General features: G+C 42.4%; 3 protein-coding genes across 8 annotated transcripts in view; 1 reads left to right on the top strand and 2 right to left on the bottom strand.

Annotated features, from left to right (window-relative positions):
• Window positions 1–551, bottom strand: part of P4HTM (prolyl 4-hydroxylase, transmembrane) — a 15,765-nt gene extending 15,214 nt beyond the window's left edge. Inside the window, exons 1-2 of the mRNA XM_004368724.3 lie at window positions 464–551; window positions 39–231 (exon numbers count right to left, since the gene is read on the bottom strand). Of these exons, the coding sequence (XP_004368781.1) occupies window positions 39–231; window positions 464–551 (281 nt within the window). The remainder of the gene's footprint in view (window positions 1–38; window positions 232–463) is intronic.
• A 4,723-nt stretch (window positions 552–5,274) lies between these two features.
• On the bottom strand, window positions 5,275–55,236 carry ARIH2 (ariadne RBR E3 ubiquitin protein ligase 2). 6 transcript variants are annotated; one of them, XM_023726726.1, is made up of 17 exons: window positions 54,983–55,236; window positions 51,685–51,745; window positions 49,928–50,285; window positions 35,572–35,617; window positions 22,689–22,756; window positions 19,835–19,898; window positions 18,331–18,481; window positions 17,445–17,566; window positions 16,971–17,080; window positions 14,010–14,127; window positions 11,160–11,210; window positions 11,046–11,067; window positions 8,790–8,941; window positions 7,781–7,924; window positions 7,097–7,165; window positions 5,913–5,996; window positions 5,275–5,691 (listed from the first exon to the last, which is right to left on the bottom strand). In XM_023726726.1, exons 4-17 carry the CDS (start codon window positions 35,608–35,610, stop codon window positions 5,620–5,622), a joined length of 1,266 nt encoding a protein of 421 aa, XP_023582494.1. In that variant the 5' UTR covers window positions 35,611–35,617; window positions 49,928–50,285; window positions 51,685–51,745; window positions 54,983–55,236; the 3' UTR covers window positions 5,275–5,619. The 6 variants fall into 6 exon arrangements, with proteins under 6 accessions (XP_023582494.1, XP_004368563.1, XP_004368564.1 ...); XM_004368506.2 differs by lacking the exon at window positions 35,572–35,617; XM_004368507.2 differs by lacking the exons at window positions 51,685–51,745; window positions 54,983–55,236 and having other exon boundaries at window positions 49,928–51,672.
• On the top strand, window positions 54,390–55,360 carry LOC105756195 (ARIH2 opposite strand lncRNA). Its single transcript, XM_023736613.1, is given in 5 exon segments — window positions 54,390–54,603; window positions 54,768–54,935; window positions 54,938–55,098; window positions 55,100–55,198; window positions 55,200–55,360. Coding segments are annotated over 5 exon segments (786 nt in total). The 3' UTR covers window positions 55,344–55,360.
• The last annotated feature ends 10,614 nt before the right edge of the window (window positions 55,361–65,974 follow it).

Raw genomic sequence — 65,974 nt, 5'->3', positions numbered from 1 at the left:
AGGGGAGGGGCCGCGGGGTGCCCGCGCTGCGCCGTCACCCGGACAACGGCCGCCGGGCCCGAGCGCCGCGATCACTAGGAGGCAGCGCCCGGGGATGCTGTGCCTGTGGGGCCGCCTTCGCAGCACTGCGGTCAGCCTCTGCGCAGCGGACCCCGGCCCGCACTGGACTTTCTTCCCGAGCAGCGATTCCGTCAGGCAGAGATGCACACGCCCCGGGGCAGAAGCCGACCCCTCAAATGTAGATACAGACAAGAATGGCACCTTTAAGGCAGACGCCATTGGTAGTTTCTCCGTTCCTGGGTTAAGATGTCTCCCAGAAAATTATGGTCTGCATTTTTTCGCTGCGGGAGTGGTGATGATGGGGTAGCAAGGAGGAGCTAGCGCCAAGTGATGACTCAGTACTGCGACAGTTTTGGGGCGCCGCGGAGGCCGATGACTACGCATGTGGTGATGTAGGACTCACGACACACGCGTGTGTAGGAGGCCAAGAACAGAGGTCCGCTTCGCAGCCAGGCCCTCAGCATGAAGCTGCCTGGTGTGCGGGGTCGCATAGGCGTTGGGACCTAGTCTGGGAAGGTCAGGGAGGGCTTCCTGAAGAGGTCTTGGCACCGCAAAGGTCAGTCCCCTAACAGTAACCCACAGAAATGCAGTACGTGCTGGGGTAGGGGGTGGGGGAAATATAGGAACACTGTCTTTGCCTTAAAGCTGGCACATGTGAAAAGGGTAAATAACCTCTTCCACAATTGAGACACCATCACCTCAGAGGAAAAAGAAACTCAGGCTATCATCAAGAATAGCAGGGGGAAGACTTAACAGCGGCCAAGTGCCAAGGCCTGGGCATTTTCATGCTCTCTGCTCTTCTACCGCTGGGTTATGGACAGGCAGATATGCACACGCCCAGAGCAGAAGCTAACCTCCAGGTGGACATGCAGAGAAGAGCAACACCATTAAGGCAGGCCCCACAGGTAGTTTCTGGTTACTCTGTGAAAATCCACCCTACCCCCTCCCAGAAAAGTATGGTCTGTATTTTCTGGTCTCATTCAGGGCAGGCCAGGCGATCCAAAGGACAGGTTCACCTCCCATTTTCCAAGATTCTACACATAATGCCAGCTTTCACCAGTGCTCCAAGCACATGGGTGCACTCCACTAATCCAATCACCCTCGGACCATCTTGTCAGTTTTCTTAGGATACTATAGAGAAACACCAACACACAGAATGTTCAGGACATTTGTAGGGGATGAAAGGGGAAGTGAGAGGTGGGCAGGTAGCAATGTGAGCTGTGTGGGATACTGACCAAACACTACCAGTGGTCCAGATGGAGTGGGAACCAACGGCTCTAGAAACAACCAGGCAGGCCTGGGCCCCCTTCACAGAGGCCGAGACAGCAGGAGTGGCAGCCACAATGGCCCCTTCCCACTAAAATGAATTCCAAAGGACATGTATCTGCTGTGAAAGAAATTTTTCTAATTTAAATAGATGAAAATTTTATTACCAATTAAGGACTTCAAATTTCCTGCAGTTTGTCTTCAATCCACCATAATTAGGTCAGAAGTCTCTCAATTTTCGAGTACAATAAATAGTACAACAGAAACAAGTCAGTTTTTCCAAAACCAGATGGCTCCCTTAAGTCCTCACATATGATAATTGACAAGCGAGTCACAATTTTACCAACATCTTATCCTTCTCTGGTACCCATGAATGAATGTTGAAACCATTTCCCTCTTAGACCTTTAAAACCTACAATTGTTATCACTATAAAATCTCCCTTCTCAACCTATTTTCCTGAACTCCACTCGCCTCATTTCTATTACCTATATCCAGTTGACAGATTCCTGCTGCTACTTACAGCACCTTCTCCGCCAGCACATCACCAGGCAACAGGTGAGCAGGCTTCTGTTGGGCCTGCCTCACCCGTTTCTGCTCCACCTGCTGTCGGCCGTGGCAATTACATTGTAAATAAAAATTTATTGGCCTTTTAAAACCTATGGCCCTTTATGTGCCAACCTCAGGCTGACTCACCTCATGGAGTCCCACCAGGTACCCACTGTCAAATCGGGGCTTGACTTGGGCTGTTTTCTAATGTATTATTACAAAAATTGGAATTTCTTTCCAGTTCTTAACAGTGAATGTGGTGTTTTGTTTTTTTTTGCAATTTACTCGAAGTGGTTACCTTGGGCAAAGTACATCATCTCATTTTGAACACCTATATAATGTGGACAAAGAAAGCACCCACCTCATAGGGCTGCTATGAGGACGCAGTGGGTGTGTGCTCAGTCACCATTAGTGTGATTGTCTCGTGGGGACAGGAACTGGGCTGGCTTGTCAACAGCTGTGTTCTCCATAAGCAGAATAGAGCCTGGCACATTGGTGGTGGTCAGATACTTGTTGCATGAACCCCTGGGAGCTATGTGGAAAATCCTTCTGTTTGCTAGAATGCGCTATCTCCTCCCGTTCCTTTTTAAGATCACCAAGGATATAGTGCCAAGACCATAGTTTTCTTCCCACTGATCTGCAGAAGTGCCCCGTGTACGGATGGGCCAGTTGAATGGCCCTATGGCCCCCGGCCTTGCTGCCCCAGTGAAAACCCTCTCACTAGTAACCAATCCCATCAGCAAGACTGGAGGCTCCTGGAGGGTGGGGCTCACGTATATTATGAACACCATTGTATGTCCAGGCACCAAGCACGGGGCCTGGCACACCCAGACCTAAAGAGGAACAGCCATGGAGTTTAGACTGGCAGTGTCTCAGGCCTCTTCTGGCTTCAACTGCCCCGTGCATGCTGCCCACAGCTCTGCAGCCTTCACCTCTGAGCTACCACTGAAGTTACTACCACTCCCAACACCTCAAACATGGAGCCCTTAATCAGCACCCAAACTCCAATTCCTGTCCTCAGCCCTTGGGGATTGGACTCCAAACACCTCCAGTTTCTACCCTGAGCTCTCTACATACCCCTCAGGGGTCCTGTAAAGCCATAACTCCCCATCATACTCCATGGCCCTAAGCACCCGTCTGGCTCTGGAGGAACCTGGGGTGTTCAGAATGAAGGGCTTGGGGTTTCAGCAAGGGATATGGGGCATCAGAATCAGTGCCCTACCACAATCCAGGGATCTTGTGGTGAGGAATGGTTTGGCTGCCACCAAGGGAGGGAGAGGACAGCTGACAATGCCAAGGATCTTCCACTTCTCTCCAAAGTGACCACTTACAGGGTCCTCTCCCCAGACAGCCACAAAGGGAAGAAAAGCAGGGCTCCTCCACAGCCCTCTGGAGGAGGGGATGACCAACACGAAGGCCCTTGCACGGCACTCATCGGCCAGACCCCACCTGAGGCACTTTTGAAGAAAGACTCTACAGACACATTCATAATCAGAAACTTAGTTTATTTTGAATAAACCACTCAACTTTGAACAGATGACATTGCCTCAATTAACTTTTTCTTTGAAGAAAAGCAAGGAGATATGGTAAATTCATGAAAACACTGTGCCTTCCTTTCTCTTCTATTCTGTAGAGGGCGGAAAAATTCTGCCCGACCGTTCCCCTCTTCCTGACATTAATAAAGGACAGCCACTGAAGGCACAACAGGAAGTTCTCCACAGGTCAAGGGCTGCAGGCTGTGGGCCTGGGCACAGAACCCCCTGCAGCTTCAGTGGTCAGGGCCACAGCTAGATGCAAGTGCAGAACGCGGCAGCCATGCAGTCCAGAAAATGCCCAGGGATGCCCAGGGCATGACTCGGGGGGCAGAGCTGCCGTTCAGGTCCATGGGCCATGGCGATGCCACAGAAAGGACGCCACAGAGAGGTAAAGGCTCCAGACACCTGGATCCTCCATGTGCGAACAAGCACTCACACCCTACCATATCTCCCACAGCAGGTGCTCGCCTTGTTCACAACAAGCTCTCCACTGACCTCCTCTGTGTTTGTGTGCCACACTCCTAACCTGTTCTCCCACCCCATAACACAGTCCCTCCTTGCTGGCTGAGAATGACAGGAAGATAAAACCTGAGATGGGAGAAAGGGACTCTGTAGCCAGCCATGTACCCCAGTACCCCAAGAGTCACAGCCGTCCTCTCTTCAAGCGTGATTCAGTTTCACAGCTTACATGATACCTGGGAAGTTGCTGACTGGAGGTGAAAATGTATGAATAACAAAGAACTTCCAACACAATATTCACAGATCATCTCCCTACCAGCTCTTCCACAAGGTCAAGGAGGCCCTGTTTTGAGCATAGGCATCTCTGCCAGTCTTGGAATGGAAGCACCACACAGAAACCACAGATCTAATTTGTCAAAGGCCCAGGGGTCCAGGTAGGATACCGAGTGAACCACCAGCTATTTCAGCTTGACTGTGTCCCCAAAGCTGGCCCTCTCCCGTCAGCCCCTCACAGTACAGGAGCTGAGACCACAAACCGAGAAGCCTCCTGGCCGCAGACTCCCAGGCTCTAGAGGTGGTATCCTTTGACAGGTGGAACCAGACGGAGCAGGCTCGGAGCAACCACCGGCTGTACTCCAAGTGACATGAAACCTGGCCCAAGCCCAGAAGGCCAGTGCCCTTGAGAGGACCACGCTAAACTCTGACCATGACGCTCACCAGAGGAGGGTGCAGCAGGACAGTACCAGGTGCATGACCTTGGTCAGAGTTATCACCACTGGAACACTGACATGAACGAAGGTACCAAGGTAAAACAAATGTACTTTGGGGGACAATTCCTTTCAAAATTGGATCAATCTCCACCTTTAAGAGACAAAAGGAAACATTGTGCTGAACCTGCATTCCCTAGGCTGGAGGGCCACAGGCACACCTATGTTCTGATGTGGGCTCTTACCTCAGTAGCCAGGCCTGGGTAAGCCTCACTTTCAAGAATAAAGACGAGCCCATAGACATGCAGCGTCACCAGAGCGGACACCCGTGGCAAGAAAACCCTGTCCTGTACCGTCTCCTCACTGCCAAGGTGAGGCAGGTGCACCTCATCACAGAAGGGTCTACAAGGACCAGGCAGAGGCATGAGGTGACTCCCTGCACTCCACACTCATTGCATAAGCCAACTCAACTCCCCACCATCCGTCACCCATGCTCCTTCAGCTGTGGGACTCCAGCTGTGGCCAAACACATGTGGGGAATCTGGAAAACAGAGGCCACCTGAGGCCCTCCTGCAGGGCAGACTTCTGAGGCAGGGTAGGTGGGCAGCATAGGTTATATCCTAAGTAAAATAGCTAGAGGGTAAAACACTCCAATGCCAATTTATTTTTAAAAAAGGTTCTTGTTATTCTACGGTTTGCCTTTTTTTTTTTTTTTTTTGTATAATTGTACAACCTTTGAAAATTACATAAGTTGTAATGATCTAATACTATTAATAGCCATTCAGAAAAAAAACTTCCCCTCCCTCCCAATCATCCAGGGGAAATTACAAGTTCTGAAAAGAAGCCAATTCAACATGGATTCTACCCTGGTAGAAACAAAAAGCGAAAAGATGAGAAGAAAACACAAATTGACTAAGAGGTGTGTTGCCAGTGTCTCTCAGGAGTGGGGCCCTGACTGTCGCCTGGGGTTGTGAAAGGCAGAGCCTGCAGCATGCAGTGTGGCAGCCGGGAGACCTCTCAGCAGCATCCCCGTCCGTGTCCTGACCTAGGTGTCATGGAAATCCTTCAGCAAGGTTCTCCTCCGCTGCTCCGCTATGTGCATCTGATTCTCCAAGTCCTGTACCAGGGAAGCAAGAGAGGTGTTTGCACGGCCCAGTCCGGGAGCAGGGAGCAGCCAAAGCCACGCCTGCCATGTCAGGGGCTCGGGAGGAGCCCAAAGCATTGCCCTCCCTCATTCTTAGCAGCAGCTTCTAGTCCACATGCCACAGCTGTCACCTGTTACCATGCCAGTCCTCCCTCGCCTGCAATCCAGGGTCCAAGAGAACAGCAGGCACTCACCCCTCTATCATAGCTGTCTGCACGCTCCACCTTCCATGACAGGTTTTCGATCTCAGCCTCCAGCTGAGCCTGCTGGTATTCAAACTGTATGGGCAGAGCAGGAGGGTCAAAAGGAGAAAGGGTTGTAGCCAGGGCAGGGCCTGCAGATGGAGGGGCAATGCAGGACATCAGGCTTGCATGAGTTACAGACAACGCTAATACTGTTCTCAGAAGCACGGGGCAGTGGTACTCCCTGTGCTCAGAGCCAGAATCCAGACCAAAGGCTACCTGAGGAATATGGCCAAAGGGGGAAGAATTAAGCCACTGAAGAGAATGGTCCCAACAGGGAAACAGATGCTGCAAAATCAAGTCAAAATAGACATCTGTAAACACTGTCTTCACTAAACATTTTTTCATGTGTTCAGCCCTTCTGCAAATCAAAAGCCTTAAAAATATTCAAACCATTTGACTTAGTAATTATACTTCTAGGACTCTCACCTAAGGAGATAAAGCTTTATTGTACAAAGATGTTGCTCAATATCTTATTTATAATCATGGAAAATAGAAAACAATAAATGTTCCAAATGATGATACAACCATATAATGTAACATTCACACAACCATTAAAAAATTATATTTACCAGTCTAGTAAATGATGACAGCTGTTTATAAAATGTTACATGTAACATAACCTTGATTATATAAATAGTATTAATTTTAAAAAGGCTGGAAAATGCTAAGAGTGGTCATTTCTGGTGGGATTATGGATGATGCAAATACTTTGTGTTTTCCAACATTTAAACAATAAATGTGATTTAATTTATCATCAGGGGAAACAGCCCATATATAAGATGCAGAATTAAAGATATAAACAGGTCAACTAAAATGTAGGGATATTCGTCCCCGAAGTCCTCCCAAAGCATGGGCACTTGACCTTCTCAGTCCACAGAGCTGACACCACCCTCAGCCAATCACTCTTTAAATACAGTCGTTCAGAGGCTGAGGTCCATCTGCCGTACTACGACACAAAATGCCAGCAGCACCTGAGATCTATTCTGGAGATGCCCAGAGTAGAAACGGACAGTTTTGTTTTGATTTTGCCCTCCCAATGACCAGGGTCTGGTCCCTGCTTTTCTGCAAAGCGCCAGTATAAAGGGCACCCATGGGAGCTAAGAAAGCAGAGTGGAGGGGTTGCTTCGCCTTACCAGTTTCTTCCTGGGTCCAGATTCCATGTAATACGCATACGGGTAGGTGTATTGCAAGGTGTATCGACACTGCCGTAGGACAGAAAAGAGGGAACTGTGTGATTCTAACCTACCCACATCTCAGGTGGTTTTTATAATTCTTACTCCACCATGCAAATTAGCTTAGCTCTACAGGTATGGGCCTGAACAAAATCACCAAGCCAGAGAGGATGAACTAGGGGAAGACACTGGGATAACTGAAAGAAAAATGGTCACAGAACACCCACGGTTCCTTTTTCAAGCTGTGATTTATTACCAGTAGCTGCCTCAATGGCTCTTCCCTCTCGAGTCGGACCCAGAGTCCACACATCTAGCTCAACACTTGTCCAAAGACAATCTCTTATTTTCCTTGAGTGATGCATGGATGGGGACAAAAGAAGAAGAAAAGGGCTCTAGTCTTCCCTGCAGCTCCTTCCCTGAAGGAAGAGGCAGTAGAGCACTCTTCTTGGAAATCCCCCAGACATCCAGCAGAGGGCTGGGTCCTCAGCAGCCCTGGCCAAGGTAAATGTGGACCCATAAGCAGGAGCATGCAGGGCTGCACGGCATGCTGAGCAACCACCGCACCAGGGGCCTCCCACCCTCAGAAGTCTTGGCACAACAGGACAAGGCACTCAGCGGAGGTCGGAAGAGTGCAGTGGTACATACTTTGGCCAAGAGCTTGGCAGCATTCTGTAGGTACTGCCAGTCAATCCACGTCCCCAGGTTGTTCATGACCCTCTCCTGAATCTTCTCATGAATTCGCTGGTATGTCTGTGCCTCCAGCTGCAAGCTTTTGTTGTGGTTTTCCCACTGTAGGGCAAAGGAGGAAGGAGAGAAAGCTGCAGAAGTCCTGGGAAGATGCGGAGGTCCTCACAGGAGATAAGCATAGACAGCTTGGCTGGCAAGGCACAGCCACAGACTCCTCTAAGTTATGGGGCTGGGTGTCCTTGAAAAAGGAGCCTTGGTGGCGCTGTCATTAAGGTGCTCAGCTGTTAACCGAAAGGTCAGCAGTCTGAACCTACCAGCTGCTCTGCGGGAGAAAGATGTGGCAGCCTGCTTCTGTAAAGATTTACAGTCTGCCTTAGAAACCCTACAGGGCGGTTCTACTCTGTCCTATAGGATTGCTATCAGTTGGAACTGACTCGATGGCAGTGGGTTTGGTTTGGTTTTTGGTGTCCTTGAGAGAGTAGGAGGGAGACTTCTTCAGCACACATTCTAACCCTATTCGAAGTAGCTGCCTGTGAGATCACTCTACCCCTCTAGGGCAACAGGTCTGGTCCTGAGGACTAAGCAAAGCTAGGCACCGACCATTTTACTGTGCTTAGAAACCAAATGTGCTATGCTCTGTGGGCTTCTGAAAGGTCTCCCTAGAAGGAACTGCCCTCTAAATCTATTATGATACTGGATGCAACAGACCATCTGGCAGCCCTTCACTGTCCTTGTCTCCATCTTCCAACCAAAGTCAGCACCACATCCTTTCCCACTGGCTATGGTTACCCTGTAGAGTCTGAAAGCCACATCTATGGAGGCAGCACCCAAGGCCACTGCATAAGCTCCACCCACTGACTTCTGTGCACATGGGTGTGCTCTGGCTACCAGCCACTGGGAATCCCACCCCAGCAGGCCAGCTGCAGTAGCCTACCCTTGAGGGGCAGGTGCAGGAGAAGACACCTACCCTCTCAAAGTAGAACAAGTACTTCTTGAGGGCCTCCCTGGCCTGGGCCTGCTGGCTCTGGTTGACAATGTCAGGATTCTCCTTGTACCGACTACACTCATAGTACTCACTGCCATGGGTCTTCCAATCTCCTAGACACATCCAGCAGAAGTCTGCACAGAACAGAGAAAGAGTCATTTACGCTCACAAGACAACCTCACATTCCTCTAGACGCATAGGCAAAGCTGTGGGACAGACAGTGGAGCAACCCAGAGCAGAGATCCTGCTCCAGGGGGGGTCACCTGACCAGAACTTCCCAATGATGCCTCTTTCCAGAGGGAACGTGCATCTCTCATCCCTGTCATGGACCACCATCCCTGTCTGTAGCCTCTCCTTGATGATATGAACAGCCTACAGATGTTCTTGATTCCAGGAGCATGTGCGCTTTTTGCCTTTTTAATTCGACAAAGGCAGATGCTGACTGTACAAAGACCACTACTGTGAGAAGCAGAAGTCTGTCCAACTGAGGCCCGCCTGGACGTCCAGAACCACATCATCTGTACAAACTATCCTCCTGACCACCTCTCACCCTCACAACACCGATCTAAGGAAAATGTTTTGTATATAAAGCTTGGAATAAAGGCTTTTTCCCCTTTTTCTTCTTTTTAAAGAGCACACTTCTATAAAATCTACAGCTACCCAAAAGGTCATACTCAGAATTATGATTATGCTTCCACACTGAGGAAGAAAAGGGGGAAAAATAAAGATTCCCTTTTGGATGCTATACATCCTAACAATAACTGCAATCTAATGGAGAGGGGCCAACCACAGTTCTGTTGGATGTCCAGTACCTGGTCTACATTCTGTCTCTACCAGAGACCCTGACTTTGGAAAGTACTGTTTCCTAGGATTCACTCGCATAACTTGGCTCACTGACTTCCCAAAAAGGGCTCTTGTAAAGTTTTAGGGAAGCTAAAGCCAGACCCAGAGACCCAGAGGCTGTTCAACTTGTCTTTTCCCGGGAGCCTTCATCTAACAGTGGCAATAAGCTAGGTGCTCTTTTAAAGGAACGTGCTGCTACTCTTTTAAAGAAATAATACATTGCTTAGGGTTGCCTGTATAGGTGGTATTAAGGACACAGCAAAGCTAGGGACAAGAGGACTATGACTGGGGAGTGGCACACAGGGGGATTCTTAAGTATGAGGAATGTGGTAGGTACAGGGGTGTTCACTTTGCCGTTCCTCTTTAAATTGTACGTGTCTTATTCACTGTTCTAAGTATATTTCCCTCCAAACACACGTACACACAGAGGGAGTGAGACCTCGTCAAGGAAATATGCCACTACCCTGGGCCTGTGGGCCTGTCTTCATTCTATCCTTCAGAGTCACTGCTCCTGTCTAAGACCTTGCCATGTCTACCCTGATTACAGGGCTTTTGGGAAAATGCAGGAATAACATTAGCATGGGCCCTTACAAGGAGAAATTCTCAAGGCCTCCTGGTCAGCAGCTAAGCAGTTGTGTAGGAGACCTATTAGGACTTTGGACACATTTTCTACTTGGAAGAATTTTGTTTCTTCACTTGGTCTGGCAAAACCAACAGGTTCTGTCTGTGTGATCTGTTCCTGACAGATGGATACCTGAAAGGACAAATCAAAACTCTTTCTGCAAACTTTACAAACCCTCCAAGGAAAACTACTATTTTACTACCTCTGGTAAAACCATGGAGGAGCTCTGGTGGAGCACTGGTTAAACACTCAGCTGCTCACCAAAAGGTTGGCAGTTTGAACCCACCAACCACTCCGCGGGAGAAAGATGTGGCAGTCTGCTTCCATAAAGATTTACAGCCCTGGAAACCCTATGGGGCAGTTCTACTCTGTCCTACAGGGTTGCTATGAGTTGGAACTGACTCGATGGCAATGGGTTGGATAAAACCATGTATAACCTGCTCTGAAAGTATCTGTAAGGTTGTAAGATAAGCCCATGCTACTTACCTGCCTTGGCAAAAAGAACACACTAAAATTGTAAGAGTCTAAAGTAATCTCAAACTTGACTTCTGACTATAGGTGTCAGCAAGATGGCAGTGGGATTGTAAGAATGCATAATCAATGAATAAAAAATAAGAGCTGCTTTATGACAGTTTTTATGACTATAAGTGACTGGGGCTCTCCTGTGTTTTGTTATTTCACTACAGAAGTACTCACTAAACAAGCAATGGAGACCCAAGCACAAGAAACACAGACCACGCCACTGGGCCTTGAGCGCCAAGCCTAGGACTCACCGTGTTTACACTTGGAGCATTGCTGTCAGAGGGAAACAGAAGAAAACACGTTAAGGGCATGCTGACCAAAGGCTCCATACCACATATGCAAAGTGTACACGTGTCTGTGCTCACCATGTGATTGCAGCCTCCATTCTTCTCAATGCAGATGTTGCACTTGGGACACTGAGGAGACAGAAGGGTGCCGTTAGGCTCACACACGATCAGGCTGGTTCTAAGACAAATTACACAAAGCTCCTGGCACCCGCGCCCAGTAGCTCATCGTGCGAGCACTTCTGGGGAGGAGCATCTCACTCAAATGTGGCAGGTCGCTGAGGCTGGAACAGCAATTCAAGGAAATGAGGTCAGCATGTTTGGCTTTGAAACACTCCAACCACCAGCTAAGCCCTGCTAAGTCTTCCACCATCTGCCCCTGCCCCGAAACTGCTCAGATTAAGCACAGGCTGAGTCAGCAAAAAGCCTGCCTCCTTGGGAAGACTGCCAAAGAAAGCATAAGAGCTGCCACACTAGACTCTCTTGGTCAGCTTGCCTGGACTTCTGCTTCCAGAAGAGGGCAAGGAAACAATCTCTAAAGCTCACTCTCTCTCATTTCAGAGATGCCAGCAATCTCATACAGTGATGCAGAGACCAGTCTGATGCTGGGCTCTCCCACTGCCATAACTATGTTTAATGACTATCTACCATCACAATACCCACACAACATCGCCTTGGATCAAGGAACTCACTTCACAGCAAATGAAGTGCAACCAATGGGCCCATGCTCACGGAATTCACTCATCTTAGCATGTTCCCCATCATCCCGAAGCAGCTGGCTTGACAGAACAATGGAATGGCCTTCTAAAGACACAATTATGGCACCAGATAGGTAGTAATACCTTGCAGGGTTGGGGCAATGTTCTCCAGGAGGCTGTATATGCTCTAAACCAGTGTCCAATATACGGTACTGTTTCTCTCATAGCCAGGATTCATGGCTCCAGGACTCAAGGGGTGGAAACAGGAGTGGCACCACTACTGCCCCTAGTGACCCACTCACAAACCTTTTGCTTCCTATCCCTGCGACCCTATACTCTGCAGGTCTAGAGATCTTAGTTCCAAAGGGAAGAATGTTCTCACCAGGAGACCCAACACTGATTCCACTGAACTGGAAGTTAAGAATGTTATCTGGCCACTTTGGGCTCTTCATGTCTCTGGGTCAACAGACAAAGAAGGGAGTTACCATATTGGCTGGTGTGATTGATTACCAAGGGGAAACTGGATTGATATTACATAATAGAGGTAAAGAAGATTATGCCTGGAATGCAGGAGATCCCTTAGGCCACCTCTTAGTACTACCAACCCGTGATTAAAGTCAATGGAAAACTATAGCAACCCAATTCCGACATGACTATTAATGGCCCAGACTCTTCAGGAACCAGGCAAAGAACCATGACCAGCTGAAGTGCTTACTGAGGGCAAAGGGAATATGAAATGGGTGGTGGAAGAAGGTAGTTCTAAATAGCAGCTATGACCACATGACCATTGCAGAAACGAGGACTATAATCGTTTTGAGTTATTTTTTCCTTGTTTTGTTATGTGTGTGTGTATATCAAATATCTTTGTTTTCTTCCCTCCCTTATTCCATTACTTATTATAAAATATAAGATTTAAACTGGACTAGTCCATTTTCAGTTGTATGCATGTTAGTATATCATGTTAGGTGCAAGTATGACTTTATAATTGTCTTTATTTAGAGATTATGATGGTTTAAGATGTGTACACGTGCCAAGCTGACAAGGGGTGGACTGTGATGGTTAAGGTTATGTGTCAACTTGGCTAAGCCACAATTCTCAGGTGAGCAGATATTATGTAATCATCCTCCATTTTGTGATCTGATGTGAGCAGCCAATCAGTTGAAAGGGGGAGTTTCCTTGGGGTGTGGCCTCCATTGAATATATATGGCAAAGTTCACCCTCTCTCAATCCTGCATCTGACTTGTCATCCTCTGACCTCAGGTTCTTAGGACGTAAGGCAGCAGTCTGCCATATGACCTGCAGACTTTGGGATTCACAAGCTCCCAAAACGCCAGGAGCCAGCAACCTTCTGCCTGACATGCTGATTTTGGGTGCGCGAGCCCTGCAACCACGAGTTAGGAGAAGCCTCCAGCCTGACATCCGACCCACGGATTTGGGACTTGCCAGCCTCCACAACTGTGTGAGCCATTTCCTTGAAATAAATCTCTCTCTATATATATTTCCATGTCACTGGTTTTTGCTCCTCTAGAGAACCCAGCCTAAGACAATGACATCACGGTCACAGCTGTGCTTGTGACTGCATCGACTCTGCCAAGTGACTGGCACAGTTTACAGCCTAGGGTGTCGGGTCACCCTGGGCTCAAGGGACCACAGGCCATGCTTCTCATGGGAAGCTTCAGAATGACAACTCGGTAGAGTGGGCTTACATTACAGCTTTGCTATTTACCAGCTGTGGCTATTAACCTCCTTCTTCCCAAAGTCTAGTTCAAACACCTGCTGAGAATTTTCATTTCCACTCCAGATATACTGAATTAGAATCTACATTTTAACAAGATCTCCAGGTCATTCTAATGTATAATAAAATTTGAGAACCACTGCTCTACTAAAATGGTTCTCAAACGGGTTTCTAACCAGCAACATTAGCATCACCTGGTAACTTGTTAGAAATGCAAATTTACAGTACGGGTTCAAACCGGAATGAACTGCTGGTAGGCATTCAATAAAGACTTGTTTTTCTTCTGATTAATTCTCCTTTGGGCCAAACTTTTCCAGGCATTTCAACATTTTATTAAAATACATGCACCCAAATCATCCTACAATAAACTGCTGCAAATTCTGCCAAGCGTGGGGGAGGGTCTGCAGCCTCTAGCAAGGGCGCTGGGTGTTCTGCTCTGCAAGGCCTTGGACAGCACTAATGAGGGCAGATCCATGACAGGTAAGATACGGTCCTTACGTCTTTAGTGTGAGCACTAATGTAGTTGGCCGTTTCAGAGTCGTCTGCACACTTCGTGAGCCATTTCCGGATTGTGGCGCAGTCTGTGGGAGCGTGATACATCTGACGACACTTGAAACTTAAAATCAGAAAAGAAAAACATTTAAAGACTGGTCAAGTCAGGGTCTCATGTTTTCAAATTTCCTTTTATCCAAGCCAGCTGATCCTGAACTAGAGCTTTTCAAGGAGGCAGAGCCACCTCTAAAGGTCTTTGGGGCTTTTACTTGCCTAGAATTATACTGAAATACTGTGTGAACTTCTCTTCAATCTGAGCCCTTTTAATACAAGCTTGCAATACTCTCAAATGGAATGTTCCTGTTTTAAATATCTTGTGTGGTGTCAGCCTTTCCTGAAAGGATGTCAAACACAGAGCTTAACCTCTCTAAGGGCATGGTGGGGTTCTCTGTGAAGGATGCCTCAGCTCAGACCCAAGCCAGGCCTGAGATTCACTTCTCACCTCCCAGCCACACGTGCACATGAAGACGCACAAACATCAGAACCTGTGCACTGTGGGGGACATGATACATCTGACGACACTTGAAACTTAAAATCAGAGCATCCAAATGCTCATTGGGTCAGTCTCTCATGTTTTCAAATTCCTTTTTGTCCAAGCCAACATATCTCTGTGGATATTAAGGGCCCTCAGACAAGACAGCCAAACACATGCCCCAGGGAGAAAAATCAGTAATGTGAGGCATGAAGGATGGAGAATTATATTAGTGGCAATTATATTAACCTTTGGTGGGCCACAGACTCCCTCAACATCTTGAAAGGCAGGTACATGTGCACACTCATTTTCCATGTAGTTTTCCTGAAGCCCCACTATGAATCCTCCAGGGAGGCGTGATTAAGGCAAAAGATCAGACCTATATTATGACTCCGCCATTTACTAGCTGGGTTACCTTGTGTCTTGATTTTCTCACCTATAAAATAAGGGTGACAACAGTTCAATCACACACAGTTTGATAATGCAGGTAAAGTGATCAGGATTGTGCCTGTCATCTGGTAAGCCGTCAGTAAACTTCAGCTATTCTCATCACACTTATTGAATGGACAAGTGAACCCCTAGTTAAATGAAACATTCAGCCTGTCCCTTCTGTAGAAAGAGTACCCCAACCCCTGAATACTGAAAACAGAAAGAACAAATTAAACCTGTCTAATTTCAGTCAACAAGCATTCACGCAGCTCCCAGCCTCTCCTCATATATCCCTATGGGTGACAACTCCAAGAAGCAAAGTATCATCTGCAGGTAACGTGCCACCACTTCCTAGTTATGCATTACACCTCAGTGATGTCAGAAAGCATTCACACTCCTGGTATGGAGTCATCCCTGCCACTCTCTCCACTCACAGCTCAGCAACTCCTCCTCCTACGTGAAAACTAGACCTGACCTCCTCTGGAAAGTCCTTGTTGACAACTCCGTCCACAACCCCTACACCAGGCAGGCACTCCTTCCTCTATTCTTCTTTATTCTGCATACAGCCCTTCCCACCTCACTCTGCATGGTGGTGAGTGATTCTCTGGTCTACACCAACCATTTCCCATCACCAAATCCGAGAGTGCAGCAACAATTTTTTTTCTGAGAGGACTAACTTATTGGTGAAAATGTCAAATACCTAATAATACTAAAATTCTGCAAGTGACACCATAATAGGCAAACCCAGTAATAGCAAACAGCTCTGCTTCTAAAATTTTCTACTCCAACTTGATCCAGAAAGAATTTACAGTAACCATGAAGCTCTAATCTGCTGTGACTGCCTGTTCAGGCTCAGGTCACCAGACAACAATCTGCCTCCCCACTTCATGCCCTACCACCGGGCGACATACAGAGCTTGATAGGAACATAGAAGCACAAAGAAAGAACTCAAGGCCTCATTAACACGGCATCATGCCTGCCTTTCAACACATTTTTATTTGGAAAAAAATGACTTCCCCATCCACTTAACAGTTTTTGCACAACAATCATAATGCACACAATTTTATACTCCTTATACCAAGAAAGGAGTCCACGGTGGCACAAATGGTTAAGTGCTCGACCACTAGCTGAGAGGTGGGCAGTTCAAACCCACCCAGAGGAACCTTGTAAGACAGGCCTGGTGATGTGCTTCTTAAAGTGCTACTCTGCATACATGGGGTTGCCATGAGTCAGAATCAACTCAATGGCAACTAACAACATACACAAGACAGCTTTTTTGTGTATTGCTATGTAGTTTTCCTTTTTTAAATTCTGATGGCTATAAGGTGTTTTAGGTAATTGATAAATTAACTTACTGACATGATTATGCGGTTTCTAATTTTCTGATATTGGAAAAAATGCTGAAATAGGAAACAAGTGCCTACAGATTTTGAATGCTGCTTTCTCAGCATGCAGTAAGTCTGCATCCCTTTATAAAGTATACTAATCAAGGAGCGTGGTGCTTGTGGGCCACTCTACTTTACCATTCTTCATTAATTTTTCAACTATGATGTACCTATCTTGGAAATCAGATTTAAACTTTGCACTATGTAAAATCCATTTCTGAATTACAGCTTTAAAAAATTTAGCCAACAAAGGCCAAGATAGGTAAAGATGAAAACTTTAAAGGCTGTATCTTTTCAAACAGTAATATGTGAATTATCTGTTCAGACAGATACATACGCACAGAGACCCACACAATTTCTAAGTCACGAGTCTTACTAGCATAAATCACAACCCATTCTCCAAGATCTGTGCCACTTCCTTGTCTCCAGACTGAGTATTCATCGAACACCTTGTGGAACATAAGATGTTACGCACAAACCTCCCTCTTGCAGCAGAGCTGCTCTTCTGGCTCAGAGACCCCACCTCTTGAAGATCTGCCCTCATACAGAGCAAAGCAGTGGAGCTGTGGAGGATGAGAGGGTATGAGCCCAGGGCCGCTCAGCACTCACACTCACTCTTACCAGAAGACCTCGTTGCATCGATTGCACTGCACACGGCGAGCTCTGGGCTCCTGTACCCGGATAACCATGGGGCAGTCTGCACCAGGGCAGAGCTGGAGCTGGTAATGACTCTGTGAACACACCAAGGGGAAACAATGAAGACATCCCCTGTTCACTGTCTCCAAATTAGACCCCGAGTGCTCAAAGACCTACTGTTCTTCCAGTTAATGACAGATGCCTGTCCAATCTACAGAAAAGGATCGGAGGTCACACAATGAAGCAGCAGCAGACCTGGATTCACACTTCCTGACCCTGGGGGCCTGTGCTTTTCACTACCACTCTAATGGTTTTCAAACTTTTTTAAAAGCCATGGAGCTCTTTCTTCAAATGACTGCACCTAATGGCAGCCCAACCTATAAAATAAGTTACTGTGGAAAGCCTCTGATAGAAGGTAGGCCCAGGAGGACAGAGGGCAGAACATGGGGCTGGTCATACCTCCACATAGTCCCTGAAGAGGTAGCGTCTGTATTTGTCTCTCAATTCTTCATTGGGCAGCAACGGAAACACAAAGTCCTCTGGTGTTCGGAGCAGGCAATCCTGAGCCATACAAGAGACCCCTATTGAACAAAGACAACTTGATGAACAAGCGTACTGCAGGAGATACAACACTACACTTAAAGAGTCAATTCTTAAGGACCAACCAACAAGTAAAATTCAGATTCCATACAAGAACCCTTTAAGCAATCGAATTTACTCAAAGAAGAAAGGAGGAAAATTAACATATTTGCAAAGTGATGCAACTAAAATATTATCTCAAATTACACATGTATCACCAATAGCACCACTAAAAAACAAAAATCATTAAAAAAATCCTATAGGGTTCTTGGCCAGCAACTGAGTTTTATGACGTTTAGTATTATGTGCAAAGTGATCATCACCAATACATGTAAGATTCTGCAGATACCAATTAATGTGATGCTCATTTGGTTTCAATGCCATCAAGTCATAGTATAATAAATGCTCCTGTAGCTATCATCAAATTTGATTTGTGCTGTTACCTAAATAGCAGCAAGCTCTGGGTGTTTCTGAGCCATGGCTGCCACTTGGAGCATCAACAAAGGGTAGATAGCTTAAAGGACAGTTTTCCCAAAAGTCAAGAGAACGTAGCCTTGCACTCACACCAATGTATGTGCCCAACAATATCCTTAACTTTCTCTTTTTGCTGAAGACTGGGGAAAACTGCCAATGTTCAAAACTGGTGTATGTGGGAACCATTACCAGAGTCAGAAGAAAACACGCAGTTTACCCGAGTACCTGAAAAGGCAGAGTCGAAGATAAAACACTTCAGCCCAGTCTTTTACAAAGTCTGTGGCAGACTCACCCACACCCACGCCGTCCTTGACAAGTACTGAGCAGTGCTGCTCCCAGCAGCTGCGGCAAAACTGGTGCTGACAAGCCAGAGAGAGCAGGTTTTCCTTCCGCACAAACTGCATACACACTGCGCAGTGGTGAGGGGGATGGGCTGCTGGGACCTGAGGAAAGGCATAGCCACATGAGCCAAAGAGGAGCCTCCAGGTCCCAGGAGGCCACAGAGGTGCCTCGTGCAGCTGGGTGCATGGGAGGCGATCCTGACCCTGCAACAAATGCCAGAGCTCAACTGTACTCTGCAAGTTCCCAGGATGCTGAGCAGAGAGCGTACACCAGGAAGGCTTCCTGACGGAGGCAACACCTGAGCCAAGCTTGCAGAATCACTAGGATTCAGAGAGGCAGAAAGAAGGCAGAAAAACTGAAATGAGCTTACAGTGGTTTTTAATGTCAGCCTGAAAAGCTCAGAATTTCAGAATTATCAGAGTCCTTAGAGGTCATTCAAGGAGCCCTGTTGGTGCAGTGGTTAAGACCTCGGCTACTAACTGAAAGGTTGGCAATTCGATCCCACCAGCGGCTGTGTGGGAGAAAGATGTGGCAGTCTGCTTCTGTGGAGATTTCAGTCTTGGAAACCCTGGAGCAGTTCTATTCTGTCCTATAGGGTCGTGATGAGTTGGAATCAACTTGATGACAATGGTTTTTTTTTTGTTTGTTTTTTTTTTTTTTAAAAAAAAGAGGTCATTCAGTTCAACTTCTTTTAGAGGCTATCTAGGCATCTTTTGTAAACTGTCCCGATTTGGCACAGCACAAAGTTGCACCTCAACAAGTACTACAAACCCAGTTCACAAAGGTTCTTAGAGACCACGTCTGTAAAGCTTCTAACAGCCCACATTGCAGTTTTACTTGTCAAGGACAGTGGTTCTGTATCAATATGCTCAAACCACAAAATAGCTTTAATCAAGTTACAACCTGACACAAGGAAGAGATGTCACAGATAATTCAGAGTTCCTAGATGGACAGGAAATTGCTAGCATTGTAAACACGGTTCCTAACCTTAAAGCATTTACAGTGTGATAGAGGAGCTAAAAAGATACGAGTGAATCACTATAACATACTTTTAAAGATTTAAAGACAAAACCAGAGGAGTCTGGAGGGGAGTGATCACAGGAGACAGGCTTTGTGAAGGAGGTGGCTTTGGATCTGAGTCTTTAAAGGTGAGTTCTATTCCCACAAGCAAAGATGGGAATAAGGTCTCGACATTCCAGGCTAGGTAAGGCACAAGCAGAGTAAAAAAGTGAGCCTGGGAACACCAAGGCTCCCAGCAGAAATGGAGTGTAGGCTATATGTAAGTGCAGAGGAAGGTCAGGATGGCAAGGGCCCGAGGACAGGTAATGGTGGACTCCCATATCTAAGGAAACTTTTCAAACTTGATCAGAAGTGTAAGATTTAGGCCTATATTAGGACAAACAGCAAGAGGCAGGTACAGCGGGAGAAGCCTCCCTCCAATAGGAGACACTCACATGTTTTGATGGATTGGGCTGAACTCGAGCCTCAACGAGCAGCTGAGCAGAATTGGACTTGTATCTAATAAAAAGCAGAGATAAAGGGAATCAGAAACTGAAGACAAAATTTTTACCTCTAAACAAAAACAGGATAGACCAACATGCGCTTCGGTCCCACTGAATGGTCTTTGTCTCCAATTATCCTTAAAATACCAAGTTGCCTTTTACCTGAGTATGAATATTTTTTTCTCTTTCAATTTTTTAACTCTTAATTGGTATGAGAATAACAAATAACCCTACTTCAAAGGGACGGAACTGTAAGATGATACTTATAAAGGACCAGATCTGCTTTAAATCCCTTTCTGAAAATATAGGTGAATATCTCTATGACTTCAGTTCAGTCAGAAGACACCATGAAGTGAAAGGCCAAGTCATAAACTAGAAGATAATCCAGTACATATATAACTGACAAAGGATTAGTATTCAGAATAAACAAGAACTTCTAAAAATCAATTTGAAAAGATAAAATAAGTCAATTGAAAATGGGCAAAACTGCTTAACTCGAAGAATGTAATCCATGTTACTGAATTGTACATGTAGAAATTATTGAACTGGTATATGTTCTTCTGTATATATTCTTGACAACACCAACAAAAATAAAATTATTAAAAAAACGGGCAAAAGACATAACAGGCATTGAAGGAAGCACAAATGGTTATTAAATATATGAAAAGATGCTCAACCTCCTTAATAATCAGGGACACTGAAATTAAAAACAATCAGATACCATTTTATACTTGTCAGCTTGCAAAATTTTAAATGTGACAATATTAGGAACATTCCTACACAACTGGTGGGAGTATAGAATGGTACAATCACTCTGAAAAACAATTTAGAATTATCTAATAAAGCGGAAGACGCACATAAACTATAGCCCAGCAATTTACTTTCTATACTCAACTCTGGAAAAATTATGTATGTGTACGCTAGGAGTCTCATACAAGAGACTTCAGAGCTGCATTATTTTAACAGCAAAAAACTAAAAATACCAGAGATGTCCTTTGACAGGAGGACGGCATAAAATGCAACCATATTAACTAAAAATGTTGAGAACACACAGCATGATTCCATGTTTGGGAAGTTCCAAAACAATGCAAAACTAAAAGATGTATCATTTAAGAATATATTAAAAAAAATTCAACACTGAGTTGATTAACAAGACACTTGTCGCCTGGGAGACAGAGGAAGCGGGTATGGTCAAGCAGGGGTTGCTACAAGGGCCTTCAAGTATAGGTCATAGCTTATTTGGGTGGAGACTAAAGTGTTTGCTTTATTATTCTTTAAACCATATACAAGTGCCACATATCTTTTTAAAATAAATGATCTATTTCACAATAAAAATTTAATTCCTTTCTAGAATGAGGTATGGTATAAATACATTTAAAAATAAAAACAGAATTATCACGTGGCAATGGAATTACCACATAAAATCCAGGTGAACACGTGACCAAGATATCAGGAGTCACAGTAGGAAAGAATTACGTCTCCTAATGTAATTTCCTTATTCCACCTCGTCGTAATACCTCCTTCAACTATGCTTCTTGAGGGACTCATTTTATTCCTAGTTCCTTCACTAATATTTCTAACATCCTTTGCCATCCAAATCTTCTCTGTTCTCGAAGCTAGCCAACTGAATAGTGAGAGATAGTCCATCACCAGAACCCATGCAGTTCCAGAGTTTTGAGTAGTAGTAACAATAGCGCAGACAGTGAAGGTTCACCGTAAAATCTATCTAAATGTATTCAGTTCTCAAGTACAGAGAGTGAGAGTGTAGTTTGTGAATCAGGAATTCATTTGCCCCTTCCTGGGTGTGCTGAGCTGCTCCAGCTGGTCTGGCTCTCTCAGCTATGGTTAGCCTAGAGAAGGAAAGGCATAACCTTCCTATACAGCTCAAGGAATCATGCCATATAGAGAAAGGAAGGCTCACTGCAGTATGAAAGGGCAAGAGTGGTGAGGCAAAACCAGTGGGTCTCACAGGAGTGATTCTGTTCCCAGGGGTCTTTTGACAATGTCTGGAAACATTTTTTATTGTCAATGACTAGCGGGTCCTACTGCTACTGACATCTAGCAGGGCAGAGGCCAGAGATGCTGCTAAACACCCTATAATGCACAGAACCGTCCCCACAACAAAGAATTATCCAGCCCAAAATGTCAACAGTGCTGAGGCTGAGAAACCCTGGGCGAGACAGAGGCACATGTCTCTGGGGGTCAGGGGCAGGGAATCTCCCAAGAGGCTGCAAGAGGAGGAAAAATCTCTCATCCTGACACTTCCAAGATATCTTGAGACTCTCAATTCTGTGCCCTAAGTGCTCTGTTTCTGGAGGAGGTAGGAGACACTCAAACATCCTGTTGGCAGGAGTGGTGGGTGGTAGGCTGGCCGACTGTTTTTGAGGGCAATATGCAATATGTTATGAGGCATTCCTCACTTGATGTATCCAAAAGAAACAACTGGAGATGCTGGCAAATGTTACCTAGAAGGGCAATGATTAAAATTAACAATGGCATAAAAACTTGGAACCAACTTCACTGTCCAACAATAGGGGTTTTGAAAAAGTATGGAACACCTATGTAATGAAAATACTGTGCCAGCATTAAAACTAGGGTAGAAGAATATACTAAAACCAGGGTAGAAGAATACGCTAAAGACACAATCACAATATTTTGAGAAAAAAAGGATGTACAATATGATCCGGTGTTTTTAAAATATGTACACTGTAAGGACATACTCCAAAATGTAAACAATAATCACCACCAGATGGGTGAGAAGAGGGAAGCCATGGACGATACTGTCTCCCCTCCCCAAACACCTTACCTGTCCAATATCTCTGAGACTTGCCAGTGGAAATTAACTAATATGAGTTTAGCAACTGAATGAGATACCTAGAAAAAAGAAAAAAAAATCACATTAAAACTACAGCTTCTTTCGGAGTGCTCCACATTTTGAAAAACGTATACATTCATGTCTATACCAGGCCCAGGCTTGATTTCCAAATTCTTCCTCATGGTTCTCTGCTTTGTCTTTTAAGTTCAGACTCTTACAAGCTTAGTGAATTCACCGATCTCTTGACTTTGTATGTCTGTTTTCACTAATGGTGCTCCCAAGAAAATTAGTTTTATTTGAAGCGTAAACAAAACTACCAATCTATAGTAGATAACAACCCAGCGTCCAGTTTAAACAATAAAGCTGTGGGTTCCCTGATGTGATAAATGTTCCCTCAGCTGCTGCAGGAAGCTGCATGTGGAGAGTGTACCTCTACTTAGGCCTATTACTTGCAGAAAGTCTCCAGGCTTGGACTTCTTATACAACCCCTGCAACAACAAAACAAAACTACCCTATTTAAAATCCCAAGTTCCCGGCAGCCAATGAGCCCTAATTGCAAAGAAGGTTTAAAAGTTTGTGGACAGCCTTTCTGGCTCCTAACTTCTGTTAGGGGACACTTAAAGCACATTGGTTATGGGTATCAAAAAGCCCCAAAAGGTGCTTTCAGCTAGCAATTCTATTTCTGTAAATTCTTCCTGAGGAAATGATAGAGGATATGTGCACCACAGTGTTACCTAAATTCCAATCAAAGGGAACCATAAAGTATGACAGATCCATACAATGGACTACTATGCAGTTATTGAAAAGAATGTTGAAGAAGTAAGCTTACTGACATAGAAAGATGTTCACACTTGAGTGCGTTAGGTTAAAAAGCAAGCTGTAAGATAGAATATGCATGTTATGGCCGAGATACTTTGTTAATAGTGGAAATAAAGCCAGTTACCAAACAAAATACCCTGGGTGACAAGACTGGGTAGAGCCACATAAGATTAAGATGTGTTTGGAGGCCTCGATCAGACTTCCTGGCGAGAACACTGTGCAGGATGAGGGTATTACTGAATCAAGGAGGGGCAAGAAGAGTGCTTCAGCTGGGGAGCTGAGGGAACAAACACACAGAACCTTGGTAATCTACTCACTGGATCTAGTCTTTAAACAGGAGCTACCAAAGACCTGTAGGGTAGTTGCAAGCCTGGTCGGCAGACAAGAACTACAGGGGGGGAGACACACAGGTACCAATATGATTCCCTCCTCCCCTCAGAGCTCATGTCATCCCTAAAAGGAGACGTGCACCTCTACTAAACAAGGGCATATCCTAGCACACAATCAAGTGTCAAAGACTGTGCAATCAGTGAGTGTCTCCCTGTTTCATAGCCCAGGTGCATCTGAAGAAAACCAAGGACTCGAAAGAGCTTATTTGACTTGGGAAGCAGGAGGTGCCTCCCACTTCCCTTCCATGCAAGGTAAGAGGGATTGGACCCACGCGCATTGCCACAGTATCTCCTAGTTGAGGCCCGTGGAGGCTGTAGGCCTAGGATCCCTAAGTGTAGCCAATACTTCTTCTAACTGTGGCCATAACAAAACTATTCATCTGTAACAGACTATTACTATACAATGAAAACAGACACGATATTTGATTTAAGCTTTAGCAACTGCCTGAATATAGCTTTTGGCTACAAATACATTTTTTTAAGCATGATAGCGATAACAGTTTTGGATGAGTCCGTCACTGGAATCTATGTCTCTCTTTCTTACTGAGTGTGGCCCAGTCAGCTTTGCATCCACTGCTTTCTATCCTGCTTCTAAATGTCTCATCATGCAGTGGCCACAAAACCCAAACCAAACCCACTGCCACTGAATGGATTCTGACTCATAGCGACCCTATGGGACAGAGCAGAATTGCCCCACAGGGTTCCAAGGCTGTAATCTTTACAGAAGCAGACTGCCACATCTCTCTTCCCACGGAGCAGCTGGTGGGTTCAAACCGCCAACCTTTTGGTTAGCAGCTGAGCGATTTAACCACTGCACCACCAGGGCTCCTTCAGTGGCTACCAGCTCCTCGCAAAGGCAGCAAGCCATCCAGGAAACCCAGGGGAGTCCTGGCCACGTTTCACAGCCACCTCCCCTTACCACCACAGATGGCTTAGGTAAGGAGCACTTTAAGGTAAGGACATAAGTCAGGCTGCCTCTCACAAATCGACAGTGCCCAGAACTGGACTGGACACAGGGTGACCACTCAATATACGCTGATCATTAAATGACATTATATCCCGAACTGTGGATTTTAGATACAGAAATTCTCGACCTTTCTGAAGAAGTAGCAGAATTTTAACACTGTACCTGGTCTGATCCCTTGTCTCCAACAGCACCAACAGCAGCAACAAAGCCTCAGGATTAGCACACCAGGTATAGCCCACCTATGGAAAACAACATGGCCCTCTGCAGAGACCAAAGATTTATCTGATGACTCCAAGTCCACTAATAGCCAACTCAGAATATGTTCTAGTGAGAACAGCTAATGTGATGAGAGAATGCATTTAGCACTTTATAAAACTGACAGCAGGGTGATCTGAATCTATTATTTTCATGCCAACAGCCAAGAATATATCAGTATATACAACACAGCAAGCACACGGGAGCCCTGGTGGCGCAGCAGTTAAGAGCTTGGCTGCTCATCAAAAGGTCTGCAGTTTGGCAGTTCAAATCCACTAGCCACTCCTTGGAAACCCTAAGGGGCAGTTCTACTCTGTCCTATAGGGTCGACAGAAGTTGTAATAGACTCGATGGCAATGACTTTGGGCACCTATTAACTGTATGTACTCCCACTAGCCCTCTCCAGGGTGGCGCTACTGTGATCCCCACATGAGGTGAGGGTATGATAATTGCCCGTATTATGTCCACAGTACACCATCAGAAGCTCTTTCCCTCAACAATCCATTATAAGCCTGATGGAATTCTGAGACCATTCATTTAAGCAAAATTACTACACCGTGCCCAGTAATGAATACCAGGGAAGACCTACAGGAGGACCCAGTTCCAGAAAGCCCTCTGAGCAAAGGCAGCACAGGGGTGAAGACTACCTAGAACTTATGCTAAAATCAGGGAAGTCACCTCCTCTCTAATTTGAATCACAAGAGAGGACTAACTGCATACCCCCCCACCCCCAGCAGTCTCCCAGAGGAAGCAACTTCAGGCTGATCTGCGAGTGGCAGGCCCAGTACTTAAGCTACCTTCAGCACCAGACCTGTGGATGACACAGGGAAACCTGTGAAGGCTGGAACGCCTGGGATTGCCTTGTTTCTTTCAGGTCTTGCAAGTTTTCCACTTTTGACAGGGTTGAGTGTTACCACTTTTCTACTGCTCGTTTTAGTGGAAAATATTTTGAGTTCTCCTTCTCTGACAGGTTTCTGCCTTATAAAGATTCCGGATTTCAGAGGTTTTACTTAATTATGAAAAGCCATGTTAAAGATAAAAATCTCTCTCAGAGTGCAGAGAGTTCTCCAAGCAAAGAACTACCTGAGTATTTGCACCAGTATTGTTTAACGCTCAAAGAGCTCAGCAATCCACTCTAAAGCTATTAGAATCAGTACTTCCCCACTTGGTGAGAGCCCTCCACCCTTTGCTATCCTGCATATGTTCAATGGTGGAGAGAAAACCTTTCAGCAGCATCAAGAGGAACTCCTGTCAGATTGTTCCGATCAAGGAACTAACAACCTACTGGTAGTCAGGGTTAAGTATTATCAAGAATGACATAAAGAAAAGGTCAAAGCAAGGAAAATGGGTTCAGGGTAGTAATCAACCACTGAATGCCAAAAAAAGATTAATGACTTGGGATAAACCTTGAATTCTATTAGAACGACATATAATATACAAACAAACAAACAAAAAACCCCAGCGCTGTCAAGTCAATTCCGACTCAGAGCGACCCTGTAAGGACAGAGTAGAAGTGCACCATAGGGTTTCCAAGGTTGTAAATCTTTAGAGAAGCAGGCTGCCACATTTTCTCCCGCGGAGCAGTGGTGGGTTCAAACAGTCTACCTTTTGGTTAGCAGCCAAGTGCTTAATCACTGTACCACCAGGCCTCCTCCAATGTGTAACAGGAGGGTTGAAAGTCATATTTATGAACTCTTTTTCTATTTCTAGAAATACTAATCGAAGAAAAGACTAAAAACCGGGAAATTTCTTGTTCAAGAACTAGGAGCCTCCAGGTAGTTTACTCACAGAAATAGAATCTGAGTCCACCATTCTCTTCATCTCAGGTACAAAGGGGCCTCTCTCAATAGGAATAGCTCACTATTTCCAGCATGCCTGGAAATATCATTCCTGTCTAAACAGCAAACTCTAAGCTGGAAGAATCTGACTGACAGCCACTTTAGACACTCATAAGATCATGAGTCAAGAACAGTCATAATGAATTTCAACAAAGACTCTCAATAGCAGATAATAAGTTTTCTTATAAAAAAACAAACATGTTAAACTCAATCTTAAAGCTATTCTCAAGAATCATGTTTAATAATTTACATATAAGACTTTAGAAAGCTTAGGGGGGGTCTAACTGCCAAAATCAGAAATAAAAAAATCCATGGAATATTTCTGACTTTAATTTAATTTGGTTCATGATTTGATAAGATGGTGCTTTCAACTGCTGAATTTCAGTTTATCCAGAACTGCTGGCAGTGGATATACTAAGGTATTTTTTATACACATACACCAAGAAAATTCAATGAACATTTCCTATGCTTTATCTTGTTGGTAGAACCTGATACTTAGCCTCCCTCTGCCTTAAAATCCCTGTCTCTGTGATGAGTCGCACACAGCACTTTCTGAGGTACCAAAAACACCAAAAAAAAAAAAAAAAAAAACAAACCCGTTGCCCCTGAGTCAGTTCTGTCTCATAGAGACCCCACAGGACAGAGCAGAACTGCCCTATAGAGTTCCCAAGGCTGTAATCTTTACGGAAGCAGGCTGCCACATCTTTCTCCTGCTGAGTGGCTGGTGGGTTCAAACTGCCAATCTTTCAGCTAGCACCTGAGCACTTAACCACTGAGCTACCAGGGCTCCTTGGATACTACCTCCTAAGTCCTCAGTCCAAATGTACTCTTCCTCCTATATCCCCATCTCGGCACTGTTACTCTCCTAAGCCTTCCAAGCTAGGGCCTTCAGCCTGTTCTTCCATGTCTCATTCTTCCTCACCACTCTGTCCTCTCCCATCATCTCCACTCTACTTTCCAATCTCTAGTCCTTCCTCTCCTTGGCACTTCCATCAGAAAAGTCTCACTTTCTATCATCTGGACTACGGAAAGTTCTCTTAATTGGTAAGTCTTTTTATTGTCTGGAACTCTCCACTCCATTCTCAGAATGTGCTTCCTGAAGCCCATATGTAACAATAACAGGCAATTCTCACAGGGCCCTTACAACTTGACAGGAACAGTTCCTGTTTTAAACCTGTCACTGTTCTCCAATATTGTGATGAGATGAGAGATTCATCAAAGAAACTGAGAGGGATTTTAAGGCAGAGGGAAGCTAACTGTCAGGTTTTAGCAACAAGATAAAAGCATGGGAAATGTTAGCCGAAACTGGCAACAAAGGAATTTCTATTTGTAAATTTATAAGACAAACTTTACACCCTTAGTAGAAAAGTTATTAGGACCCATCACTTGACCCCCCCCCACCTCACTTCAGAGTCCTGCAACAGACCAAGTGATTTCAGCATCCCCAAGCGCTTCCCTAACTTTTCTCTGCCAAGAATGCCCTTCTTTGTAGCAGTTATTTGCAAATTAAAGAACATATGTCTATAGGAACTTATACGTCAAAGAAGAAATCACAGGGAAATTAGAAAATATTTTTAACCGAACGGAAATGAAAATACCATATAATCAATTTTGTGAGATGCAGCTAATATAATGCTTATAGAGGGAAGTTTAGAACTGTAGATTTTATATTAGAAAAGAAGGTCCAAAAATCAATGACACGAGGATCATTAAGAAGCTAGAAAAAGAAAACTAAACTCAAAGTAAACAGAAAGAAGAAAATAGTAAAGATAAAAACAGAAGTGAATGAAGTCTGAAACAAATAATAGGAAAAATTAACAAAGTCCAAAGGGTGATTCTTTAAAATGATGAACAAAGTTGATAAAAACCCATAGAAGAATTAAGAAACAGAGAATATAAACTTCTGATAGCAGAGGTGAAAGAGGGGCCATCACTACAAATCTTACAGACATTAAAATGAAAATAAGAAAATATTATAAACAATCTAATTCCAATAAATTTGATACTGTAGATGAAATCAATCAGTTCCTTGAAAATTACTTCTAAAACTAACACAAAATGAAATAGAAAACTGAATAGCTCTATACCTATTAGAAACCTTAAATTCATGATCAAAAAACCTTCCTGAATCATCTTTGCTTTCCCTTTTTGACAATTTTGTTGTTGCTGCTCTATGTTCTTGATTTCTAAGAAGGAAATTATAAGGAACAAGGTAACGAAAAGGCAGCTGGGGCCTCTGATGTTCTTTACAAAATTGATGTCCCTGACAATGGATATGATCTCCTGTGTCTGGAAGGACTGGTCCAAGGACTTCAAGTCTTCAAAGAAAGGATAAAGCCTCCAGTACATAAAGGAGTAATGCATAATGGAGAAATTCAGATACTGACTTCCACAGAAGAGACAGTTAAAGTATACCTTTAATTTATGCTGTAGCAGCAGCTCTCCACAATATGAAGTTTACTAAAGATCAATACGACAGTTTCATTGAACTTCAGGAGAAATTACATCAGGATATTTGCAGAGAAGAGCACTTGTTGCTACTGGTACTCATGATTTGGGCACTTATACTGTGAAGAGTCCTTCAGATACCAAATTCAAATCTCTAAATAAGACCAAGGAGTAAAAACCTTCCCACAAAATTCCAGGCCCAGGGGTTTTGGTTTTCACTGGCGAATTCTATCGACATCAATCTTACACAAACTACAGGAAGAAAGGAACACTTTTTCCTAATTTATTTTGTAAGGCCAATGTAACCCTTGCAGACTAAGGTGTGCATGACCCAAGCCATCGCCTCATATGCATGTGAAAGCCGGACAAAGAATAAGGAAGACCAAAGGAGAAATGACGCCTTTGAATTATGGTACTGGTGAAGAATACTGACTATACCATGGACTGCCAAAAGAATCAACAAATCTGTCTTAGAAGAAGTACAGCGAGAATGCTCCTTAGAAGTAAGGATAGCGAGACTTTATCTCACATACTTTGAACATGTTATCAGGAAGGATCAGTCCTTGGAGAAGGACATCATGCTTGGTAAAGCAGAGGGTCAGCAAAAAGGAGGAAGACCCTCAATGAGATGGACTGACACACTGCAACAATGGGCTCAAGCATAACAACAATTGTGAGGATGACATAACAACAATTGTGAGGATGGTACAGGACCGGGAAGTGTTTCATTCTGTCGTACACAGGGTCGCTATGAGTCGGAACCAACTCGACGACACCTAACCGAAACAACAATGTAACCCTGATACAAAAACATAACAAAAAAAGAAAATTACAGACCAATATTTCTTGTGAACACAGACACAAATATCATTAATCAAAAAATTTTAGCAAACCAAATCCAGTAACATAGAAAAAGCATAATATATCATGATGAGGTTAGGTTTAGCCCAGGAATGGAATGCAAGGCTGACTTTTTAACATTTGAAAATTCTTCAATGTAATTCATGGCATTAACAAATAAAGGCGGTTTAAAAAAAAAAAAGATCATTTCAACAGATGCAGAAAAACTCTTTTGATAAAATTCAATACTCAGCAATTAGGAAGAAAAGTGAACTCCCTGAATCTGATATAGGGCATCTATGAAAAGCATCATACTCGATGAAATAATGAATGTTTTTCCTCCATAGGATTAAAAAAATGGTAAGTATGTCCGCTCTCACCATTTCATTTATTATACTGGAGGCCCTAACCACTATAATAAGGCAAGAAAAGGAAGAACCAAATCTGTCCCTATTCCCAGATGAAATGACTGTTCATGCAGAAAAATCCTAAAGGAATCTACAAAACTATTAGAGCTAGTAAGTGAATTTAGTAAGGTCACAAAATACAAGGTCAATACACAAAAATCAAATATATTCCTATATAGCAGCAAACAATTTAAAAATAAAAAATTTTAAACAGTTGCAATACATTTTAATATTTTATTTAACTCAATATATCCAAAATACTATTATTTCAACATGTAACACATATAATTATTAATTAGCTATTTTACATCCTTCTTTTCATACTATGTTTTCAAAATCTAGAGTGCATTTTACATGTATTGCACATCTCAATTCAGACTGGCCACATTTCAAGTGCTCAATGGCCACCCGTGGTCATGGCTACCATATAGGTTAGCACAACTACAGACTGAATCAACTCCAGTAAAAATCTCAGCAGGATTTTTTGAAGAAATTAACAGTTGACCTAAAAAATCGTGAAAATGTAAAGGGATCCAGAATATCTGAAGCAATCCTGCCGGGGGAGAAAAAAAAAAGCAAAGTTGGAGGACTTAGAACATCAGACTTCAAGACTGACTTTAACACTACAGTCATCAAGACAGTGGGGTACTGGCTGAAGGACAGACATATAGATTAATAGAACAGAATAAAATTTAGAAGTAAACCTATAAATTACGGTCAATTTTCAACTAAGAGCTCTGGACTAAATGAACATCATTATATTTAAAAAAAAAAAACGTAAAACTCTTACCTCAAACCACACAAAAATTAACTCAAAATAGTTCACAGACCTAAATGTAAAACACAAAACTATAAAACCTCTAGATGGAAACATAAAATCTTTGTGACTTTGGTTTGAGCAAAGTTTTCTTAATTATAACATCAGAAACACAATCTTTTAAAACAAAATCAATAAACTGGACTTAATCAAAATTAAACTTTTGCTCTTTCAAAGACATCATTAAGAAAATGAGAAAACAAGCCATAGACTGGAAGAAAATATTTACAAACCATGTTATCTGAAAAAGGACTTAATTCAGAATATATAAAGCACTCTTAGAAACACGGAACAATTTTAAAAAATGGGCAGTCCTCGTACATGCTACAACAGGGATGAAACTTAAAAAAAACATTATGCTAAGTAAAATCAGTCAGTTACAAAAGGACAAATATTGTATGATCCGTCTTATATGATACATCCAGAATAGGCAAATGTATACAGACCAAAGTTCATCAGTGGACCAGGAGTGACAGGAAGGGGAAAAGGCAGAGTCACTGCTTAGGGGCACTGAGTTTCTGTTACAGGTAATGGAAAAAGTTGGAAACAGACAGTGGTGATTGTTGCACAACATGATGAACATAACTAATGTCACTGAACTGTACGTGTAAAAATTGTTGCAATGGCAAATGTTTTGGTTATATACATACATACGTGTGTGTGTGTATATATATATTATTTTTCTTACCACAATAAATAAAAAATGGGCAAAAGACCAGGACACTTCACCAAAAAAAAAAAAAAAAAAAAGAATGGGAAATAAGCACAAGAAAAGATACTCAGCATCATTAGTCATTAAACCCAAAAACCCAAACCCACTGCCATTGAGTCAACCCCAACTCATTAATCATTAGGGAACTGCAAATCAAAACAATGAGATACCACTTCAAACTTATAAGAATGATTAAAATCCAAAAGACTGACAATAACAAGTGCTCGCAAGGATGTGGGGAAACAGGTACCTTTATACAATGCTGGTGGGAATGTAAAATAGTAGAGCTACCTTGTAAAACAGTTTGGCAATTTCTTAAAACGTTAAGTATACACTTACCACATGACCTAGCAATCCCACACCTAGGTATCTCTCCAAGAGAAATGAAGACTTATGTCCACATAAAGATCTGGACATGAGTGGTCATACCAACATTATTCATAATAGCCTCAAACTAGAAACAACTCAAACGTCCATCAGCTGATGAATGGATAAACAAAATGTGGTATATACATACAACAGAATATTACTCAGTAATAAAGAGAAACTACTGATGTATGACATGAATGAACCTCAAAAACATGCTTAAGTCAAAGAAGTCAGGCACAAAGGGCCACATATTGTATGATATCATTCATATGAAATTTTAGAAGAGGAAAACTACACAGACAGATAGATAGATCAATAGTTACCTGGGGCTGGGAGTGGGTACTGACCGTAAACAGGCACAAGCGAATTTTTTGGACAATAGAAATGTTCTAAAACCAGGATGTGGTGATGGTTGCCCAATTATAACTCATCTAGTGGCACACTTTAAAATGGATAAATTTAACAGTATGTAAATAATACTTCAATAAAGCTGTCAAAAAATGAAACTGATTATGGATAGATATGTGATGAAGTAAATGTACGTAAGATTGACAATTTTACCACCTAGATGGTAGCCCTATGGATACCCACTGTACAATTCTTAAAAATTCTTTTGTGTGTTTTAAAATTTTCATAATAAAAGTTAGGGGGAAAAGCTTTGCCAAATTAATTCAATGGCAATCACTTGCATAAACAAATGTTGCAATACACAAAGGGTTGACCCTTAATACCACTGCTTCAAGTAATTCATTTTGACCCTTTACTTACAAACCTCAAATGGAGACTCTAAAAAAAATTTTAGGCTAGTTTTCCTATACCATGTCCCTCCCTGTCTTTAGAGTTTTAAGGTCGTTTTGACCAAAGTTTAACTGATTATACAATGAAAATCTTAGTAAAAAGTCATTTAATTTCCACATGATCTCCATGGCACCTAAAGCTGATAATTTTACAAGACTCCATCAGGCTCTCTTTCTCATCTCCCTAACCAGGTTTTCTCAGTGTTCCACTGGATGCTCTGCTCTCAGTCTGCCATCTCCTTAAATGTTGCTATTCCACAGGACATCGCAATCAGGCCTGCCCCCTTCTCACTTCCTGGCTTGTCTCTGAGTAATCACATTCACACCTGAGCACTGGTGAATGTGAACATAAGCCCCAAGGACAAGAGCTCCTCTCTCATTTTTCCCAGGAGCTGGGGAAGTGAGTATACTTGAGCAAGGTAGGGAAGGGAGGGCAAGTTCAAAGACCAAAGGGTGCCCTCAAGTCTCCGGATGGTTCAGGAAAGGCTTTCAGAGTCAAAGACAGGGTCAGAGCAGGGGCCAAATGCAGCCCATCTTCCTTGCCTTTCTATTCTGTTTCTCTGTGCCCTCCAAACCCTGTACCACTACACAGGTCAGAAGTTGCTGCGAGCTCTCCTTCCAGCTAGAAAGGACTGTGGGATCATCTTTGTTGTCATTTACTCTGGACGCAGCCCCACATGACCACAGCCCTCACTTCAATCTGGCTTTGTTTTGCCATTTCATTTATGATCTCATGACAGTTTCTAGATCTTTATTTCAGGGAACATTTAGCTACATGTGTGTCAAAAAGGACTCTGCAGCTGGTCATCAGTATTTCCCAAAGGTCTTGGGCAAATATCTTCCACCATCCTCTATGGTTTGTGTTTGCAACAGAAACTTTAAGGTATCTCTCTCCAGCACAGGCCCACAAAACATGTTCAGCAGTTACCACTTGCTTATATTATGCATTGATACCTCAAGGAGTTGACAGTTGCTGGGGAGTTAAGTTCTCCTTTATGTTTATGATAAAGAATGCAGTAAATGTGTCATGCAATTCTATCCCTGCTTCACATGCAAGGCTGGAGGTGGAAGGTGGGGATTGGGAGAAATCCAGGATGAAGGTCAATGATGTAACAATTTTCTCACAGAGACATAATGAAGGTAAAGTGTGTTTGACTGCTTTCACCGCTGTTACCAGCAAGCAGTTCCTGACATGGCTGTTGTTAGCTGCCTTCAAGTCGATTGCAACTCATGGCTAAAAGCACACAAATTCACAACCTCAGCATTTCAGAAAACATTCTAGAGGTACTTTCTTCAATCATCTATGGATTTCAGAGACCAAAGAAGTGAAAGTGTAAACATCAATCTGTTGGCTTAGAATGGAGACCACCTTGTTAAGGTAAACTTTGAATCTGTGTGGCCTCTGACTCACTGACAACAAGGAGATAGCTCCAGGGTTTCAGAAGCTTACATAAGGTAACTCCAGCAGCAATCAGACTGTGGGCTTATACAACTCTGTGACTTGCTACCCTGCTCTATGTTTCAACTTTATTCAGTGTATATTTTCCCCATTAGGTCCCTAAGCAGAATGCCATACTGTAGTGAAATCATTTTTTAAACCACCAGTCCCCAAGTCCACCTGAAGTTTGTTAGTAAATGACAGCTACTATTTTTTTTTTCAGTTTCCACCAAAAGCCGCCCACCCAAGAAAAAAAATCAAGCATGTCTCTATTAGAATTTTAAATTAAGCATTGAAGCAAACGTTCTTGAGTCCCCAGTCCACAAGGAACTTACAGTACCAGAAGGAGATAAACCCTGCTACTGAAGGAAACGGTAAGCACATACAACACTTAGGGCCTTTTCTAATATACAACCAATACTTATTTTCTGGAAAAATATTTTAAGACTTTCAGGAAATTTAAGTTACTCCCTGACATTCCAGAGCACTTGACTATTGATATGTTTATTGTTCAAAATAGCACAAATACATGCTAATTTTATATAAGGATCAAGGCACACACTGAACAGCCTATGCTCCTGGCAACAGTTCCCCAAGGAAAACCATGAGCATGGCTAGTTGCTTCTTCTTCATGTTTTTAGTCTACTATAGCTAATTCAAACTGTCCAGCCCGCGGGGACAAGTTAACAACACAGCTTGCAAATAGATTTTTTTTCCCCCAGGAAAAAAAAAAATCCAGCAGCCCACCAAAACTGTCACCAGCCCTTCCCACACTTACCAGTGCCATAGGGAGGATGCAGCTGATAGCAGTGAGCATCAACGGCCTGAAAAAATACAGGTGGTAGTTTCAATTTTTATTTAAAATTCTTACTTGCCAACTGCCTGAAATCTTTTACATGAATGGGTCTCCATGCCTCAGCCTGTGTTAAGCCACTTGGTGGTCCGATCACATTTGTTAACACTAGTTAACTCACTAAAAAGCAGAGACGAAGGAAAGGAGCGAACTGTGGGCCAGCTTCTTCTGGGCCTGGGGTAGACAGGGTCAAGGTATAGGAAAACTAGCCTGAAGAGATCAAGATGGATGGACTCAGGTCGTGAGAGGTTGGCAGGTAAGGCAAAAAAGTAATGGAGGGATAAGACAAAGAAACAAGGTTAAAGCAGAGGCAAAGGAGTAGGTGAACACCAGCCTAAAAAGAGACAAAATCAGCACTGGTGGTAGTGGTGGTGGGGTCCAGAGGGCAACTGATCATGGGCAAGGCTCATCCTTTAAGTCTAATTTAAGAGATAAGACTTCACATCTCCCATACTTAACATGCACATACCCTTAGCCTCTAAAAGACCAGCTCTCTGGCACCTGATCCAAACTTCGCCCCCTTTAAATTTTTCTTTTCAGGTCCATGCAAGGTGAGCTGACTTATAATTGAAGCACCCACATGTTATTCACATTTTTTTTTAAATCTGAATAATCAAACACAGGTTTGAAGATTTCCCACTAGTCCAACTTTAACTCAGTCCTAACTGTTATGGTCTCCAAGCATTAAAATCAATACCAAAAAACATAGCCTTCACTAAATAAAAGATTATTTATGAAAAATATAATAAAATAAAAATTAAATCATCATTCTTTGACCATGAGGGTACATTTTTTTATTATGAAAAATTCCAAACATCTACAAAGTGTAGAGTAAATGAACCCCATGTACCCATCACCCAGCTCCAACATCAACTCGTGGCTAGGCTCACTGTATCTCTACCCCACCCACCCCCTACCCTCTAGATTACTGTCATATATTTTAGGGCGTATTTCAATGAAAACCCTCTGGGAAGTACTTACTACAAAAGGCTGGTATAGCTAGCTCCTTTGAGAATTCTAACAAATTTCCAGGGGGATGCCATATGGGCAGGATAACCACCATTTCAGCAAATCAAGGTAATTTCTAGCAACCATAAGCAAAAATGCATGTGGGAGCTACTGTCCAATAAACTGCACACAATAAACTAAAGGCCATGTCTCCTACCATGTTACTACAGATACAAGTCCAGCTTCTCCAGAGATGATTTCAAACAATGTTCTGTCTCTTCCAACTAACTGATTCTGTGAGGAGACCACGAAGAGGGAACACCAAATGCCAACTAGGCAGTACCATCCAAGTCCCCTTTTTCCTCCAGAGAGAAAATACTTCAGAGGGCAGTATGTCTTACTGACAAAGCCACAGACTCAAATAACATGTTTCAAAGGCAGCTTCTACCCCACGACTGACTCTGTCCTTATCTACCCCTTTAATTACACTCAAAATACATGAGCCAATTTTTATTCAAAGATAATCATACTGTTCAGAACGGAAGCTCCTTGAGGGCAGAGATTTTTTGGTCTGGTTCCTTCTCCGCCATATCCAAGCACCTAGAACAATGCCTGTGCCAGCACTAGGTCCCATATGCTACCACCACCCTCTGCTATCTCTGGTGATCCAGTCTCAGGACACTGCACACCCACATCCTCCTCTAGAACCAGAACAGGTGCCAAGGTCTTCCAAGCCCTCAGGGGATGTACAATCTAACAGAAGAAGCCAGACACACACCAGCTTCTCCAAGGAAATTAAAAAGGGATGGAGGATCAAGAAGTCTCCTTAGAGTTATAGGAAGGACAGACACCTTAACAGGAGGTTTGAGGGGGCAAAAATCAAGCATATGGGTTAAGGAAAAGAGGAGTGGGGAGGCGTTCAGGCTGGAGTCTGGAGAAGTCACTTCAAGTTTTTCAACGGAGTGAGATAAAAGTGGTGCTTTTGGTGACTATACCGGAAAATTATGAAGAGGAAGTAGAAAAAGCTTTATTATTTATACCTCCTCTCTAACAATCTAAAAAGGGGGGGGGGCAGAAACTAAAGGCAAGAAGACTCTTAAGTTCTTTTAAGATAGAGGTCAAACTTTTCCCATCTCTCCCAACACCTATCTGAAAATTAGAACACCAGAAGACACTCAGGAAACACCTGTTTATTGGAAATCAACAAGCTCTTTACCTACTTCAATTACCAATGAACAAAGAAAATAAAATGGTTCATAAAAAGTACTCAAATGAAAAGAAACAACACTCCAACCTACTTCTCCCTTCCTCTCCCCAGTTCTCCTATCCAGGAGATACTTCTTCCAGTTGTTTCTCTAGGTTCTTCTACCAACATCACGGAGTGTACCATAGCACACTCTACCAGATTTAGCTTATTTATACCACTCCCAAGGAGCCCTGGTGGCAGAACGTTTAAGTGCTTGGCTGATAACCAAAAGGCTGGCAGTTTGAACCCACTCAGCGGCTCCGTGGCAGAAAGATCTGGCAATCTGCTCCCATAAAAATTACAGCCTAGGAAAACCATGGGGAGTTCTACTCTGTCACATTCATTAGCTATGAGTTGGAATCAACTCAATGGCACCTAAAAACAACATACTACCGCCTGCCTCCCCCTTACAAGCCTGAACTTTCTGACACTTAAATTACTATTTTTAGTTCCTCATGGGTTATCTTTCTAACTTTAAGATACCATTAACAGGACCAGAATTGCATTTCCTTCCCTGTGGTTCCGATCCTTGGGCCACTCAAAGGAAAACGTTCCTACGTTAGGCACAAGTATACCACCTTACGTACTTGTCACTGATTACTCATACTCAGGCCACATATTTTCCTTTATATTTGGATCATGATTTGTGTGTATGTGTAGTTTTTCTGCTTTGCATGGAAATTGATTTTTCCTCCCATGAAGAGATCTATGGTTTCTTCACCATATCCCTACTATGTTCCAGCTTCTTCATTCCATTTATTGCTTAAAGTCCACTCCTTTCCTATTCTTGAAGAAAATTTTTTTGGATCTGAATGTTTCCCAGGTCTGCTGTACAACTGACATTGTCAGATTCCTCACTGGACTACTAGGTTTACTCAACCATTTCCTGTATTTCTAAGCTTCCTCCTTTTTTATTTTCATCCTCAAGAAACTACTTCAAAAAAGATAAAAGGAAAGTAAATTTTGGGAGTCCTTGTATGCCTGAAAATGAGTTTATTTTGCAATGGCGGAATTCTAGGTTTAAAACCATTTTCCCTCAGGACTTTGAAGACCAATGCGCCACTGCCTTCTGTCTATCACTACTGCTAATGAGATGTTTGATTCTCATTTCTTTTACCTGGTATATCTTTATGGAAACTTTTAGGGATTTCTCTCTATCCTTGTTTTTCTGAAATCTTATAGTGGCAATTCTAGTAGCAGGTCTTTATCCTTCCAGGCAAAGGGTAGGCTCTTTCACTATGAAGACTGCACCTCTCTTGAGCTCTTGGAAATTTTCTTATCATGTTTTTAATATTTGCCTCCCTTCGATTTTGTCTGTTCACGCTTCTCAGAAATACCATTAGCTGTTGGATCTCCTGGATTGATCCCCCATAGCTGCTTTTTTTTCCCCACACACACATTTTTTTACTATATTTTGAATTTATATTCAGAGATTTTCTTGATTTTATCTTCTGATCTGCAGAATATTTTTTAACTTGGCAAACCTATAATTCATCTCCATGAGCTCTTTTTATTTCGCTGATTGTTTTTTCCTCATGGCATCTATGACTGCTTTACGGATGCCACATCTTGAATACTTGGGAGAATATTAAATAGTGTGCTTTAGAAAAATAAACAAAATTATCTTCTGGTCCCTGTTTCAGTTACGGTCAATTTTTCTGTTTCTCTTTCATTTTGCATGTTTTCTTCAAATGTCTGATGATTCTTGGTTAGCCACTCCCATTTAAGAACAAACGGTCACCATACACTGATATATACTACAACATGGATGAACCCCGAAAATACTATGCTAAGTGAAAGAAGACACGAAAGGTCACAAATTGTAGGATTCCGTTTATGTGACATATCCATAGGTAAATTCATAGACAAAAAGTAGATCAGTAATTGCCAAAGACTGAGGGAAGGGGGAATGGGGAGTGATTGCACAATGGGCACGGGGTTTCCTTTTGGGGTGATATAAATATTTTGTAACTGGATGGGGGTGGTGGTTGCACAATATTGTGAATGTTTTAAATGCCACTGAATTGTACACTGTAAAATGGTTAATTTCATGTTTTGTGAATATTACTTCAATTCAAAAAAAAAAAGAGGGTGAGGAAAATGAATCTTAAGTTTGTGTACATGTGAACTGATAGGCTTTTCTTTAGAGTCATCAGTCAAAGGTAGCTATTACTCACGGGCCCCTAAAATGACAAATGAGGTCAGTCAAATCTCACATTCTAAGGGTCCTATTACTCTCCAGTTTACTCCATTTCTTAAAAATAAGCAGATTTTTTGCCTACAGACCAAATCGGGGTTGGGTAGACTGTTACGTATACAGAAGTTTAATTAATACCCCCATTTGCAGCACTTTTCTCTCCCAGCCTTTGTCAGTCAAATTAGAGCCTACAGCCTCTTCAAGGATCTGCTGGACAAACTGGCTTTCACGTGCAATGACGTTCCCACATGCCAATCCCCACTCCATTCTCTTTGTTATTATAAGTTGATAACATTTACACACCTTTACTTTCATTTTCATGGTATTTAAAAAGGGGGCAGGGGGTGGGGGGACGACCAAAGGTATGTGAATGTACCCAACCATCTTGAAGCAGAAGCCAGCATAAATAAGCTGGCAAAAAACGAGACGTGCAATGTTCTACTACAATGTTGTAAAAGTCAAAACTATTAAAGCATCCACATTGTATTTATGATTGCACAGACCATCAGTCATCTTTACAGATCAAAACAGACATGGTAAGAACCCACTTTTACCTTATAATCAATGAAATACAAAGTCACACTTAAGACATTAAAAATACTTCTGAAAACCTATCCAACTTGTGAGTATAGTTGGGCAGTTTAAATCCTACTCCCACTCTGGTTATGAAACCAGTACATTCTGATGGTTGGATATATCCTTTTAGCAGCCAAAAAAAGTAAGCACTTCTCTTCCTCACTTCCATAAGGAATGAATACTTGAACCATTTTGTAGTTCTTTTTGTACTTCCATATGAACACAGTGTAAAATGCCTTGACCTCACTGCTGAGATTCTGTTTCATGAGGCCTGTATAAAGTTCAGGTTCCTGTATTAGAACTGCCAAAACTGATTCTGATATGCAACCCACGCCAGGAACCACTCATATGTAAGGTGGTATACATCTGAGAGATGGTATATACCATCTCTACCTGGGAGCCAGCTGGTTTCATGGAAGCCATGTGACAAGCACGTTTTCTGTTTGTTTACATATAGTAGTAAAGCTTTCAGGTTAAATGCTCAGCTTTCGCATTTACTGAGGTGGGCTTAGACAGTCAGATCAACAACAAGCAACACTTACTAAGAACATAACTAGGCATTTTTGCTAGGTCCTAATATGCAAAAAGAAGCCACCTGGATGGTACGAATGGTTAATCGCTTGGCTGGCAGCCGAAAGGTTGGCAGTTCAATTCCACACAAAGGCACCTTGGAAGAAAAGTCTGGCAATCTACTTCTGAAAGCTCAGAATCAACTCAACAGGCAACTGGTTTTTTTTTTTTTTTTTAATATGCAAAGAAAAAACGTGGACCTCTACCTCAAAGAGTTCATGCACTGTCTTATAAACATGCACAAAGTGGAACAGAAGTTACAGTGACCAACTGTGTGCACGGGATCAGGGAGGGCTTCATGGGGAGAAGAGAATGAAGGGTAATTCCTCAGTTTCCAGCTAAGCAGGCAAGCAGGCAGATGGTGGCACCAACAATTAAGACAGAGAATCAGAAAGCCTAGTTTGATGGCATTGGTGTTGTTTCTTACACAAGGAGACAAGGCTATCTACAAACTCTGGGAAATGATGGCGAGAGTGTTGAAGAGACTGGTTAAAGGCTTAAAATAAGGGATAAAAGAGATGAGAACAGGTAGCATGTGCACTGGTCAAGAAAGAAATTGCTAGTCAAAAAGAGCAACCTTCCCAGGTAGAGATCACTCTTTGTTCCTAACAGCTCTGTTCTCCTATTAAAACCTCCAAAGAAACCTCTCACTCACCCTGCCTGTATTTTTCTCTACTTACGGTTGATAACTTGTGGTTACCACTGTGAAACCATTTCATGTTTATAAAGGCTCATGGTTGTTCAAAGAAAAGGGAATACAATGAAAACTTCATATTCTAACAATTCATGTCACTTTAAGTAACAAAGCCAAATGGCAGACATTTTAGGAAGTACAAGCTGAGAACCTTCCTGTTATCTCACTCTGCACCTTTCTCAAATCTTGCCTACGACTCTTGTTTTGGGGAGACTAATTTCAAGGAGTCCTGGTGGCATAATGGTTAAGTGATTAGTTGCTAACCAACGGTCGGTGGTTTGAACCCACCAGCCACTTCACGGAAGAAAAGACCCGGTGATCTGCTCCTGTAAAAGATTACAGCCTAGGAAACTTTATGGGGCAATTCCACTCTGTCCTATAGGGTCATTATGAGTAAGAATTGACTTAAAAGCACACAACAACAATCTAATTCCTCAAATTTTTCCTAGAACAGCAGGGGCAAAGACAAAGTTTAAAAAAAAAAGGTAGGGGGAGTAGATTCGGAACAGAGTAAAAGTTACAGACAAGTAAGTGGGTACTTCAATAACAAGGACCCCAAAGTCAACTAAGCCTTCTAGTAAACAGTGCTTATAACGCAAGCACACGACTAAACACTGCAGTCAACCAGAAATGTAGGAACAACAGACAGGCTATTTTCTCCTATATCCTTTTCTTGGCCGCAATTCAGAATTGATTTTGTATTATTTTTATATCAGTGGACCTACGGGAAAGGGTACCAGAGGCTCTGGACGAAGGCAAAAGAATCCAAAGTACATGACCCAATCATAGGCACACTCAGGACCCAACTACCATATGCATACTCAGTCAACGATATATTGTCCAAAACCTTCCCTGACATGGTTCCTACCCTATAACTCAAGATGCATAATCCTGAGAATATGTTTTAAGGAACCACAGCAAACATGTGAAAGCCTCATTCCCACCACTACACTTCTGCCTTGCCTCCACCATGACCAAGCAACTTGGTTTGAACATTCATGTGCCAGATAGTTTACACATACAATCTCATTTAATGCTGTGAAGAAGCTATTATTATGACTGAACAGATGGGGAAACTAACCCTTAAAGATGTTGAGACTTGCCGAAGGTCACATCATATTAAGTGGCAGAGAAGGGGCTGGAACCTGATCATCTGACCACTAGCCCAGGTCCTTTACCCATTCTGCCCAAAAGACACAAAGGCCACATCCATGATGATGCTCACTGCAATATGACCAGTCCCCAACAACTGTAATATATGAGAGCTCGCCTAAACGCCCAATGGGGAAAGCTTGAGCAAACTATGGTTCAAGAACAAGACGGTATACTATCTGGGGATTTAAAAAAATTTATGAGGATGAAGTAAAAACCAAGGGAAATGTTTGAGATATGCATGAAAAAAGGAGAGTACATAAATACATGTACACAATGATTACTAGAATGTAACAGCTACCAGGGTAGGAATTTTTGTTTTGTTTTGTTCATGGCTATATTTCCAGTGCCTAGCACGCAATAGGTGCTCAATAAATATTGGTTGAATGAATGAACTGCAGCATAGTAATACTATGTATGAATATGGACAAGACTTGAAAGATAATAGGCAAAGAAGAAAATTTTTAGGTTAATGAAATTATGAGTGATATTCTTTTTGTTTTTTTTAACACCACAGCAACGTTATTTTGACCATGACAATTTAAACATAAATTCAGGATTAAGACACAAGTGTGGGATTAGAATCATCCTTGATTACGCATAGTGCCCATGATTCCTAAGGAAATATAAAAGCACAACAAATAGACAAGAATGAAAGCAAGCCTCGAATCTGATGAAGAGCTTCTTTTCTGGAAGCCAGTCAGCTTGCTGTCTGTGGTGTCAGGTACACAGTGAGCACATGAAGTCAGGGATGACAATAAACTTTTTAAGCTGGCATGATAGAAACAATTCTAGCACTAATTATACTTAAGTAATTCTCAATGACACTCTGGACATTTCTCATCTCTCTTTTAAAAATAAATTTATATGTCAGTAAAACTCGTATCAGACTTCCAGATTAAAGCATCATGAAGTATGTCAACACATCCACTACCAGCCAAGTATTTGAAACACAGGAATTTAATCTAGATTCTACTTACATACAGGCATGCAAAGAAACCTGACGTGAGATCACAAAAATAGCAATCAGACAACTACTCAGCACACAAACACTGTGTTACTATGCCCAGCTTGAAGATATTTCTCATGAGTAAAGACGAAAAAACGACCATTACTTGGTTAATTAATAAATATGCAAATAAATACAAATAAAATAGTCTTAAGATTCAGCTATACCAGGAAACAAGAAAGTCAATTTAATAACTAAAATTAAAGTCTTCAGCAGACATTATACAAGAACTTGGTGCTATGTAAATAAAGACTAAATAAATTTTGTATTAAGAGTATCAATTGCTCACGTTACAAGTGACAAAAGCATAGAACCAGGTTGTTTTGAATACAGAACTACAAAGACTCCCACTGCACTCAGAGTTAGAAGCTCTGAAAACTCATTATAATTCATCCAGAGAGGGAAAATGATCCACAGAAGAATCTGAAAAAGATTTTCCAGCCACATTGTGCTGAATAGGAAACGCTAGATTTTAAAACAAACTTAAGCAAAAGGGTAGCAGAAGTGTTCTTCGGAATATTTTCCCCTCTCTACTGCAGTTAACACAGCAATTCAGAAAGCAAGAACTATAGTAAAATCATTTGTAAATATCAGCTTATTTCTCCAATCTTATCTGGGAAACACAGGCTTGAGAAGTAAGCACTGAGTAAGAACTCCTATGTTGAAGAAGTGTTAAAAATCTATTCCTTTCCTTTAATAGTAAAGATGCCTCAGGCTGCATTCATAGATCCTCTAAATGTTATTCCTTTTTACCTATACATCTTAGTCTGTCACTCCAGTCCAGAAAATAACCTTCCCACCTCCATGCTCATCACCCTGTGGAGCCTAGACTTCTGTTACCTGCACTGCCCCTTTACTCCACCCTCAAAGCAAACCTCAAGTAGTTCACTGTAGAGCTCCATGGACTAGATCTAGCCCAAAGTGGCCTATTTCTTTTCCATCCTGAAGCAATTAGGTGATACTCTTCCTCTCCTGCCCACATTCCTAACATGTGGTTGAGAAACGGAGCTTAACAGCAGGATACATGTTTGGCCCATCGCCAACCAAAGCTGGCTCCCGTCATGGGCTCTGTCTAGGGCTCTACCACGGCTGAGCCCCTTCTCAAACAGCTTGTCAGCAAACCCTTCATAAATTCCACAGCATAGTATTAATATGATTCACTGAATAACTGACAAAATTCTTCTTGACTAACCACTGTACATTTTGCAATAAAAATGCCTATTCTTGTCGGAAAGGGCCTCTCTTTCTCATTTGTAATTTTTTTTGTAAGTTTCCTATAAAAATAACTATGGCATGTAAAAAAAAGGCTGACTTTACACACAACAGGGGAAGTCAGCACAACTGTTCTAAACCAAAAGCTAAGAAGTTTCCTGAATAAAACTAAACACATCGAGGGACAGAGTAGCAGGGGTGGTGGTCTGGGGATGATGCTTTCAGGGGACATCTAGGTCAACTGGCATAACAGTTCTTTAAGAAAATGTTCTGCATCTCACTCTGGTGGGTGGCGTCTGGGGTCTTAAAAGCTAGCGAGCAGCCACCTAAGATGCATCAGTTGGTTCCAACTCACCTGGAGTAAAGGAAAATGAAGAACACCAAAGACACAGGGAAAATACTAGCCCAAGAGACAGAAAGGGCCACGTAAACCAGAGACTCTATCAGCCTGAGACCAGAAGAACTAGATGGTGCCTGTCTACCACCAATGACTGCCCTGACAGGGAAGACAATAGACAGTCCCTGATGGAGCAGGAGAAAAGTGGGGTGCAGAACTCAAATTCTAGTAAAAAGAGCAGACTTAATGGTCTGAGACTGGAAGGACCCCAGAAGACATGGCCCCCAGACTCTCTGTTAGCCCAGAGCCGAAACCATTCCCAAGGCCAACTCTTCAGATAATGATTAGACTGGACTATGGGACATAAATTGATACTCATGAAGAGTGTGCTTCTTAGCTCAAGTAGATAGATACATGAGACTAAATGGGCAGCTCCTGTCTGGAGGTGAGACAGAAGGCAGAGAGGGTCAGGAGCTGGTTGAATGGACATGGGAAATCCGGGGTGGAAGGGAGGAGTGTGCTGTCACAGTACAGGGAGAGCAACTAGGGTCACACAGCAATGTGTGTATAAATTTCTGTACGAGAAACTGACTTGAATTGTAAACTTTCACTTAAAGCACAATTAAAAAAAAAGATTAAGCCATCAGCATGGTACCATGGAGAGAAAGTTCTTTTTGACCCTATCTGGAAAGTATTGAAATTGTTGATACCAGCCCTGAGGATACAGCACAGATGGAGGATAATTTCGTTTCCCAAACATATTTTAACATGATTTTGATAATAAATCATAATATTATTTCACTACCTTTAAAAAAAAAAGGCTGACTGTTTTCTTTAAAGATTCATACGTGGTCACTAAAAATACCTATTTGTCAGAGACTTCTCCCCTCCCCTGCAACACAACACCTCACTCAGCAATCACTCACCTCACTCAGCAATCGCCTCCATTTGTGTAAAATGGTAACTCATTCTCAAATAATGTTTCTGTGGTGTCTTGCCACTATATTTGAACACCAACAGTTTCTCCACATAACAGATAAACATTTCTCTGTCAGTCCTCAGCCTCTCATCTGATTTTCTGGGCACACTTCTTTCTCTGGATTAATGATCTTACTCATGAACTGGTCCCAGGACACATACAGGAAGTTATTCTCTGACACCAGGAGCTCTCACTAAACCAAAAGTCCAGTGTCCCAGACATTTGGGATTTTTCTACTTAAGAGATTTCAAATTCCAAAAGACAATAAAAGGCTCAACTTTAGGTTATACTATTGCTCATCCACAGGCAACTGCTAGCACACAACAAAACCAATAACACAGATATGACTATCAGTGAAAAACTCAATCCACTCCTCAAACTTGGATAGCTTTTGTTCATAGCCAGCTGTTCATGAGGCTGTAATTGTAAACTGCATATGCACATCATTATTTCCTACTAGCCAAACGGCACCTAGGTCATATGAAAGAATTAAGTATCTCAGTATGTTAGTGGTTGTGCAAGCAGCATCATGACCCATGGGGGAAATCAGTGGTGCAGAAAGATGAATGGGTGACTATCACTATCAACCCCTACCCTCAGATAAACGTTACAGGGAACCTTGAGTTGCCAAAGCACCTATGAACACCATTCTGTAAATGCCAACACTTGAAATATTCCGTCCCACCCTCAAAAAACATTAATTACAAAAATAAAAATAATGCTAGTTGCTAGCACAAACCTGTTTACTAGTCAGCCTGGAAGAGAAAGCTGTGTATTATTCCTTCTCCTTCACTCTTAATGAAGCTGCTCTGCCTAGCCTCATCGGTCAAGTTCCTGAGCCCACTTAAAGCACTACTGAGTCTCCTTATGTGTGGCCAAACCACCAAAAAAGCCAGGACCCTTGCTGTCCAGCCCCAGAAAGGAAATGGGTATTAAAACACACTCTTCAGTGAGGTCCAGGAAGAGAAAAAAAATATGTCTTCTACCATCATCTAAACAAGCCCTGGTGGTGCAACGGTTAAGTGCTTGGCTACTAACTGAAAGGTCAGTGGTTCGAACTCATCCAGGGGCTCCGTGGAAGAAGAAGATCTGGCGATCTCTGTTAAGATTACAGCCTAGGAAACCCTATGAGGCAGTTCTACTCTGTCATATAGGGTTCCTATGAATCGGAATCAACTCAACGGCACACACCACCACCATCATCTAAATTTTTGTGGATTCTTCTTCGCTTTGCCCCATTTTTTCTTTAACCCTTTCCTTATTTCAACTTTTTTCCATCTCTTTTTATTCCTCCATCTTTGTTCAAAGTTACTTTTGCTTCTTCTCTTCGTGGTCTTGGGGACAATGCCCTTCCACAACGGTAGAAAAGGATGTACATCAGGGACTAGGGAATCTGGCTCACATGGACAGCAGGAGCTGACCCTACAACAGCAGCAGTAGCTACTGTCATCAAAACCCACAAATATCCAAGAAATCATTCAATAACTACTATGGATGAAACAATGTGACAGAAATGATGGAGGAGACAAGGTATAAGGCAGTTTCTGCCCTCCAAGAACTGACAATCTAGCTGGAGAGATACTGAAAAATTATATGAAAGGGTAAAACAACAGAAAGCAGTCAACAGACTGCAGTATATGATTGAACACACATGGGCTGCAACGTCTGGGCAATAAGACTAAAGGAGGGCACGATGACTATGTTCTAGGGGCTCTCGAGGAGGCTCACCAAGGAAAGCATAAGGTAGACGATGAAGGAGCCCTGAGGGTATTAAAGGTGAGGGGGTGAAGGGAAGGCTTTCCAAGGGGTTGACCATATGTCAGCCTAGTAAGAAGGAAGGATGGGTGACTGGGGCCCCTCGGGTATCTCTAGCAGGGCAGGAAAGTCTATACAGAAGACTTCACAAACTGGGAATTTCTGTGCACAGACAGAAACATCCTGATGGACTTGGTCAATGGGCGCTATCCAGCACATATCCACATACCTGGAAACTCTTTTTCTAATTTTAAACACCAACACTGTGTATAACCTGACAATATGGTTAAAGCAAAACAAGCTAGTTGATCAGCAAGGGAAAAGTGTGCATAGTGAAGAAAAAAGGGACTCGATGCCTTTTTTCTAGCAGGAAAATGCCCTCTGAAGGCAGAGGTCCCAGCAGCTCTGCCATAGCTACAGAACAGAAATCCCAAACCCAGAGGTTCCATGAGTCTCCAATCCTCAGAGTTTTCTGCTGAGCACAAGAGAGAAAGTCTGCAACTGCTTCTAGGAATGAGTCACAAAAAAAGCTTTAGCTTCCTGCTTCCAACCAGTTGCTAACAAAGACTTGGTAAGACGTTCTGAGTATCTAACTCCAAGTTACTAGTTAGCCTTTGCTGACCACCTAGGAAAAAACCCCTAAACTAGCAGGTAAAGCAACTGTTACAGAAATGACCCATGGCACGTCTTAAGTTATTTCCACTTAAATATCAACAAGAGAATTTACTTGGTTGAAATTATGCCTATGTGCCCTTGACCTTCAACTTGAGGAGGCAACAAAATCCATATAACAGTTTCCAAAGGAATGTCAGCAAAAACAGTGAAGCAAGAGAAATGCTCCTACTTTCACAGAATGGCTAATGTTAGAGAAGGAAACGTGATGGAAAGTTGTCTAAATGACCGTAAAAAATGTAAATAGCAAGACAACGGACCTGAAGTTGACACCAAAAGGTATACTAGTTTAAGTGTTAAAAGTAAGATTCTTGCTGGAATAACCAACTTTGTTCGTTCTTTAAAATCCCCATATTTACCACTTAACTCATTAAAATCAATGAAATACAAGTTACGCGAATTTCCTTTTTTCTTAAATGTTGCTGAGATGATCTCTTTCAACATTAGACATTAGTCATCAGTATATGAAACAAGTGAGTGCATCAGCCCAGAGGCACTTATTATTCAGGGCAAACCAGGGGGATCTGGCTACTTTCAAGACAAATATTTATCAATCACTCAAACATGGATGTGTAGAAGACGGTGGAGATCTGACACTTATATCTTACCTCAAAGTTTCACAAGACTCACTTTCTGAAACAAGTGTTAGTCCATGCAAATCTGCCACAGACTATGCACTTCTGGTCTCTTTTCTGAAACTTCCCCACTGCCCCTTTCTAATTCTTAGTAATTTGAGAATCCAACGGCCTTAAATGTTTACATATTAGAAAACAAATTAAATGTAACAAACGTATTCCAAATTATGCACTATATACTTAAATTTGGTTTCAAGTTACAGGGCCATTCAATCAGTCTGGAGAAGTCACCGGGTAACAACAGCTCATCCTTAGATTTGACTGGGGGGATTACACTTAGAATTGGCAACAATGCTCACCTTTAGCACAGAGGCTAAGCTGGTCATGTGCTCGTTGAGGGCACCCTCTGACTCCTTGTAGGTCAAGCAGGTAAACTGGTACTCCTCAGGATCAAAGGCGTCGGCCCCCTGCTGCTCCACATCACTGGCTACTCCCACATAATAGTCCTCTATGTCCCCAGGGTCCTCATCTTCTTCCTCCTCCTCGTCCTCCTCCTCACAATTTGGATCATAGTCCTCTTCATTGCTGTCAGATCCCTGGCTATTCATGTCCACAGACATCTCAGCATCCAGCCAAGTTGCAGATCAGGAAAGCAGTTGCTTTTTCCCCTCCCCCCAAACTTTACCGCTTTCTCAAAAGCATTAGTATTTATGTCTTCTAAGGGAGAAAAAGAAAAAAACAAGTGTTACTTTCTCCCTATGAGAACTTATAACAGAAACCATTCATGAAGAATCAAAATGGAACAGAACTGGCTCTACTCCAACTATGGCCTATTCCAACTCTGGTTTTATACTGGAAACCTCAATATCATTCCTCCAACAGACTTATCAGAGGGAAACCTTCTCTAGAGAGGAGAAAGTGGCTGCCAATGTGCTGGTAACTTCGCATGAAGTGCCTGGCCTGAAAGGGCAAGGCTGTCTGCTCCATGTCTAGAAGTTAAGTTCCCATGGACTTATCCTTCCCACCAGACTCCTTAAAGAAGCAGCACATCCCCACAGGTGGCTGCCCACACACCCAAAGATTTAACTACCAAGATTTAAAATTTCCTTGTCATCACTGTGTGGTGACACAGTACATAAACAGGGACAGGGTTCCTTCCCACTATATGTAGGAAAAGAAAATCACTGCTTCACAGATATCCCTCTCAGATATCTGAAGAACAGGTACATAGTTAAGAAGCAAAAATAAAAAAGCCACACAGCTCCTCTTCAGAGTTGCAATTCAACATCCTTCTCTAGTCTGCAAAGTTAAATGATTTTTCAGTTTTAAAGGATTTTGCTGATCTTTTAAAAGGAATACTTGGAGCCAAAGAAGCTGATCCAATAGAAAAGGAACAATATAGATATTTTGCCTTAGCAGGATCAAGGCTAGGGAAAACCAGAATCTTAGGGTGAAAAAACAAAGCAGTTCAAATTGAACCAGCTACTGAAAAATCCTTACAGATAAAAATGTTATTCAATTATACGTAAATGACAAGAAAACATTGGTTGAGAAAGTAAAACAGTCACAAATCCTAACCTCAGCTCAGAGAAGATTTGTGGCAAATACCTGCTAATTTTTCTGCACAAGTACTATTTCAAGTGATCATTTGCAAGAAACAATATCGACTAGTGATTTAAATCTACCAATAAATAGAATCTTAAAATGCAAGACTATTTACATTAAAGGGTATATAAACAATTTACATAAAAATATGGATTAAATACAAAAGAAAATGTAAAGTCTATTTGCAGCAATCTCTATTAAAAAAACAATCACTACCTAGAACAAAGATTAAGAATGAATGCATACCAAATACGTAACCAGCCTAAAACACTATAAAACCACCTTTTCTATAATATTGTAAATATATCACTGGCTCTAAGTTTGATATGTCAACTATGAATGCTCACGTTATTAAAAAAACCCACATTAATGATAGAGCAGCAATATAATATTTGCAGTTTATCTAATGTTTAACAAATTGTTCCCTATGGTGGAACCATCTGATCACAACTGAACCTAACCATGGTATTTTTCCTTTAGGAGAAAAAGTTTAGCTTTGAATTAAAAATACCTGCAATTCCTGAAGATGTGTCAGAAGATGGCACCCAAATATGCTGTCATATGATTTCCATCTAAAATGAAAAGAATTATAGTTATATTTTTTAAAATAAAATGGTACCTTGCTTTTGCAAACTTATTTTTTAACAAGCAAACACATTAAAAGGACAAGTAACAAGAGGCCAGAGAAACTATTACTTTCTTCTAAGTTTCAATAGAAATTCTTTTATCATAATTGCATTGACAAGAGTTACAGGCCTTCTAAAAAAAGAAAGTACTCAGAGTAAACAACTGACAATAATTTAACCTGGGGTGCTGTTGATGGAAATGGATGTCCAATTTCCCTCCCCTGGTTTGAAAGTCCACCTCCTTACCCCTATCCTTCAGATTCCCTAAGTTAACTACCACAATTTCAATCCAAATGTTACTCAGAAATTGATAAGGCATTCAATTTTTGCAAGGAAAATTGTAACTGACAAACAGTAGACTTTTACTATAAAGTCACCTCTACTGTAGCAAACAATTACAGAATACTGCTAATATTTCAGATCTCACTTTACTCATGACAAAACTTATTTTCAAATAAAAAAAGTCCCCAAAAGGATGGCAGTTCAACACTAGGCAATATTAACACCTGTTTCCCATCTCTCTCCTGACATACTCTAGGGCCATTTGGCTTCCCAAGAGATACAGACCTCACTATCCATAACTAAATAAGCACTACTTGTTGCTTACTCAGAAATTTTATTTCTACCTGCTTTATCCTTTAGAATTTCTTGGAAAACCAGAGCTTGTAACTTCCAAAGAAATACTTCAAACATAGGCAAATATAAACTAAATGAAAATCAAAGTCCAAACAATGACTGTGGGAAATTATTTCCAAAATAGTGGAAGAACAATTGATTTTTCCAACTTTCTTCTTTTACACATATTTTATGTAAGATACTGCTTATAGGACAAATAGAATCTGTGAATACTGCTCCAAAAAAAACCAAACCAAACCCGCTGCCATCGAGTCGATTTGGACTCATAGAGACCCTACAGGACAGAGTAGAATTGCCCCAGAGTTTCCAAGGAGCGCCTGGTGGAGTCAAATTGCCTGACCTTTTGTTTAGCAGCTGTAGCTCTTAAGCACTACGCCACCAGAATATTACTCCAGCCTACAAAAATTACTACCAATTATTTAATTTCACATCAGACTCATTCTCATCTAATCTTCACAACCCAAAAGTGGCTATCTACCATGCCCTTCTTGACCAGACTTAATGGTCTGAGACTGAAGGAACCCCGGAAAGCATGGCCCCTGGATTCTCTATCACCCCAGAACTAAAACAATTTCCAAGGCCAACTCTTCAGACAAGGACTGGACTGGCCTTGGGGACATAAATTGATATTCGGGAGGAGTGTGCCTCTTAGCTCAAGTAGATACGAGACTAAACGGGCAGCTTCTGTCCGGAGGTGAGATGACAAGGCAGAGAGGGTTACGAGCTGGTTGAATGGACATGGGGAATCAGGGGTGGAAAGGAGGAGTATGCTGTTACAGTATGGGTAGAGCAATTAAAGTCACATAACAACGTATGTATAAATTTTTGTATGGGGAAAAAAAAGATCAAGAGAAAAGGTTGGAAACAGGCTCACATGCTCAACAGCAGATAGTAACAGACACACAAGACACCTGAAAACAGAGCAAAGGAGTTTAAAAAACTGTTAGAGACTACTAAAATGTTGTTTCCTTTTGTTTGGAATAAAAGGAATTGATGGACTAGGTATACCATGCCCATCTTAATGAGGAAGCTATAGTTCAGGAAGATTAAGTTGCCCAGCATCACAATGCTGGCAATTAGTGAAGCCCAGGACCAGACCTCCATCCTACCCAAGACATACAGAATTTCATAACCCCCAATATCCTCCCAGAAAGCCTGGTACTGGCCACAAACTTACCCAAAGACCTTCCAGAATCACACCAAGAAAAGAGTATACTTTTCACATTCTCTAGGCTTCTTTGGACCCTACAGGCTTCTCAGCAACCCAACATTCAAGAAGGGGAAAAAAACTCCAGCCTCCCCCAAAGAAAAATGAATTCCATTTCGTACTTACTGAGCATTCTAGGTTAAGAATTAAATAAAAACTTAATTTTGAATCATTTGAAATCTGTGTTTTACTTGAAAGAATGCTGAACTTGCTCAAAGGAGCCCGTATGTATTGCCTTTATTAACAGAACTGATGGAAACGCTTTGATTCCTTTGAGATATTAAATCTCTCTCCACATTGCGGACAAAAAAAGAGGAACAGAAATTATTTCCCTGCCAAAGTCATGTGTTCGGAGGACCACCAGACACCCACCCTTGGATTCATTCACCAGGCCAGGCCACTCTAGGAAGGAAATCATCTAAAATGAAGACTTCTCAGTTGGAAATTCAGAAGAACTAAACAGACATTTTGGTGACGTGACAATACTTACTCCAAATATGTGCAGCACTGAAAGGTCATTGACTAAATCTACATCTCCAAAGAAAACTACTTGGCACAAAGATATGAATCAGCAATTTAGTACCTGTGCTGTCCAATACAGCAGACGTAAGCCACATACGGCTGTTCATTTTTCTTAATTTTAAAATTAAATAAAATTTAAAATTTAGTTTCTCGCACTAACCACGTCAAACGCTGAATGGCCACGTGTGGCCAGTGCTACCGTACTGGACAACAAAACTACTGAACATGTCCATCATCGCACAAAGTTCTATGGGACACAGCAACAATCAGTACAGTGGCGAAGTCAGCCGAGAACACGGCGACCTCTCCCGCAGCTACCCCGACAGCATCGGGCGAGGCGGCGGTGCAACCCCTGGGCCGCATGTCCCTTCGGAGGCGCGGCGTTATCCCCATACACCGCGCGGACTGGGAGTCCACGCGCTGAGCGGACCCTTCACAAGCAGGCGTTAACAAGCCGCGCGAGCGGCGCTGCGAGAACTTCTAATGATGACTGGAGAAGTCCCGACGGCGGCGCATTTCCACGGCGCTCCTAGCGGGGAGGGCCCAAGTGCGCCGGCGCCGGTCCGTCAGAACGGCTGGCCTCCGACCTCTCCGCCAGCTGAGGCGGCGGCGGCAGAAAGAAGGGCGGAGAGACGCCGGATGTTCGCCTGCCTCAGCAGCAGCCTCCTGCCGCCCCTCCGCGCTGGTTCGGCGGCAGGCGACGCCGGGGCCTCGCGGACGGCGGCGAAGGCGGAGTCCCGGCCAAGCCGGGGAGGCGCGCGGAGAGCTCCCCCCGCCCGCCGCGGTAAACAAGGCCGCGACTCGCACTACGCACTTACCGAGAGCCGCGACCCCGCGGCCGCTGAGCCCGGGCGGGCCACGCCGGGTCGGGCCGGGCCAGAGGGGTCGAGTTGGAGCGCGGCGGCGGCGGAGGCGGAGGGCCGACCCCGGTCGGGACCCGCGCTGCTTCCTCCGACGGATCCGTCCCCGCAGCTCCGGAAGTGCTCGGCGCGGTTGCGTCACTTCCGGCCGGAGGTCGACCTGAGGTCTCCTTGAGTCGCCACTGGCGCGGGGTTTGAGGGCTACTAGACTGGCACTTCCGTGCGGCTCGGCGCTCGGATGCAGGGTCTGACTAGGGTACATCCGACGCTAACGAGTGCGAGAGTCAGCGGAGGGTTCGGTTTACTGAGGAGTAGTTAAGTCATCACGTTCAACGTCCACCCATCAGCGCTGTCCGCCGGGATATTTTTAACCATCGCGTTTCTGATTTACTCCTCATTCCAACGGTTGTACCCTGGCGTCAGGCACGGAGACGACATCCTGGCGTCGGTGGAGGGGATAAAGACCATTATTTCCTAGCCGCTGTCTGGTCGGAGGGGAGCTGAGTCTTCGGGTCAGCTTGGCCGTGCCGGGAAATATCCAACTTGGCTCCGACGCCGTCTCTCGGCAGCCCTGCAGCCGCAGTACCACACTGGACTTCGGCTTCCCTCGCCTCGGCCTGGTTCGCTGCCCCGTTCCCCGGCTTCCCACTCACCGATTGAATCTTACCTTTCTTGCTGCACAGTTTCTCCTAGCTGTCTAATTTTTCTCACAGTATAGGATCTGTCATTATGGCTTCCAAAACCTTCTAGGACCTGTTTCCAAGTGTTATGGATAGAAAGAGCCACAGAGGCTTCCCAAGTTGATGCTACCAGACAGTGGAAACTCCAGTGTGAAGCCAGTGATGTTCGTAAGCTTCCTGGCTGTGTAAATCTGAAGACAACAACCCAAACCATTTCTACCCATACAGGAGTGGTGTATGTGCTGACAGTTAAGATATCTATGTACAACGAGCTTTCTTACTTAGTTTTTGTAAGAAATATTTGATTTTCAGCTTCCAGATTCATTCCGAGCATGTACCTAAATCAGTTGCAATCAAATACAAAAAAGTCCCACATTAATTTGAAGTGAAAATTAGTAGTAATGAGTAAGTGACGTAGGATTATGAATTATATATATTAGCAACGTGAAGGTCTATCTACTATAATCTAGTGTGCTTGTTTCACTGTTTTGACAAAACATATCCATTTAAATTCTTCATAATACTACTAGCAAAGGAGCTAAAATATATTTTCTGCAAATGAAATCTCAAATTGAAGCTCTCACTTTGAGTTACAGGGAATAAATCCTCTAGCGAATAGAAAGAAAACAATCAGTCTTTCTGTAGAATTCTTGCGTTTGCAAAATAGGGAATGAGGGCACTCACATATTCAACCACATCTATGCATATACAGTGTATTGGAATCCTTAGGCTTTGTAATCATCTTTATTTGTTCACCCATTTGTCTAGGGGTGAGTTTTTTAAGGGCATAGATCCAACCTTGTTTTCAATGTTCTATTAAACATTTATTGGGCTGGTTATAATCGTATTATTTTTCACTGGTAGTAATTTTGGAGCCCTGGTGGTGCAGTGGTTATGAACTCTGCTGCTAACCAAAAGGTCAGCTGTTCAAATCCATGAGCCGATCCTTGGAAACCCAATGGGGCAGTTCTACGCTGTCTTATAGGATCGCTGTGAGATGGAATTGATGGCAACGGGTTTGGTTCTGGTTTAGTAGTAATTTCTCCCAAGAAAATAAAGATTTAAAAATTCACAAAAATTTAAGGATATGCATGAAAATATGTGCATATATGTGTGCTTTGGAATGCTGATTCTAATAGGAAAAAGTGTGCAGCATTCCAAATGTCCAAAATTAGAAGCTTTATTAAATAAATTATGACAAAATATACAATGAAGAAAGCCATTAAATGATGCTGTACTAATAAGCCACCTATTGACAAGAAAAGATGTGTGTAATATACTATTAAGTGTCACATAAGCATATAATGCTTTTATATAACGCTTTTCTCTCGCCCACTGGAAAGCCCAGGACCTGGAACTACACATTGGATCTTAGATTGCACCTCTGTTAACTGTTCAGGCATGTCAAGCTAGTTTTTTGTTTTCTGTTATGAGTAAACAGGAAAAGACAGGCGACAAGTTTCTATTAGCACTTCTACGGGGCTTACCACTGTCTGCCTGTCAGTTTGTCATACTGTGGTGGGTTGCACGTTGCTGTGATTCTGGAAGTTATGCCACTGTTATTTCAAATACCAGCAGGGTCACCCATGGTGGACAGGTTTCATGGAGCTTCCAGACTAAGATAGACTAGGAAGAAAGGCCTGGCAATCTACTTCTGAAAATTAGCCAATGAAAACCCTATGGATCACAACAATACATTATCTGACTCCCTTGCTTTGGACTTGTTATCAAGAGGAATCTATCACTAGTGGACAACATCATGTTTGGTGAAGTAGAGGGCCATCAAGGATTAGGGAGACCTTCAGTGATATGGATTAGCACAATAGCCACAACGATGAACTCAAACATGCTGGCAGTCGTGCGGTTGACTCGAGACCTTGTAACATCATTCCGTTGTACATAAGGTTGCCATGAGTTAGAGTTGACTCAACAGCACCTATCTCTCTCTCCTTTCTTTCTCAGTCTCTCACAAACATTTACCCAAATCGTTTTTTTTTTCATTAATAATAGGCTTTCATTCTGTTTCTTTTTTTACGTAGTTGTTGTTAGTGCCATCAAGTCAGTTCCAACTCATAGCAGCCCTATGTACAATGGAATGAAACACTGCCCGGTCCTGCGCCATCCTCATGATCATTGTTACGCTTGAGTCCGTTGTTGCTGCCACTGTGTCAGTCCATCTTGTTGAGGATCTTCCTCTTTTTTGCTGACCCTCCACTTTACCAAGCATGATGTCCTTCTCCAGGGACTGGTCCGTCCTGATAACATGTCCAAAGTATGTAAGATGAAGTCTGGTCCTCATCCTCGCTTCTAAGGAACGTTCTGGCTGTACTTCTTCCAAGACAGATTTGTTGGTTCTTTGGCAGTTCATTGTATATTCAGTATTCTTCACCAACACCACACTCAAAGGCGTCAATTCTTCTTCGACCTTCCTTATTCATTGTCCAGCTTTCACAAGCATATGAGGCAACTGAAAACACCATGGCTTGGGTCAGGCCCACTGCACTCTTCAAGGTGACATCTTTGCTTTTTAACACTTAAAAGAGGTCTTTTACAGCAGATTTGCCCAATGCAGTTCATCTTTTGATTTCTTGACTGCTGCTTCCATGAGTATTGATTGTGGATCCTAGTAAAATGGAATCCTTGACAAGTTCAATCTTTTCTCTTTTTGTCATGATGTTACTCATTGGCCAGTTGTGAGGATTTTTGTTTTCGTTATACTGAAGTGTAATCCATACTGAAGGCTATAGGCTTTGATCTTCATCAGTAAGTGCTTCAAGCCCTCTTCACTTTAAGCAAGCAAGATTGTGTCATCTGCTTAATGCAGGTTGTTAACAAGTCTTCCTCCAATCCTGACACTCCATTCTTCATATAGTCCAGCTTCTTGGATTATTTGCTCAGCATACAGATTGAATAAACATGATGAAAGGATACAGCACTGACGCACACAGAAAATATATTTTACATAGTAGAAGGTACTATTATTATCCCGATATGCTATAGAGTTGTTATGAGTCAGAATTGACTCAAGGACGGTGGGTTGGGATACAGACTGAATTCGGTCCCCCCAAAATATTTGTTATGAATCCTAACCCCTACAGCTGTGGTTAGGAGCCCTGGTGGCACAGTGGTTAAGTGCTCAGCTGCTAACTAAAAGGTCAGTAGCCATAAAGATTAAACGAAACCAAACCGGTTGGGGTCAAGTGGATTCAGATTCATAGTAACCCTATAGGATAGAGTAGAACTGCCCCATAGCATTTCCAAGGAGCAGCTGATGGATTTGAACTACTGACCTTTCTGGTTAGCTGCCATAGCTCTTAACCACTGCACCACCAGGGCTCCCTGTAAAGATTATAGCCTTGGGAACTCTATGGGGCAGTTCTACTCTGTCCTACAGCTTTACTATGAGTCGGAATCAACTTAATGGCAATGGGTTTTTGGTATATCGATGGTTATAATCCTATTTGGGAATTTGTTTTATTTGTTATGTTAATGAGGCAGTATTAGTGCAGGTTGTGTCTTGAGTCAATTATCTTTTCAGATATAAGAGGAGCACATTAAGGAAGCAGAGATGGGGGAAGAGATGCCACAACACATGAAGATCACCAAGGAACAAGGACCTTCCTCTAGAGCTGGTGTCCTGAATTTGGACTTCTAGCCTCCTAAACTGTGAGAAAATAAATCTGTGTTTGTTAAAGCCACCCACGTGTGGTATTTCTATTATAGCAGCGCTAGATAACTAAGACATCATCCATTTCACAAATGAGCAAACTAAGGCACAAAAAGGTAAGGTGTTTTGCCCAAGGTCACAAAGCTAGGAAGTGGCCAAGCTGATATTCTAGCCCTTGCCATTTGGCTCCAGAGCCTACCCTCTTTCCATAGTGCTATACTCGCCAGTATTTTGTAGTATGGGTGTATTGTGATCTATTTGGCCACATGCCTATTGCAGGTCATCTGTTCACACATTTGTAGTTTTAAAATTACAAATAGTGCTTCAGGGAAGACCATTGGACATATTCTTTTTGTACAGGCGTGAAAAAATATTGGGTTATTGCAGTGTGATGGATTGCTTTTATATGGCCTTTGTCGCCATGGTCTTGTAACTCCCACCAAATGATTGGATGGGAGTATGCAAATAAGGTACTTGTGGTCCACCAAGGGGATTGGACAGCTTGCTAATAATGCAAATAAGGTCCATAGTACCCTTGTGAGCTGTGGGACCATACAAATAAGGTGTATGGAACCCTAACAAGGGGATTGGTCAGTTTTTCCATCCCTCTAGGCTTAAAATGAGCCACACCAGAGGTGGATGGGGGGACCTAACTACTAGGAAGAAGAGAGGGCAAGAGGTGGTGAAAAGCAGCAGCAGAACCAGGAGACCAGCAGGAGATGGTGCAACAGGCTTCCTGGCCCACTGAGCAAGAAGGCTGAGTGCCTTTAGGCCAAGGCTTCCTGGCTGAGTGGAGTGCCTCTGGGCACTTACCAGTGGAACTAAAGAGCTTTGTCACACTTGCCTGAGCAGGGCAGAGGCTGGGCCAAGGGACCAAGGGCCAGAGAGAGGCCTGCTGGCAGGCACAGCTGAGAAAAGACTGTCCTGAAAGAACTGTATCCTGAGTTGTAGCCTGTTATTTCCCTGGTAAACCCCATAATCGTGAGTATTGTCTGTGAGTTCGGTGTAGCCATTGCAACGTATTATCGAACTCAGCAGAGAAGTAGTGAGTGCTGTGGGAGGGACGGCTGGTGTCAGAATTGGTAAAAAGATTGGAGAGAGGAGGTATGTCTGACCTCCTCATCATAGGAATCAGCCTTGGGCTAATGCTGATGGTGATTCTCCTTCCCTCTTGTGAAGTTAAAGGTCAGATGCTGTCCCCACGTCATTTTTATAGTTATATCCCTAGAAATGGTGAGTCAATTGCTATGCTGATTTATATTATAATATGTAAAATGGCAAATCACCTTTCAAAACACCTGGTTCCTTCGGACTGGCTAGAGGTTAGGCACCATGTTGTTAGATATCATGGTGAGTGAAGAAGACACAGTCCCTGTGCTCAGAGAGCTTTAGTCTAGCAGGGGATTCAGAAATTAGCAAAATATTTTTTAAAAATAAGTGTGAAATTGCCACGGTGATGAGTGCTGCAGTGGAGAGCCAGGGGGCTCTGCCCTCAGCCTCTGCTCCATCGACACTACCTAATGATCTCATCCATCCCCTTGGCGTTAGTACTTCTCGTATGCTAACAATTGTCATGTTTTTATCCCCAGCCCTACTCAATTCCCTTAACTCCACGCTCAATATATTCAATTGTCTATCCATCACCTTCATTTGAATGTCATATTGGCACTTAAAGTTTACATGTCCCAAACATTCTTGATTTTATCCCCAATTTACCACTCCCCTAGTGTTTCTCAGCTCAGTAATGCCATTATCTTTCACTCAGGCCCCAAATCTAAGAGTCATGCATGACTCTTCTTTCCCTTTCAAATTTTACATTCAGTCCATAAGCAATTCCCATGTGCTATACCTTCAAGATACATCCTGACTTTGGCACTTCTGTCCACCTGCTGCTTCAGTCTAAGCCACTCTCTTGTTTTCCTGGATGTGAACAGTGATCCCTTAACTACTCTTCCTGCTTCTACCCTTGCTTTGCCATGTCTGTTCCCTACGCTTACCTGTAAAGATCTTTTCAGAGCATAAAACATGTCACCTCCCTGTTCAAAAGTCCCCAAAGCTTTCTACCACAGGCTTTGGCCTTATCGGCCTGCAGAAGGCAGGGTCTGGAGCCAGATGGCCAGGGTTAGAATCCCAGCTTGGCAATTTATTAGCTGTGTGGCCTTGGACAAGGAATCTCACCTCTCTGTGACTTAGTTTGCTCATTTGTGAAATGGGAATAATAATAGCACCTTCTACTGAGTGATAAAAGCAGAGTATTATTTTCAGTAGCCTTTTATTAATGAAAAAAGTTTGTTTAGGATGTGTCTGTGTATGTGTGTGTGTAGTTATATATGTGTGTAGATGCATACAAAGTGTTCCAGAAGGACCTTACCAAATGGTAATATTTTATATTCTTGTTCTTTTTTTGTTTTTTTGTTTTTTTAGGTTGAGCTCCTTCATCCATCCAGAATTTTTGTTTTGTAGGAGGTGTAAAGAGCCTAGTTTTATTTTTCTAACATTGTCAGTTGTCCCAATAGGATTTATTGAGTAGATTTTCCTTTATCTACTATTTAGAAAACCACCTTTATCATGAACTACATTCCGTTTTATACATGGATCTGTTATCTGGACTCTTTGTTCTGTATTAAGGATCTCTTTGCCTATTTGAATTCCAGTACCACAATGTTTTAATTACAGCTCCATAGTTGTCCCCCCACCCCAGTTCTTTTTTTTTCAAAATTTCATTTATTTAGTTGTTGTTGAGGATATACACAGCAAAACATACACCAATTCAACAATTTCTACATGTAGAATTTAGCGATTACATTCTTCAAGTTGAACCATTCTTACTCTCCTTTTCTGAGTTGTTCCTCCTCCATTAATACAAACTCACTGCCCCCTAAGGTTCCTATCTAATCTTTCAAGTTGCTGTTGTCAATTTGATCCCATATAGATAGTTCTTAACACAGCATAATGCTGAAGGCACACCTTTTTTACTAGTTAGGCTAAACTATTGCTCGGTTTTAAGATGACTTCAGGGGATATTCTTGGTTTTTAAGGTTTCAGGATTATCTCAGGGCAATAGTTTCAGGGATTCATCCACCCTGCATGGCTCCAGAAAGTCTAGAGTTCATGAGCATTTGAAATTATGTTCTGCATTTTCCCCCTTTTGATCAGGATTCTTCTATGGAATCTTTAGCCAAAATGTTCAGTAATGGTAGCTGGGCACCATCCAGTTCTTCTGGACTCATGGCAAAGGAGGCAGTTGTTCATGGAGGCAATTAGCCACACATTCCATATTCTCTTCCTATTTCTGATTCTCCTTCTTCTTCTGTTGCTCTAGGTGAATGGAGACCAATTATGCCTTGGGTGGCTGCTTGTAAGCTTTTAAGACCCCAGGCACTGCGTAACGAACTAGGTGGAATAGAAGCACTAAACACTTTATTAGGCCAATTAACTGGGATGTCACATGAAACCATGACCCTAAACCTCCAAACCCAAGAGACCAAATCCCATGAGGTATTTGGTTGTACATAAGCAGCCTCAGCAGCTGCTCTTTTTTTTTTTTTTTTTTGGTGGTTGTTGTAAATATATCTATCATATAGCTTTTTACAGGTGTACAACTTACTGACAGCAATTACAATGATAGGCTATGCAATCCTACCTTTAATCAATGTGATTTTTCTATCATCATTAACTCTCTTTTCCCCCCTCCCTCCCACCCCCGGTAACCACTAACAAAATTCAGTCTGTATATATTTTCTTTTTCTTGTGTTTTTATATAAGTGAGGTCATATTTGTCCTTTTGTGATTGGCTTATTTTGTTCAGCATAATGCCTTCAAGCTCCATCCATACTGTACCATGTATCAAGATTTTATTTCTCCTACTAGCTGAGTAGTATTCCACTTGATATCTGGTAGGACAAGATGTCCTTATTGATCTTTTTAAGCTAATCTCATACAATTTTTCTGAGGTATAAACCTTAGATTCAACTTGACATGTTTCATTAAAAAAAAATCCAGTTGAGATTTTGGGGAGCATTGAATTTATAAGATTAATCTAAAAGTAGTACTGATAGCCTTAATATCTAATCTTCACATCTAGGAATGTATCTTTACTTTTTTTTTTTTTCCTTTTATTCATTTGAATTTTTATAGTTTTATTCACAGGGATCTTCTTCAGTTTGGTTCTGGATATGTTGTGGGTTTTGTTATTTCTATGAATAGGATTCTTTTTTGCATGTTTCCTACCTAATTGATTATTATTAGTGTATAGGAAATTTATTGCTTTATAGAATGTTTTTCTTGTGTCTGTCTACCTTCCTTACCTTGCTTGTTAGTTTTAATGGTTCTTCAAGTGAATCTCTTGGATTTTCCAGGTAAGCAATCTGATTACCTGAAAATAGTGACACTCTGACCTCTTAATTTTTAATATTTAAATTTTTCATTCTTTGTTTTTTCCTATCTCCCTCTATTCCCCAATTCTTCCTCCTCCTTTCCTTCCTTCTCTCCTTGCTTTTTTCCTTCCCTCCCTCCCTTCCTTTTGGTCTTATTGCATTGACTGCTAGGACCAATAAAATGTAAAGCAGTAGTCATGATCAAAATCATCCTTACCTTCGTTCCTGTCATTAGTAGGAAAGTAATATTTTACCATTAAATACTTTTGATGTAAGGTCCTGGTAACTACTCTTTATCCATGACAAGATACTTTACTTCAAATCTTAAGTTTACAGAGTTTTGTGTTCTTTTCCTTTTTTAAAAAAATGGTTTTTAATAAGGAATGTGTTGAATACTTCTATTGCAGGTCGGACTCTCTGGAAGCAAATGTTGAGATATGGTTTGGAGTGCAAGATTTACTAGGGACCAACATATGTAAAGGGAGGGGCAGGAAGCAGGTTTGGGTAGAGGCAAAAGTTAAAGTTGGTGCAGGCCTGACGAAGCGTCTGCCAACCCAGCAGAGAGCACTGGAGTGAATATTGCCTGTCAGAGTATCCCATACCAAGCCAGACTTGTCGGCCTTCACGTCCCCACTTTGCTTAGTCACTGGGTGTGGACTATTTTAGGAAGGCCATGACCTGGGAGGAGGCGGCTCTGTACATGTGAGGCAGATCTGAAGGGCTGAGAGCTGAAGGCTGTCTGTTAGTGTGTTCCTCACAGCTTGGCAGCAAAGCCTTCCTTGAAGGAGGATCTGGGTGGTGCAACTCCATGTCTACCATAGATATCAAATGTTTTTTGGCATTTATTGTGATGACTATAGGATTTTTGTCCTTTACCATGTTGGTACCATGATCACACTATGTAATTCACTAATTTTAAACCATTCTCAGTCACAATGCCTTATCCATTTAAAACTCTGCTGGAATTGTTTTGCTAATATTTCACTTTTAATATTTTTGTATTCATGCATTAGGTGATATTAGTCTCTGGTTTCCTTCTTTTGTGTGAATGCTATCCTTGGCTATTTTTGGCACAAGGGTTATGCCAGCCTCTAAAATTTAGAAATGGGTAGCAGTAAGAGCAACCACATACAGAAACCTGTTGGATATGGCCCGGCTGCTAACTTACAAGTCAATCTTCTAGATTTTTATTCAGATTGTTATTTTTTACTTTAACATTAGTGGTCATTAAGATAACTATAAGTTTAACAAGTTTCTTTGCTTACGATGTCTTCTTTCTTTGATGTTCTTTGTTTGGCTATAGTATATCCTTGAATAATTCTTTCTGAGAAGGCCTGTGGGTAGCAAACCTGAGTTTTTCATTGCAGGATTGACAATGTTGTTCTTGTGTCTCCCACTTGAATGCTAGTTTGGCTGGGTATAGGATTCTAGGTTCATATTATTTTATCTCGGAACTTGAAAATTATATTCGGTTGTCTTCTTGCAGCCAGGATCACAAATGAGAAGTCTGATGTGTTCTAATTATTGTTCCTTGCTTGATAGTCTTTTTTTCCTCTCTGAATACTTTAAGATTCTCTTCTTATACCTATTACTCTGAAAACTTGCCACAATGCATATAGATGTGAGTCTTTTATTTACCTGTTGCTATGGATTGAGTTGTGTCCCCCCAAAAGTTCTGTTGTAAATTCTAACTTCTACACCTGTGGTTGTAATTCAATTTGGCAATAGGTTTCCCTTGTTAAGAGGCCATGTCGGCGTAGGGTCTGTTTTAAGCCAATCACCTTTGAGATATAAAAAGATCACAGTAGGCACAGAGAAGGAAGCACAGCTGGTGGAACATAGATGCCACACATGAGATCTCCATGGAACCAAGAAACAGAAGCTGAAAAGAGACAAGGACCTTCCCTCAGAGCCCACAGAGAGAGAAAGCCTTCCTCTAGAGCTGGTGCCCTGAATTCAGACTTCTAGCCTCCTAAACTGTGAGGAAATAAATTTCTGTTTGTTAAAGCCACCCACTTGTGGTATTTCTGTTATAGCAGCACTAGATAACTAAGACACCTGCTTAGTACTTACTGGCCCTATTCGGTTAAAGGACTTAAGTCTCTTACTCTGAGATATTTTCTTCTTTTATTTCTGTGATTATTTCATTCTTTCCTTTCTCCCTACTCTTTACTACTGGAACTCCTATTAGATAGGTGTTGAAACATCTGAATCTGTCTGCTGTGCA

The sequence above is a fragment of the Trichechus manatus genome, unplaced genomic scaffold (assembly GCF_000243295.1).
Source record: "Trichechus manatus latirostris isolate Lorelei unplaced genomic scaffold, TriManLat1.0 scaffold00001, whole genome shotgun sequence".
Classification (NCBI taxonomy): Eukaryota; Metazoa; Chordata; class Mammalia; order Sirenia; family Trichechidae; genus Trichechus; species Trichechus manatus.
This window is presented reverse-complemented; position numbering and strand designations above follow the sequence as displayed.

Excerpts from the sequence above, each read along its gene's own strand:
- ARIH2 (XM_004368506.2), bottom strand. The coding sequence starts at position 50,188 with ATGTCTGTGGACATGAATAGCCAGGGATCTGACAGCAATGAAGAGGAC. Across the intron at positions 17,567-18,330 it reads CAAGGACGGCGTGGGTGTGG|GGGTCTCTTGTATGGCTCAG; the intron begins GTGAGTCTGCCA and ends TTTGTTCAATAG. Across the intron at positions 5,692-5,912 it reads CAGACAGCTATGATAGAGGG|GACTTGGAGAATCAGATGCA; the intron begins GTGAGTGCCTGC and ends TCCCTGGTACAG.